Source organism: Humulus lupulus, chromosome 8 (assembly GCF_963169125.1).
Source record: "Humulus lupulus chromosome 8, drHumLupu1.1, whole genome shotgun sequence".
Classification (NCBI taxonomy): Eukaryota; Viridiplantae; Streptophyta; class Magnoliopsida; order Rosales; family Cannabaceae; genus Humulus; species Humulus lupulus.
In genome coordinates this window covers 106,521,700-106,593,788 of record NC_084800.1, presented here as the reverse complement: position 1 = coordinate 106,593,788, position 72,089 = coordinate 106,521,700, and the positions used below count along the sequence as shown (strand labels likewise).

General features: G+C 33.4%; 5 protein-coding genes across 6 annotated transcripts; 3 read left to right on the top strand and 2 right to left on the bottom strand.

Annotated features, from left to right (window-relative positions):
* The first annotated feature begins 22,571 nt into the window (after nucleotides 1–22,571).
* On the top strand, nucleotides 22,572–25,095 carry LOC133793994 (DNA replication complex GINS protein PSF3-like). The gene is made up of 7 exons (XM_062231193.1): nucleotides 22,572–22,749; nucleotides 22,847–23,008; nucleotides 23,093–23,161; nucleotides 23,236–23,336; nucleotides 23,789–23,881; nucleotides 24,574–24,713; nucleotides 24,808–25,095. Exons 2-7 carry the CDS (start codon nucleotides 22,964–22,966, stop codon nucleotides 24,915–24,917), a joined length of 558 nt encoding a protein of 185 aa, XP_062087177.1. The 5' UTR covers nucleotides 22,572–22,749; nucleotides 22,847–22,963; the 3' UTR covers nucleotides 24,918–25,095.
* Nucleotides 25,096–26,933: 1,838 nt separating this feature from the next.
* On the top strand, nucleotides 26,934–28,610 carry LOC133793993 (uncharacterized). Its single transcript, XM_062231191.1, has 3 exons — nucleotides 26,934–27,041; nucleotides 27,137–27,936; nucleotides 28,018–28,610. The coding sequence occupies exons 2-3, from the start codon at nucleotides 27,421–27,423 to the stop codon at nucleotides 28,537–28,539; spliced, it is 1,038 nt and encodes a 345-aa protein (XP_062087175.1). The 5' UTR covers nucleotides 26,934–27,041; nucleotides 27,137–27,420; the 3' UTR covers nucleotides 28,540–28,610.
* Nucleotides 28,611–38,121: 9,511 nt separating this feature from the next.
* Nucleotides 38,122–39,945, top strand: LOC133798274 (protein EARLY FLOWERING 4). Of its 2 annotated transcripts, none has more exons than XM_062236515.1 (3): nucleotides 38,122–38,632; nucleotides 38,925–38,981; nucleotides 39,580–39,945. In XM_062236515.1, the coding sequence occupies exons 1-2, from the start codon at nucleotides 38,245–38,247 to the stop codon at nucleotides 38,930–38,932; spliced, it is 396 nt and encodes a 131-aa protein (XP_062092499.1). In that variant the 5' UTR covers nucleotides 38,122–38,244; the 3' UTR covers nucleotides 38,933–38,981; nucleotides 39,580–39,945. The 2 variants fall into 2 exon arrangements, with proteins under 2 accessions (XP_062092499.1, XP_062092500.1); XM_062236516.1 differs by having other exon boundaries at nucleotides 39,466–39,945.
* Nucleotides 39,873–42,579, bottom strand: LOC133798273 (peptidyl-prolyl cis-trans isomerase CYP19-4-like). Its single transcript, XM_062236514.1, has 8 exons — nucleotides 42,364–42,579; nucleotides 42,182–42,244; nucleotides 42,020–42,092; nucleotides 41,737–41,784; nucleotides 41,612–41,635; nucleotides 41,251–41,433; nucleotides 41,062–41,137; nucleotides 39,873–40,242 (listed from the first exon to the last, which is right to left on the bottom strand). Exons 1-8 carry the CDS (start codon nucleotides 42,439–42,441, stop codon nucleotides 40,104–40,106), a joined length of 684 nt encoding a protein of 227 aa, XP_062092498.1. The 5' UTR covers nucleotides 42,442–42,579; the 3' UTR covers nucleotides 39,873–40,103.
* An 8,902-nt stretch (nucleotides 42,580–51,481) lies between these two features.
* Nucleotides 51,482–52,537, bottom strand: LOC133795914 (protein FAR1-RELATED SEQUENCE 5-like). The gene has a single exon (XM_062233382.1). It carries the CDS (start codon nucleotides 52,535–52,537, stop codon nucleotides 51,482–51,484), a length of 1,056 nt encoding a protein of 351 aa, XP_062089366.1.
* Between the last annotated feature and the right edge of the window lie 19,552 nt (nucleotides 52,538–72,089).

Here is a 72,089-nt window from a genome sequence, read left to right as displayed (position 1 = left end):
TGTCAGCAATCAGCTTCTCCTTCTCATCTTCAGACTTTTTGAGCTTATTGGAAAGTTTCCCCTCCATTTGGGTTACCCTAAGAGTCAACTCAATCATTTCCTATTGTTTAAGCTCCACAGTATTGTTGAGAGTGCTGATCTCTTCATCTTTCAAAGCAATGTCCGCATCCCTAGAGCCAAGAATGCACCTAAGGTCCAACACCTCATAGCGGGCAGCTTCAAGCTCCATACGAAGATTGGAAAGTGTAGAGGTATACTCTACAGACCTATCACAGCATGAGAGACCAACATCAATGCCTGCAAAAACATATAAGTGTTAGATAACGTCGGCACACAAGCTAACCAGACAAAAAGAAAATTGTAGAGGACTTACACTCTAAATTGCAAGGAGTGACTTTGTAAGGATGGTGCTCAAGTCCTCATTCTTAATCCCATTAAAAGTCATTGTCGTCTACTCTAGATGGGACGCTCGGTCCATGATGGCACCTAAATTCTGTATGGCAGACTGGTGTGGCTCAGATAAGGGAGCAGGCGCAGAAGAGGAGGCACCCACATCAATGATACTGGGAGGAACCGGTGTAGGCAAGAATGGATCTACCTCTACGACGGGACTAGACGCCAAAGTATTCAGAGGAGACACCTCAAGAGGAACCTCCATTATTGACTCAGGCTCAACCCTGGCTCTTTTAGCCGCACGAATGGAAGGGCTAGTTTCGGTTCGAGTCGACCTTTGCTGGGAATGAACAAAACCAAACATATCTGAACCTACAAAAGAAGATCAAATATTAGAGGGATATCAAATACACATGAAACATAAAGTAAAGATGATAAAAGTTTCGGACCTTCTGAATGAGATTCAGGTTCGAATGTGGCTTCATCAAAATTATCCGAAGCAAGCAACGAGTGTGCGGATGCACCCACCTCATCACCCTCCTGTCCAGCCAGCATGGGTGAAGAGGGTACCTCCTTGACATGAATAGGTCTAGGGGAGTCTATGGTGTTCACGGGCTCGAGACCATCTTCATCCGGAACATCGGCGATAGTAGAAGGAAATAGCCCGACCTTTCTAAGGTTCTCTAAAGTAACAAGAGTCTTGACATTCTTCTCCTCAGGGTCATGGCAATTAGCACCTTAGCCCTAACAGTCATAGCGTGGGTCAAGAGCGGTCTGTAAAAAGGCCCGATGTGCTTAAACTTGGAATAGTTGGCCTCTGCATCCTAAGTGAAGAAATAGTTGTCGGCAATGCCTTGCTATTTCCAGAGATCTCTTCCAAGAAGGTGTCGGTACCCTCACTCATGTAATGGTGGAAGTGGAAGTACCTCGAGTTGCACTGAGAAGGGTTCGTCTTCATATCAAATAAGTAGTGGATCTCATGAGGTACTGGAGCAGCCTATTTTCTACAATGATAGATAGTGTACAACGTAAATAAAACCAAGATTGCGATGGAAGCCAGCTGAGAAGGACTAATACCAAAATAATCGGCCACGCTCCGGAAGTATGGATGAAGAGGAAGTAGGGCACCAGACTTGAAGGCAGAGCGTGTCCAGGCGCACATACCCAAAGGGGGGTCCTCAGCTCTATCATTTGGACCAGGGATAGTAATAGAAACGTCGGAGAGGTCAAAGGTCTTCCTTAAGTTCTTTACCTTCTCTTCAGTCATGTCAGAGGCAACCCCCTTGAACCAAACAACCTCGTAATCAGTAGGGAGAGGCTTCTCAACTAGTTTTCATATGATCTCACTAGCAAAGGTGGCCCCAGAATTTGATGAATGGAACTCTTTTTGTCGTCTCTTCTTCTGCTACGCAGCTGGCGAGACTGTCTTGCTCTTGGGAGAAGGGCGAACCACCTTAGGCTAGAACCTGTGAATAGAATGCTCCTGAGGATGAGTAGCCTAACGATGAGAGCCCTCGATATGTTCTCACTGATAAGAAGAGTGATGGGGAACCCAACTGGTATCCCAATACAAAGGGCATTGCAAGAAGTCTCACTGACCAGGCAGACTCCGCTGAGAAGAATGACTTCACTGAGATGTGCCCTGAGAGCCACGGGGAGTATTGTGCTGAGAAGAGTCAAGCGAAGAGCCCTGGGTGATATGACTAGAAATATGAGGATTATCTTCGGAGGGCTGTCGTGTTGTCTGTTTTACTCTTGCCATTGGGCTATACATTTTCAAGAAATCTTCCTCATTGAACAAATATAAAAGCAGAGCGAGGGAAAATCCTTTTCACCATTTCCAAGAACTCTTGTGGAGTACACTCACTTACAGACTTATCTGACGAAGAGGAGCTGGACATCTGCAACAAAGGAAAAATAAAGAGTAAAGTTAGTACATCGACATAACGAAGCTCCCTACCACAGACCAGATAAGCTAGTAGCTAGGGGCATGTCTATTACTAAGGAGAAAAAATGAAGAAATCAAGGGAAAAATCTATATAGGGGGTCGACCCAGTGAGACTAAGCTCAGGTCGACCACCATAGGACTCCCCTAGACTTGGAAAAATCAATCGAAGTCTCAAAGTAGGGGTCGGCTTAATGGAACTAAGCCTAGGCCAACCACCCTGAGTCCCTGTGCTTACAAAACGCAAAAGAAAAGACCTAGGTGATCGGCCTAGGCCTAGGCCGACCACCCTAGGATATTGGAGACCCAATAACGTGCAAAAAATCCTAGGTCGACCACCCTAGGGATTGAAGAACACTTTGGCGCATCAAGGAGACAAAGAGGAGCTGAGGTGGTCGGCCTACCACCTTAGGTCGACTGAGGATTTAAGCTCCAGAAAATTGCAAAAAGGCTAGGGTTCAAGTCTCCAAAAAATTGTGCAACACAAGGAGGATCTAGGGTCAACGAAAACTGAGGATTTGAAACCCTAGAAATCGCCTATGCTAGGGTTTGGAACCCTGGAAATCGCACAGGGCATGAGGAATACAACCTAGGCTTGGATTTGGAGCCTTGGAAATCGCCTATGCTAGGGTTTATCGTCTAGGCTAGGGAAATCATAGGGTGGTTGGCCTATAGGCATCTAAACCCTAAGCATCACACAAAAAGAGGCAAGGTACAAGTCAATTTTTGATTAAGAACGGTTTTTGATTCAAACAAGTCAATTATTTTGGATCAAAATAAAACAAAACAAGGAGATTCAGACAGATTCATCAAAGAATCAAAGTATTTCTTCTAAATCTAAGCACATTTAAATTAAATGATGTGAAGATTAGGAAAAAATACTTACCCAAGTGAAGATCTACATAGTTTGATGAAGAATTAGGGAAGTCACTCTTGGATATCCCTACAGCTTAGGCGCACAGAGCAGGAAACTGAGAAATGAGTCCCCTACTTATATAGCCTCTTAGGCTAACCATACTTTTAGGAATTCAAAATCCTTGAAAAAAATCTAGAGTTGTTAAAAATGCAAATTCCTTGAAAAATATATTATATTTTTAGGAATCCAAATTCCTTGAAAAATATTTTGTATTTTTAGGAATTAATATCCTTGAAAAATATATTATATTTTTAGGACTTCAAAATTCCATGAAAAATATATTATATTATTAAGACTTCAAAACTCCTTGAAAAGTATATTATATTTTTAGGACTTCAAAATTCCATGAAAAATATATTATATTTTTAAGACTTCAAAACTCCTTGAAAAATATATTATATTTTTAGGACTTCAAAAGTCCTTGAAAAATATACTAGATTTTTAGGAAATTAATTTTCCTTGAAAAATATAATTATTTTTAGGAATTACAATTATCCTTGAAAAATACGTGCCGAGCAAATTATCGATAGTTGATAAAAGTACTACGTAATGTCCCGAGGGACTTTGCTTTTAGAGTACTACTACGATATGTTTCTCGGGCCAGAACAAGTTACCGTAATGTTGAACACATTACGATAAACTTGGGGGGGGGGGGGGGAATGTTATCCCTCAAAAATCAAGAGATGGCCTGACGAATGAGAAAGCGGCACGTGGCATCACAAGTTAGGGAAAAACGACAAAGTATTGAAAAAAGACCGATGAGAAAAAAAGATAGGTTCATGACCTATAGGGAAGTCGACCTAAACCCCCGAGGGGTGGTCGGCCTGGCCCCAACCCCTAAGGGTGGTCAGCCTGACATGCTCAAGAGCCACATGGGTGGTCAACCCACTCTATTCTTCATAGGGTGGTCAGCATAAACTCCCAAATATACTTTACTAGATAAATTTCACGCTGATTCAAGCTGAGATCAACAAGCCTAGCATCCAGAGGATCAACAGGCCTAGCACCCAAGCTCTAACGGGTCATCGGGCCTAACACCTAAGTTTCATGGACCAACCAAGACTTAGCATTTTCCCAAAGGTTTCAATCGTGCATCGTCTAGCATGATCAAGAGAAACAAGGAGAAGACCCACGATCTCATATTCATGGGGAGGTGAACGCGTATCTCCACTGCCCAATAATCGTGTACCAAACTATGATCCTAGTATTACTAATCATGTAATAGCCCTTGGGTACTATAAATAAATGACCCAAGGCTTCATTGAAGGGGATTTGATGAATATTTTGGGAGAAACTCTGGGCAAATTAGTAACAAGTGAATCCTTCTGTTCATCCGTGTAATTGTCTATCGAGTGATTCAATACTAAAGACTAAGTGGATTAGGTTATTACTATTCATCAGAACAAGGCTGAACCACTATAAAAATTTTATGTGTTTATTTAAGATATTTTTATTCTATCATATATTATATTTATTTCATTCAAAATGTGTCATATATTGTACATACGACCATTGACCAATTTCACAGGTCAACAAATGGGCTTATAATTAAATGAGAAATTTCACGGGCCTAAAGCCCATAAGAATTTCGACCATTAGGTTGATATTATCTATTATTTTATTAATTTTTCAATTAAAATAAATGACCTAATTGAGCCTATAAAAGGAATGCTAAGTGGGAGTTGAAATCAGATTTTAGAAAAAGATTATCTGACAGAAAATCAGATTATCTATTCTTGATGCTCTAGGTTTTAGATTCTCTCTTCAGCATAGGTCCTTTTCTAAGCCTCAATATTCTCTTCTACTCTTCTTCTCTTTGTGTCTATCTCATGTGTTGAGAATTTCCCACTCTAGTCTAGGTGATTCTAAGGATACTTTGGAAGACTGTGAATAAATTTGAAGACCGGTTCAGTTTCTTGGTGATACCCTGCGACGTAAAGGATACAATGGTTAGAGAAACTGAATGAAGGACTTATTCATTCTGCTACGTATAATGTAAGTGTTCTTATCATTATTTATGTTTGAATTCAATTATAGAAACATGTTCTAGGTTGTCTCATATTAATTTGTTTAATATAAGATTTACATGAAAATAAACAAGATCCTGTATAAGCTTTTCCAACAGGTTCCCACCCGACCTTTCCATTCAGCAATCTTCTTAGTTGCATAGTCTTCAAAAGGAGGCAGGTTGACATAAGGATTGGTCCTCCACACGGCATGCAACGTGCGCTCAACTATATTATTCTTAGCATTCACTGTAACGCCCTACTACCCAGGGACCATTACGGTGTGCATTTTAAACAGTGCTAAACTCAATAACCGAGTCATTTGGCCATAATCGTGTAACTAAATGTGATTAACGGTTTAGGGTTAAATTTTTTGGTTAAGATACAATGTTTCACTAAAACATATACTGTATACATTGGGATCCCAAAATATAATTTAAAGGTTAATTACAGTAAAAGATTTACAACCAGTCGACCTAAGCGACAAATTAGGGTTTATCCCTAGTTCCTCTTTAAACCCTCGGCCGTGGTGGTCGAGCAGCCGCATATGTACACATCATCAGCTAAGCTCTCCAACTCAAGGATGGTCTAGCTTTCTTTTGCCTTTACCTGCACCACATAGCACCCGTGAGCCAAAGCTCAGCAAGAAAACTCAATATGATCATGAATAAGTAATAACATGTCACCAAATCACAATAGGCATGCCTAGCACTAATAACCCTGCTCATGCATGCAAGCAGGTACAAATAAATGTTTGTGGAGTCTTGCGCTGTGAGTAGATGACTAATAAGTCTCTCTGAGGTAGACGACTAATAAGTCTCTCTCTAAATAGACAAATAATAAGTCATACTCTGTATAGATGACTAATAAGTCTATCCTTATGTAGATGAATGATAAATCTATCTCTGTATAGATGACTAATAAGTCCATCTCTGTATAGATGACTGATAAGTCTATCTCTAAGGTAGATAACTAATAAGTCTCTCTGTATAGATGACTAATAAGCCTATCTCTGAGTAGATGACTAATAAGTTTGTCTCTATTTAGATGGCTGATATGTCTATCTCTGAGTAGACCCATACCCTCCTAGCCATGTGACGTGTAGGTCACCTTAGCCTTTTTGCTCTGGCCTAAATAACTAGCCTTTAGACTAGACAAGAGCTTTTGCTTTTCATCGAACTTAAGGTTGGTCAAGCATTTCATACGTATGATGACAATGCTTATGTCGATTAGATCTAATCTTTTCAGCTTGCGTTAACACGCTAATACCTTTCTTGACTCGTATGCCAATACCATATGACCAGTGCTCAATACTACTGTTGATCTTGACTAATAAATCACAGCTTCACAATCAATACTGACACCAATGCCGATCCCTGACTAATAAGTCAGTGCTTCCTAATTGAGGTAATGCAAACAGACATAAATCATATGTCAAATATTTAGATATAAGGCATTTAGCATGCTTAATCAATAATCAGAAGCATATCATGCACAAATATAGAGACTTAAGCTCTGATCAATCTCATATTCAACATTCATGCCATGCCATAATCTCATGTATCTTATGCATCGCATGCATCACATACTAGGTGCAGTTTTCTTACCTTTGGTCCAAGCACAAGTTACCAATGAACAACTCTCAAGCACGATCCTGTTTCCAATCCCCTAGCGATAACCTAGTCACAACCATAAATGGTGTTTCAATGAGTTCAAGTTCCAAATACCCAATCCCAGGACCAATCCCACGCTCTTGGGACCTCTAATTCCACCAAACAAGGTGATGGAATCATCCCCCGAGCCCTCTAGTCAAAACCCCAAAAAGTAGAAAAAAACCTCATTCTGAAGACTATGCAGTGCTACAGTGCTACCTTTGGGCGCTACAGCACTACAAACAGAATCAAAATCCCCCAAGACAGAGCACCTAGCGCTATAGCACTACCACACTAGCGCTACAGCGCCTAAACTATAAATTTTGGGTTCCAGCTTCGTGTTCTTCGAGCCTCAAAGCTCCAAATCCGACCCCCAACGAGTCTCTAGCCCTTCAAATCAACATTTTGATCCCCCAAACATTCACCCAATAGCTTAGCAACGTTATAACAACATTAAATACTCAAAATCCCCATAGGAACTCATAATCCAAGTCTTGAGTTTGTAAAACTCAAGAACACCAAGAACATCAAATAAACTCAGAATTCAAAGCTTAAACTACCTTTGATTATGTCATTCCTCGCTAAATCCTTCAGCTAATAAGCTTCTAATCTTCCCTAGAATCGCTATGCCTCAATCCTTGCTTGAATCCGAGTCCTAAAACTCAAGTTTCCTTCAAAAATGCGATTGGTGTCAAAAATGGAACTTTGAGGTAGAGAGAACATTTTGAACGTTCTTTTATAATTCTAACAGGTTACTTCAAGCTTAAGTAACCTCAAGCAATTCCTAATGCTTGGGGTCTCGAAAATTCCCCCCGAGGTAAAATAGTCAAAATTCCCATAAATTCCCCCCTAGTCTCACTAACTCTCAATTTATCATCAAATATTTATTCCCATTACCCAATAACCAGGTAATGTACTAAATACCCCTTGACTCACTCCAAGTCAAGAATGAATCCCGTTGTGACTTTCCCACTAGCTTGCCTCCTAGGATCGTCTCGTGCTGAGTAACCCTAGCATAACCAAATAATAATGAAGCACCACACACATGCCACATATATGCCAAATATACCCGAAATGGACAAAATATGAAAATCACCCAATTAATAAGAAATGGGTTCACATGCATATTTAATACACCTAAACATGCATATAATCATTTAATGGCATAATAAATCAATTATGGCCCTCCTGGCCCCCTAATCCAGGCATTAAGCCACATTAGGGAAATTGGGTCGTTACATTCACCATCTCAACTTCAAGAGCACTAATCTTCTCATTGAGGTTCTGAATGGTGGCGTCGAGCCTAGTGTTAAACCGAGAGGTCGACGCGGCCTTGGCTATTGCAACATTCCTCTCACAAACTACCTCAGGAAGCTGGCCCTCCAAATCACTGACTTGTGCGGTCAACTCATTTTTCTCTCCCTTGGCCAATGAGAGGCCCTTAATCACCACCTCAAGCTCGGACTATAATCGTTTCGTTGATGAAGAACTCAAGGCGACAAAACGATGACTCAAGGTGGAGGCCTAAGTAAAAACAAATAAACGAAACAAAATGTCAATGATCGGGCGATATCAAAACTAAAAAAATATACATGAAGTTTTTTGCATAGAGGCTCGCATATAAGGCTCACCCAACTCGGTATCCAGAATGTCATACATGGATCCCCATTTACCTTTGGGGATATCTATGTGATGGTTCATGGCCTCTCCATATTGAGCCGCTAAAGGATGCCCCCAAGGAGTGGAGGTATGGAATCGATGGGGCAAAGCGTGTGCACCTGTTGCTGTGTGCCTAGATAAAAAGGGGACCAAAAGGGTCCTGATCCAACAATAGAAGCACGGGGAACAGAAGGGTGTGTCTTTGGGAAGTGAAGTACCTGAGGACATCTGTCCCAAGTGCGCCCCAAGGGTGGAAGAGCATCGTGAAAGAAAGGCAGGATGAAGTTCCTCCTTGGAATAGAAGAGGCAAGAGTAGGAGCAACAAAAGCAAACTCGTCGTCTGTTGCCAACTACGAGAATCGGGAAGTGACATCACCGGTACATCCATCATCTGCAACCTCCCCGTCCTTATTAACCAAAGACCTCAAACATGAGTAGTTCTCAGATTCCACTTCAACCTCATCCTCTATATCCATCACATTGTCCTCATAGTAGCGGTAGTCTTCATCATCCTCATCATCATCTACATCCTTCAAGTCAAAAGATTTAGATGAGATAGAACACAAGGAAAGTGCATGATCAGAAGACAACAACTTGGATGAATAAAGGTTGCCCCGAGTAAAAATATTGCTAGCATGCTTGCATGTTGATGACACAGCCAAGACCTTCACTACGCGGTCAATTACTGTAGGATGCAAGTCAGGGCCAATTACCCCCTCGAGACCTAAAGCCAAGAAAAAGAAAAGAACGTAGTAAGGCAAATTCGAGGAAAAGGATAAAGATAAATTAAAATAAGGAAGAAAGTAGAGGACAACGAGCTTACGTGATTGGTTAAAATGAGTATGCTCTGTAGACACACTATTAATGAAAAAAAAAAGCCACTCTTCCATGAACCACGGTTGGAGATGGAACCCTCCACGAGAAGGTACCCTGTGAGGGCCACGACCTTTTGTAGCTGATAAAAGCCAGGAGCCGATGGGTTTGCCCTCAAGGTGAAAAAATGATGGACCTCCTTTATCGAGAGCCCACGCAGGTGCACTTGCTTATACAACACATATAGGCAACTCAACACAACCCATGAGTTAGGTGACAACTATAGGGGCACCAGTTCAAAATAATTAAGTGCATTCACAAAAAAGGACTGGAGTGGCAATGCCCACCAACCTGATCACAGAATCACTAACAGCAACAAGCCCCTCTAGCGGGCTGTATGCACGATCATCGCGGGTTGGAATAATGTAGTTGATGACCGACAAAAGTTGATGGACCTTCAGCATGTTGGAAAGCTTAGTCTGACTCATGGTAGACTGAATGTCCATAATCTCAAAATTTTCAAGGGTCCTCCTTGGCATGTTTGATATTTGAATAGAACAAGATGCGTTTTGTGAATGACTAACTTCATCAACCCCCTAGGAGGATCCCTATGTGCCCTACGTCTACCTGCATATTGCTTGACCCTATGACGTCTGGTCGTAGACAGAGGAAGAAATGAGGGAAAGACCATGGAGAGAAACTCAAGTTCAGAGAAATCACTATTGACACCCCCATGAGTAGGACCCCCAATATCTAGAGCTCCAGTACCATAAGGAGATGGAGGTTCAAGAGGTAGGTTTTCCTCTAGACAAGCAATTTCAGTTATGCATTCTTGAAGGGTTGATTTTAGTAGGGCAACATATGTCTTGTGCCATGGGGATAAACCCGAACCCCCACCACTGGTGATGAATTCGAGTTTACTCTCAAGGCCTCATGCATTTTTCCTAAGGTAGGATAATCTCTGTAGGAAGAGCATTCGCACACCCACATTTGCGGAAGGTTTATGGGTATTAGCTTCAGAGTCAGAAGATGGTAACTAGATAGGTTCGACATCGGGAGGGATTTTAAAGAACCGTTGAGACGCCATAGGAAAGCTAAGACTCAACAACATGTGTGCGTGGAGACAATCATGTATCTATAATACAATAGGAGTGCGATTGGAGTAAGACAAGGACCCTTATGTATGTGCCTAACACACTATGAAAACAAGGAACTCTTGAGGAAAATGTATATACCAACCTATAGCCCCAACCCTCATATAAAAAATAAAAGGGACATGCATATATCACTAGGGGGAAGGTATACCTGGGTGCGTGTGTGCGGGTCCATGGTTGTGCGAGGACATGCCTTTGGGAGTGTGAAGAGGGGTCGCGTGATAGGCCAGAGTGGACCTTTATAAATGTGAGAACACCTTGTACCCCTATAATGCAAACATGGATGGTCGAAAAAAAGAAAAAAAGGAATTTCAAAGTGGCAAAAATGACCTCAAGAAATGCTTCTTTGGAGGATGGAACCTTGGAGCCCTTGGAAGTAACTTCAAAGAATTACCACTAGGCTATGTAATCTTTAGTGTGAGAAAACAAGTACAAGCCTTGGGCATTTATAGGAAGATCCAAAGCTCTCTAGCCCTTGGATCAAATTCAAAATGAAGAGTGGGGATCAAGGTTATTGACAACCTTGAGATCCGCACTTGGGAATGGTTGGATCTCATTCAATCTTAAGGACACAGTTGGATCACCACCAAAACTAGTTGGTATTTGTGTTTATTTATAAACTACAAAGAAACACACCACCAAGGTGCATTTCGTGTTTCTTCATTCACCAGAAGATAGCACACCAAGGATGAGCCTTCCATACTTCTTAAGGTAAAGCGAGGATTGAGTGCTATACATATCACACAAGGAATGTGAAAGGAATCTACAAGGACACTTAAAAGTGTACTTGTAGTCTCAGGGGCAAGTGTGAATATGGGTAATTGTCCCCTCAATCACCCTGCGCCAAGCCACTAAGTTAGACCTCAAGTTAGGAAGGTCTCTCAGGCAGAAGTCTAAGAAGGGCATCCTTGAGCAACTAAGTGCCAAGATACAAGGGCCTCGCTATGTGAGGACCTTCCTCAAAACTTCCTACATGAACCCCTGAGACCCAAGGGCCTCTCTATGCGAGGCCCGTCTCGCATATGCATCCGCCAAGGCTCCAAGCGTGTGCATGCCCCTTCCTCAAGACTGCCTGCGTGAACCCCTGAGACCCAAGGGTCTCGCCCGTATCGCATACGCACCCGTCGAGGTGCCAAGCGCGCCCATGCCCCTTCCTCAAAAATGCCCACGTGAACCCCCAACGAGGCCCATCCCGCGTACGCACTCGCTGAGGTGCCAAGGGCCTCGCACAGAGAGGCCTACCTCCCAAGCCCCACGCATCTCCATGCCTCGCACATGCCCATCTCCAAGCCCTACACCAAGCCCCGAAGTCACCCTTCTAGCAACAAGGAGACCCATGATATCTCCATTGAGGGATCCATAAGTCATTCAACACTTAGCAAAATATAAAGAAGTTTGGAGAAAAGAATTAATATGGAAAGGTAAGAGGGGCCATTAGGCATGAAGTACGTGTATGAATACGGGATGTACGATCAAGAGCAGGACAGAGGCGTGAAACTGACATCTGTATCCAACAAGTGGTGGTGGTACGAACCCATACAAAGAGTGGAGGCACTACCTAAGCACCACTGACCATGTACCAGAGGCGACACCACTACCCTAACAATGTACCTATGTACGTTCTTGTCCCCTGGGACCACCATGTATCAAGGGCCAATTAGAGCCAATGTAATGCCCTGATTAGCCAAAATCGTTACACTGTGTATTTTAAATAGTGCTTAACTCGCCAAACGAGTCATTAGGCCATAAACGTGCATCAAAATGTGATTAATGGTCCAGGGTAAAAAAATTCGATCAAAAGGAATGGATATTTCATTAAAACGCTAAATTGTACATGGGATCCCATAATAAACGTTTACAAAGTTGTTCAGTTCCAAAAGGGTCATTACAACTCAAAAGTTACAACCCGCCAACCTAAGCGGCAAAAATAGGGTTTAACCCTAGTTCCTCTAAGAAACATTGGTCGTGGTGGTCAAGAGGCCGCATATGTACACATGGCCACCTAAGCTCTCTAACTCATGGCTGGTCCAGCTTTCATTTCCACTTACCTGCACCACATAGCACCCGTGAGCCAAGGCCCAGCAAGAAAACTTAAACATGCTCACAAGTAGTTAATAATAAATCATAGAATCATAATAAGCATGCCCAATAGTAATAACCCTACTCATGCATGCATTCTATTTAAATAAGTGACTACAATGTCACACAGGGCCCGCTGCCCTAACTAGATGACTAATAAGTTATCTCGTGGCCATGCCCTAGGATATGGTACTAATAAGTCACCCCGCGGCCCATTTCCCTATCCTTTGTATAATCAACCTTAAAGTTGGCCCAACATACCTGGCGCTGAATTTTCCATGACCATTGGGTCGGACAAGCGTATAAAGCGCTCCTGATTAGGCCTAACCAATATCACCATCGCTCAGCGCGCTATTGTCGTCCTTGACCCATAAGTTAATGCTTTTCGACCAGTGCTCGACGCTATTGTCGACCTTGACTCATAAGTCAATGCTTTTCGACCAGCGCTCGGCGCTATTGTCGACCTTAACTCATAAGTCAATGCATTTCTCCTTTATATAATGCGAACATGCATTCATCATATATAAAATATCCATATACAGAGCATTCAACATGCTTAATCAATAATTCACAAGCATAATCATAATCATGCACATATACAGGGGCCAACGCCCTAATCAAGACTATGTTCAGCATTTGGGCCAAGCCCTAATCATGTACATAAAATAATGGGTGCAATTCTCTTACCTCAGGTCCAAGTGTAATGTAAAATAAGAACAACCCTCGAGCACGATCCTAATCCCAAGCCCCTAATGATAACCTAGTCACAACCAAGTATAGAATCCCTTCAATAACGAGTAAACGCAGGCTTCCAAACCAAGTCCTAGCCTCCGGGACATCGAATTCTACCAAACCGGGTAGTAGAATCGATCCCGAGCCCTAAGGTTTGAGTTCCCGCACTCAAAACCTCCATTGGCCAAAAATTTCCATTTGTGTCGCGGCTCACCCTATTAGGGTCACAACGCCTCACACTAACAGTCGTAGCTCTCACAACCAGAGAGCCCAGCCCCCAAACACACAAGACCAGGGCCACAACGCAGCCTAACAGGCGCTGTTGCGCTACCCAGCTTCAGGAAACCGCCAGACGACTGAGTTCATGAGGGCTGCGGCGCGACCCTGCGAACTCAGATTTCTCAGCCCAAAATCATCCCTAAATTCATACCAAACTCACCATTCAATCACATAACATCCCTAAAACCTCTCAAGCATCAAAACCTACGATTCCGATGGGTCAAAAACTCATCGAACCGTGAAATCTAATTTTTAAAATAAAGAAACTTAAGAAAATGGAAACTCGGAAATTTAAAGCTTAATTTACCTCTAATTATGTTGTTTTCCCACTAAATCCTCCGGCTATCAAGCTTCTAATCTTCCCTAGAATCGTTATGACTGTAACCTTGCTTGAATCTGAGCCTTAAAACTCGAGTTTACTTCGAAAATGCAACGAGCGGTAAAAAGGAGAACAGGAGAGAGAGAGAAAGTGTTGAGCATACTTTTCTATTTTCTATCAGGTTACTTCAAACTCAAGTAACCTTAAGTAAAACCCAAGGCTTGGGGTCCCAAAAACGCCCCTGAGGGTAAAATAGTCAAAATTCCTAGAATTCCCTTCTAATCTCACTAACTCCAAATATATCCTTAAATATTCATTCTCATTACCCAATATCACGGTAATGTACCAAATACCCAAAATACTCCTTGACTCACCCTGAGTCAAGTATTAATCCCATTGTGACTTTCCCGCTAACTTGCTCTCTAGGATCACCTCATGCCGAGTAACCCAAATATATCCACATAATAATGCGGTCTCATACATATATCACATATATGCCAAATATACCCATAACAGGCCAAATTATGAAAATTTCCCTTCTGATAAGAAACGGGCCCACATGCATATTTAATACACCTAAACATGCATATCAAGTCATATAATAATATAACTCACATAATCATACAATGATACACATAAATATCACATAAACACATAATTTTCCATAGTTTGTCATCATGTCCCCCTAATTAAGGCCCTAAGTCTTATTAGGTAATTTGGGACGTTACAACCAAGCTATAAATAGACCTCCACCCCTCAGACTAAGTGGTTGGAAAATTCACTGTGTACTAAGGCTATTGAGTAATATATGAGCATTTTTCCCCATTGTTGTTCAAAGCTTTTCTTCTTCAAATTTTTCTCTATGTTCATCATTTTCTTAGACATATCTTTGAGTTTTCCAACTTAATACCGTTGATGAGTTCTCACCGTCAACAGATCATATTAAAATAAGGTGATCATTGCTTTTGGTTAGCTCTTGCATGATTCTATATTATTACCTAATACAATTAAGGACTAACTCCCTCTTTTTCTCACCATTGTCGTGGAGTTTGTTCATCTTTTGACATGGAAGTTTGTTCAAGAAATTCAACTCACCATCACAGGTTAGTCTTGTTTGGCTTATATATATGTATATATTTATGCATGTATGTGTATAATACTACTTAACTAAGTGATCTCTTCATGCAAAATGATAATGAAAAATGTTTGCTAGAAGTTTTGAACCAAACACTCAATTGAATTCTTTTCATAAATGTTACTTCAAAGGTCCACAAATGAAGCAATTATAGTCCCACTAAATATCTGTCATGTATTGATAGTAAGACATTCTCACTAAAGAAATACTTACAGATATTATATATATATATATACACTATATATGCGTGTGTGATGGTGTATTTGTTATCTTCACCAGCTCAGGAAACTAATGAAGGAGATTTTCATGGCTATGGAAATGAATCAAACCATCCAACTACTCCTCAAACCAGAAAACTTGCACTTTGGATTCGAATTGGTATCTATTCATTCGATGTTCAAGTTTGAGATTTCTTTAGTTTTAACTAATTAATTTAGTTTTAGATTAGTATATATGGTTTACAATCACCATGCTTTAATTTATATGTGTTTTTATGTATTTTTCTTTTACTAATGATATAGAGAGATGTACTTATTCCTATTTTGTTTTGCATATCCTCTAAAATAGTTGTTAGTTATTGAAATTTTAATAAAGCAATAATACAAACTAGGAAACTTTTCTTGGTTGCAGAAGGCTTGAGCAAAAATTATTCAAGATAAAGTTGTGTTTTTTTTTATGTAAAAGTCTCACTTTTAATTTTAAACATGCTTAAGTAAAATTCTTTAAATAGAGGAAGATATATGTATATTTATATATATATATATATGTATGTATGGTATTTACTCTGCGTGCTCAATTTGCAAAGATTTGTCATGTATGTGTGTTAGCATAAGGCATCAAAATACAATGCATTCAGTTGTGTAAGCAAATGACAATAGGAGTGAGAACCTCTTTTTGGACTTATAATACTTTGAATGTTGGATTGTTTAGGAATGGAAGGTTCGGGACTGGTGACACTCTATTTTGTCACTTAAAGAAGGACTAATTTGTTGATGGTATCACACCATTATTGTTTAGCAGCTTTGCAAGGAGATTATATGCAGAGTTGGTGTGGCTGGCCGAACAGGCTCATGAAACACATTAGAGATGGTAATTCCCAAAGCAAAAGAAAGAAAGTTTCAAGCACATTTCAACATGATAGTTATCTTGATGTAGTTAACACACTGATATATATATAATATATTTATTTCTATTTGATGCATATAGCCAGTATATATTTTCTATAATTTTACTTGTTATCATTAACTTTTTGTTTTTTCAGTCGATGGGTAGTGCTTTTTTATTTTAAAAGATGAGTAGTTTTTTTATATTACAATATACTCGTTAAATTGTATAACTTTATTATAATGATGGTGTGCACATTCTAATTACAGTTTTCTAAATAATTTTCACAAAAAGCAAAATATCTGATAGCTCTAGAATTATACAAATTAGAGATTCACTATCAGTATATTCTAACTAGAAAACAAAATGGTGTTTCGCGCAGTCTTTTTATAATTATTAAAAAATATACATATATTAAAAAAAAATTTAGGAGATAGTAGGGTAGGAATTCATTTTCACCTTATTATACAACATGCTTTTTATATAAACACGTGATGGCGTCTTGACCACCATTTTTTTCACAATGGTGTTCAATGTATAGAAAATCTCTTGTAGGTTTTTGAAAAATTTTGAATAATTAAAAGTATCGAAAATAAAGTTAAAAAAATTTGTTGTACGTGTGCTTTTATTTTTTTTATTATTATAATTATTATACGCTTTGCGTTATTATTTTTTTATAAAAAGTCTAAATTATGTATAAGAAAATTAATATTTTCTGTAAAACTTATTTTGGCCGATTATCTATTTAAACCCTTTATTTTTAAAAATTAACTCTTAGATCTCGTATTTTGTCAAAATGTTAAATATAGGAATGGATAAATCAATTATTTGAACATTGTATTTTGACCGATTACCCGTTTTGACCCTTTATTTTTAAAAATTAACATTTGGACCATGTATTTATTGAAAAGGTTCAAAATTCTTTATAAAAATTAAATTATATATATAATTTATGTCTTCTGTAAGGGTTCACACCATTTTGAACCTTGTATTTTAGCCGATTACCCGTTAGAGCCTTTATTTTTAAAAATGAACTTGTAGACCTCAAGTTTTGTCAAAAGGTTAAAAATAGGAATAGATAGATCGGTTATTTGAACACTATATTTTGGCTGATTACTCGTTTTGAGTATTTATTTTTAAAAATTAACCTTTTGACAATGTATTTATTCAAAGTGTTAAAATTCTTTATAAAAAGTAAATTATATAAATATATATAATTATCTATATAATTTATGTTTTTTATAAGGGTTCACACCATTTTTAACTATGTATTTTAGCTGATTACCCGTTTGGACTCTTTATCTTTTAAAATTAATTTGTGGACCTTATGTTTTGTCAAAAGGTTGATTACCCGTTTGAATCCTTTATTGTCAAAAATTAACATTTGGATCTCTTGTTTTGTCAAAATGTTAAAAATACAAATAGATAGATTATTTATTATTATTATTATTATTATTATTATTATTATTATTTTATATAGATGTTTTTAATTGACATCTATTATTATTATTATTAAAATAAAAATGATAAAAAATAGAAAATAGATAGAGTTTTTTTCTTAACTATAAATTAGAAAAGTAAAATAAAAAATAAGAAAAGTTTACGGTTATTTATATTTATAATTTAATTAAACAGTTGTCGTAATTAAATATCTAATCAAATTTGAATTAAATAAAAAAATGTGAAAAAAAAAGAAAATAGAAAAGGTGCTTTGGAGCAATTTTAAAGTGCCAAATCATACAAATATATTAGAAAATATACATGCTTTTGCATAAAAAAAAAATATAATAATTTTAAATATATATTTAAGGTAATTTTATATTTATTTAATAAATATTATAATTTGAATTTATACATTTTGTAATTCAACTATATATATTTTACATAATTCTATATTTGTTTGATTAATTTTATAATTTATATAATGTGAGTGAGAAATTTATACCTTTTGTAATTCCTCCATTTTTGTAAGTTATGCTCTAATAGTAAAATTGTATAAAAAAAAAGTATCTAATTAATCAATTATTTGTTTCTCTCTCCTTTCAAGAAATTAATAGAATATATAATAGAATTTGAAAAGCAAGATATGTGAAAAAATTAAGCTAACAAACAATATTAACATCAATTGTCATAATTATATACTTTTTAATTCATAACATGTTCATTGTTTCTAAAAAATATTTTTTGTGCTTCACATCAACATCCGCATCTTTTGTTGCTGCTAGAATGTCTACTAAATTACAATTTAGAAAATATTTATTTACTATAGTGAAAACAAATCACAAATCCAAATAACACCATTAATAATATCGTTTTGTCACAAGTTTGAGAAAATATCAAATGAGAGAAAAATACAATTATTAATGTCGTTTTTATTATTACTACATTTTTTAAACGTGTAAAATAGATAGAGTAAATAATAATATATTGTAAATATCTTATTTAAATTTAAAAAACATGTAACTACATATTTTTTTTATAATGTGTATGGTACATTTTTTTAAAATTACTACATTATTATAATCTATATAAAATAAATAAATAAATTAGATTAAAGGAGAAAATAAATAAAGTGCTTTGGAGCAATTTTAGTTTTTTAAACGTGTAAAATAGATAGATTAAATAATAATATCTTGTAAATATCTTATTTAAATTTAAAAAAACATGCAACTACTTATATTTTTTTTAAATTACTATATTATTATAATCTATAAAATGAATAAAAAAATTATATTAAATGAAAAAATAAATAAAGTGTTCTGGAGCAATTTTAGATTTTAAATGTGTAAAATAGATAGAGTAAATAATAATATCTTATTTAAATTTTAAAAATATGTAACAACTTACATTTTTTTTTAAATTACTATATTATTATAATCTATAAAATGAAAAATTAAATTAAATGAGAAAATAAATAAAGTGTTTTAGAGCAATTTTAGAATGCTACATCATCTCATTGAGGCTCTCCTTTATATAATATATAGATATATAGATTTAGATTTAATTTTAAAAAACATGTAACTACATATTTTTTTATAACGTGTATGGTACATTTTTTTTAAATTACTAAATTATTATAATCTATATAAAATGAATAAAAAAAATTAGATTAAAGGAGAAAATAAATAAAGTACTTTGGAGCAATTTTAGTTTTTTAAACGTGTAAAATAGATAGAATAAATAATAATATCTTGTAAATATCTTATTTAAATTTAAAAAAACATGTAACTACTTACATTTTTTTTAAATTACTTTATTATTATAATCTATAAAATGAATAAAAAATTAGATTAAATGAAAAAATAGATAAAGTGCTCTGGAGCAATTTTAGTTTTTTAAATGTGTAAAATAGATAGAGTAAATAGTAATATCTAATTTAAATTTTAAAAATATGTAACTACTTACATTTTTTTTAAATTACTATATTATTATAATCTATAAAATGAATAAAAAATTAGATTAAATGAGAAAATAGATAGAGTGTTTTAGAACAATTTTAGAGTATCACATCATCTCCTTGAAAATCTCTTTTATATAATATATAGATTATAGTTATTTTTAGTTACTATAAATATAGGGGCGGTATAATTTTTTTTATAATAATAATAAAGCTTAATTTATTTTTTTAAAATACAACTTTAATTAAAAAAAAATTGATGTTAGTGTATTATTATTATTATGAATTGAATTGATGTACTAATTTTAACATTTATTTTAATAGATTAAAATTCAATATTACAATATTAGTTTACAAATATTGAATTAAAATTGTTTTTAAATTAGCAGAATCAATCACATATTTTGATATTATTATATTTTCAAATTTTTTACTAATCACAGATTTAACATTTTCAAATTCAAAAATAGTTTATAGATAACGAACCAATCACATTTTCATAAAAATATTTTCAGTTACTAAATTTAGAATCACAGTAAAAGGATCCCCTGAACTATAGCACTTGTAGACTTTTGCTCTTCGGATATGTTTGTTTGGCAGAAATACCTGACGAACTATAGCACTTATAGACTTTTGCCCCTTCCATCCAAAATAGTAACGGTATAATGGCATGGTAGTTAAAAAATATATTTTAAATAAGAAAAAATAACTAAAAATCATTTTAAAAAATAGTAATAACTTATTTTTAAATTTATTAAATTACATCAAATCTAATAAATTAAAAATCAATAAACATAATTTTTGTAATCCAAATTTAATTTTAAAAAAAAACTAAATCTATATTTCTAAACTAAATTACAATCTTTAAACTAAATTAAATTAAAAATTCAACCAAATCTATATTTCAAATGTAGATAATTAAACACATTTAGAAAACAATCAAGCAAACAAAAAAAGATTTTAATTTAGTTTAGTTCAAAGTATAATTTAGTTTGGAAATATTGATTTTAGTTTTTTTATATATATTAGGATTAAAAATTATTTATGTTTATTGATTTTTATTTATTGGATTTTATATAGTTTAACAAATTCAAAAATAAGTTGTTATTAATTTTTTATTTTTTCAAATGAATTTTATTTATTTTTTCTAATTTAAAACTAATTATTTAATAAAAATTTATTATTTTTAACTATCATGTCATCAAACCGTTACTACTTTAGACAAAATGGAAAAAAGTTTACATGTACTATAGTTTGAGGAGTATTTTTTCCAAGCAAAAATAATTGCGGGCAAAAGTCTACAAATGTTGTAGTTCTACAAGAAAAAAAAAAAGTATTTTGTCCTTTTTAAAGTTACAACTTTTCAATTATGAACCAGACCATAAGCTAGGAAGGCAACATGTGGGAACCTATGTCATTTTACAAATTAACATATTTTTGGGATAATTAATTATGTTGGCTTAATTAATTATGTTGGCATACTTAAAAGTTATAGTATATTAGAATGCATAACAAAAATGAAATAACAAAAATAAACGAAATTCAATTAAAGAATGGGTAATGTAGTCGTATTAAAAAAATGGGTTGATTAAATTTCATTAAATTAAATGAGAAATTTTATGTTATATGCATAATAACTTAGTGAGATTTTTTAATATGCCACTATAAGTTATTACGCAAATATATGATAATTTTAATTTTTTAGACAAAAATACATCTAACATTCAAATACTCATTTTCTCTCTCAACCCAAACTTTCTCTCTCTAACATCTCTTATTCTCTCACTCTCTCTAACATTCAAATCTTGAAGATCTCGAAAAAAATACCAAAATTTTAAAAAAAAAATTATCTGAAACCGATATTTGAGTAAAAAAATATGAATCTCCAAAGTTTTCATCAAATTTCAGTACAGAACATCGAAATTGCATCGAAAAAAGCATCGTTTTGGATAAAAATCAAGTTTTCATGATTGCATCGAAACATTATCGATTTTGTATCGAAATACCATCGATTTGACATCAAAACACCATCGATATTACATCGAAAAGTCATCGTTTTGGCCAAAAAAAAATAAGTTTTTATGATTGCATCACAAAAGCATCCAAACATCATCGATTTTGCATCGAATACCATCGAAATTGCATCCAAATACCATCAGAATCGATGAAGTTTCGATGCAAAATCGATGGTGTTTCGATGCAAAATCGATGGTGCATCGATGCTGTTATGATGCAATCATGAAAACTTGATTTTTGACAAAAACGATGCTTTTTCGATGCAAAATCGATGGTGTTTCAATGCTCTTTCGATGCAATTATAAAAACTTGTTTTTTGGACAAAACAATGTTTTTTCGATGCAAAATTGATGGTGTTTTGATGCAAAATCGATGGTACATCGATGATGTTTCGATGCAAGAGCAATAGTGTTTCGATGCAAAATCGATGGTACATTGATGATGTTTCGATGCAAAATTGATGGTTTTTCGATATTGTTGCGATGCAATTATGAAAATTTGTTTTTTTGGCAAAAATGATGACTTTTCGATGCAAAATCAACGGTGTTTCGATGTCAAATCGATGGTATTTCGATGCAAAATTGATGGTGCATCGATGATGTTTCGATTTCGATGCAATCATGAAAGCTTGATTTTTGTCCAAAATGATGCTTTTTCGATGCAATTTCGATGTTTTGTACTGAAATTTGACGAAAACTTTGGAGGTTTATATTTTTTCACTCAAATGTCGGTTTCAGGTGATTTTTTTTATTTTGGTTTTTTTTTTTAGATCTACAATATTAGAGTGTTAGAGAGAGTGAGAGAATAAGAAATGTTAGAGAAAAAAAGTTTGGATTGAGAAAGAAAATGAATATTTGAATATTATAAGTATTTTTTTCATAAAACAATTAAAATTGTCATATATTAAAAAATTTATAACATGAAATTTCCCAATTAAATTTATAAATGTTAAAAGACCTCTAATTCCCGCTATGTAAATTTTTGAGTTTCCCTCCATTAATTTTGTCGTCGTCTTCTTCATCTTTTCTTTTTCATTTACTCTCTGCCAGTGACGAGAATCAGTGAAGTGATCGTGCCCTAACTCTACCTTTCAGTTTCATATTCACACCCTCACTAACAAGATTACATAAAAGGAGGAGCCCGAGTTCAGGTCATTTTCTACTTTTCATATTATTTTCCTGCTTCTACTTTGTTTATTCCGGTGTCGTTTCAGATCTGTGCCTGAACTTCATATAATTTTCGATTAGGGTTTGGCTTTAAACTTATTTCTCGATATAGAGAGACGGGATTCAGTGGTCGTTGTTTTCCTGTCTTGTCTTTTCAATTGGGTATCTTTGGGATTAGACGACCCCTGACTAATTTCAATGGCGGATTACTACGATATTGATGATATTATCGCAGAAGAAGAGGTAAAGTATCATAATTGAATTCTTTTTGTAAATATTTCGAAAATTTGGTATTTCATCAATGTAATTATATGTTTTTGCTCATAGATTGTCTCGGTCGTGTTCCAAAAGGCGGTAAACGGGGTTGGAATCGATCCTAGTGCTGAAACGGCTTGTGTAAGTTAGTGGATTGGTTTGACCTCCGGATCTTGAATGAATGTGTTCGTGATATTTTATTGGGTGTGTTTCAGGTAGAATCAGGGTCCAAAGTAGAACTGCCTTTCTGGCTTGCTCATGAACTACACCTTAGACAAGTAGCGACCATAAAGCCCCCACCGTGTTTCAATCAAAAGTAATGATCGTAATAACTCAACCCTTTTAATCTCATATAAATATTGTAAGATTATAGGACTTTTGATGACTGATTTAGAGCAAATTACTTTCCTTTTATTATTTGATACTCTTATTGTTCCCATCTTTAGCATGTGTTTGCTTCCTTAGCTGGTACTAGCTAGGCCAATATGAGTGGCTTTCTCTATTTGAAACTCTTCTGCTACACTGTGTCACTTAAAAGTAACCTGTTTTCACTTCGTCAATTCTGGTGGTTCTTGGTATTTATTGTTTATTTGCAATTTCATGATGGTCCTCTTACTGCATACAGCTTGATAAGGGTTAACTGCATTGAATCGCTACTAATCCCAGAGACATTGTTGTTATATAATTTGTCTGTCTTTTTTAGCGAGTTTAATTGGAGAAAAACTGATTGCTAATACTATGATGTTTAAACATCCCTTTTAATACCAGAACCAGGTTGGAACTTGGGGCTGATGCCGCTTGTGTGGATCTGAGATCTCGATGTCTGTATTTCTACGAATTTGGATGCAAAATAGCTCCACTGTGAGTTTCTTCTTTCTCCTTTCTTTTACTCGTACAAATTAAATGTGTTTTCTGTGAAACTATGTTTTCACACGTATGTATTAGTCCTCCACCTCCGTTTTAGACATATTTGTAAAAAATCCATTATAGATGAACCTATTTGTAAATATTGCTCTCACTGATTGAACGTGGAACTAGTTTTGCTTGGATAATTGTTAATGCACACTTCCGTAGTTGATAATGGTACCCTAAACTCTTTAATGATGTCATCAATTCATCATCCTCCATTAACTTAAAAAGTCTGATTCGATTAAATGTGTGATAAATCATTATGCTAAGAGCAATAACGAGGGACTGGCACGATTTTATAAAAATATCTAGGATATGATTCTGATTTGATCTTATTCTTTATTAAGCATATTGAATGGGTGGAAGCAATATCATCCGGACGTGCCGTTGATATTGGCTTACTTTCATGCTACTCTTTTAAACATGGATTAGGCATTTGCTAGGTGTATTAAATTGGTTCAAGATTTCACGCCTTGGGAATATTAGCAACTTTTTTAATATATATATTATTTTGTAATGTAATTGGACATAAATTCACTTGGCGGTATCATTCATGGTTTTGATATTTAATGGATTGCTGCTAGCTGCTTGTGGCCAAATGGGCTGTAACGTGCCTCTTTATTTTTGTTCATTTTAACTAATAGGGTTGGTGATCGAGATATGGGGTCCTTCCTCTTGTCTGCATTTAAGAACAGATATCAGGAAGTCCTGGCCAAGGCACATACCGCTGCATTTGCAGCTGCCTCTAAATTATTAACACTCTTAACAAAGGAAGAAACCAACTGTGAGATTCATACCACATGTTTAAACATATTCTAAAATTTCATTCAGGAATCCTTCGATTGACATTTACCTAATAATGTTTTTGTTTACCATAGTGTATGAGGCAGCTCAGTCCTCAATGGCAGACTTTAAGAAATGGCGGATTGGTGGCCCTAGATTCCAAAGAGCAGCTATTCTTGGGAGGAAAAGGAAATCAGCAGACTAGTTGCTATCTCTAACTTTATAATGCATTTCTTTTGCATCATATGAAGTCTGAGGGATAAAGATATTTTATGCACTTGCATAAGAAATAGTTTGTATTTGACAAGTAGAAGTACAACTCTACTTTTGTATATCTAGTTTTGTTAATCTATCAATTTCTAAAAATTTTGTTGGTCTTTTCATTGAAGTATAATCATATTTTCAGAATTATAAGAAAGGTTCCTAGAGATATTTGAGAAGCTTTGGACCTGTGTCAACCAACAGTAAAGATTATTTTTTAAAACATACGGACCATGGAGCATAAAAGGGAAATTTGACTTTTAATGCATGTAAGGGGATTGTATTTAAAAAATACTCTATCATTATATGAGTCTCATTTTGGTCCTACTAATTATCTTACTATCCAAAATATTCCTGGCATTTGTTTCTCACAAACTCTCCATATTCTCTCGGTCTCTCCCAAAATACCTTAGTCTCGAAGGAAAAAAACACTCAAACCTAATTGAATTTGTTAGAACCCAAGCAAATTGGAGAAGCATTGTCTTTCACGACCACAAACAAGCATTTGTGGCTTGGATATTATCGGAGTTGACGATCGGAGAAGGCGAAGGTGAAGAACGTCGAGCAAACAGACCAAAGAAAGCGAAGGTGAGGGATTTCCTTTTTAATCTGCAATGTGTGTATGTGTCTGGTTTTTTTGTTGATTTTTGTTCATAGGATAGATCGGGGTTGGAGAATGAAGAAATCTGGGTTTTTTTTAAGATTCTTTATGCACCTCGATAGAAATCGATAAGACTCGATAGTATATGTTAGGGTCTGGATTTGACTGTGCCTCGATGGGACTCAATAGGACTCAATGATATTTTAGGCATAAAAAATATTCAATAGGACTCGATGTTGTTGGCCATATGGCTGATTTAGCCTTGGCTCGATAGGAATCGATAGGACTCGATGCTATTGGCCATATGGCTAATTTAACCTTGCCTCGATAAGATTCGATAGGCCTCGATAGGACTCGATGATATGGGGTACATGATTGATTTTAGCACCTGCCTCGATAGGACTCGATGCTATTAGCCATATGACTGATTTAGCCTTACCTCGATAGGACTCGATAGTAACCAGATGATATCATGCTTATGGCTGATTTTTAGCACCTGCCTCGATAGTAATTGCCTCGATAGTAATTGCCTCGATAGGAATCGATAATTACCAGATTGTTTTACCTTTTTAACATTTTTTTTTGTTTTTTTTTTCAGATGCCTGAATTGATTGTGCCATTGGAGAAGCACTTTCCTGGTCGAGTCACTTATAGGGGTAGTGCTTACTTGGAAACCCTTATAGAGCAATTTAAGAGGCATGGGCTAATCGAACGGGCACAGGCATGCCCGTTGGGACAATTCTTCAAGGCCAAATCATTTAATTTTTCTGGGGTTCTGCTGCATCAGCTTATGTTGCGGAAGGTGGAAAGCAAGAAGGCTGAAGATGACCACTTCTACTTGGGCAACATTCTTTGCAAATTTAGGATTGCAGAGTTTGCTCTAGTCACCGGGCTGAATTTTGGGAACACCCCGTCCCCAGACGAGTTGAGAGAGCATCTTTTAAGTGATCGAATCATCCATGAATACTTTAATGGTGATTCGAATGTTAGTTTCGGCCAATTGGAAGATGCTTTGAAGGCCTCGACAAACCCAGAAGATGCATTTAAGCTGAGTTTGTGCTATTTGATAGAGGGGGTACTGAATGCCCCAGAGAAGACAACGATAATATGAGGTGATTCCATGAGGATGGTTGAGGATCTTGATTACTTTTTCAAGTATCCATGGGGGAAGTTATCATTTAAGAAGGTTATCAAAGGAGTTCAGAAGGACATGAAGAAGCAATTGAAATACTACGAGGAGAAGAAGAAAGAGGGTTCAAGCAAAAAACAGAAGGATGCGAAGTATAATTTCTATGACTATGCACCCACACTTCTTTACTGGGCTTTTGAGGCCATGCCAGCTCTTGGGAGTAAGTTTAGCGAGAACGGTGGGAACCATATTCCGAGGATGCTTAGTTGGGCTATGAAGATTGATATCACTATTTCGACAGCTCAGTTGGTTCCTATATTCGCTTCGCCAACCGTCGAGTAAGTTCCATTTTATCTTGTTAAATGTCACAAATTAATTGATTAACGATTTATTTTATTAAAGTTTTTCTGACACATGTTATTCAACCATGCAGTTAGTGGTATTTTCCATGCTGAAGCCACGTCATGGTGAGGTAGTCTACTACAATAGCCTCCCAGAAGTTGATTCCAGGTTATTCCTTGAGTTGGAATCAACTATGGGGGAGGCTGGGACTGCAGCGGAGGAAGTAGTAGTACTTGAGAATGAGGCAGAAAAGCTGGCAAAAGTTGCAAAGGAAGCCTCCATTTTTTACGAGGATGTCCCGAGGGTTGAGGAGGGCACTTCATAGGCCTGTGCACTTTCCTCTAGTCAGGTTGCCCAACCTGATTATAGCAATTGATGCAGAGGCTCAAGAGGGTTGAGGAGGGCCAGGCAACCTTACTTCAGAATCAGACTACGATCATGGCTCAGTTGGCGCAGCTGCTTTCAGTGGTCTCAGGTCGATCCATCAACGTAAAATCAGATACAGAGTTTGATATCTTGCCTGCGGACTATGAGCCCGGTGATCAACCCTCCACTCCACAGGCCCAGACATCTGTAGTTGCCAGTGATGCTGACAGTCCCAGTGTACGAGTACTACATCCTGAGGAGGCAGCTGGCCTTGAAGTTTTAAGGAAGAAATGCAGGCCCAAACGTTTTGATGACTTCATCGACCCAACGAAGAGGATGAGACAAGATAAACAGGGGCTAGTTGCAGAACCTTTAAGGAAGTGCGACTCGCAGCAGGAGAAGAGCTTCCATAAGTGGATCATCGGGAAGATCGACAACAAGAGAGATCAGAACGTCTATACTGGGACGCACAGTGTGGCATGGTTCTTGCAATTGCACACAGTCCAGACTTGGCTTTGGGATTCGGTATGTAAATTACATTTATGTTTTCAATTCAATATTAAAATATATTGATGGTATTAACGAATTTTCATGTTTTTTTTCCAGCATATTGATGCCGCTTTGCACATGCTACGTCGCCGACACCACTTTTATCATGCTGCATTTCGGCAGGATGTTGTGATCATGAACACCACCTTCCCCCAAGTGTGCCTAGGTCGTTGGACTCATTTCAGAGAGACCGGCACTAAGTATACATGGGACGACGATGTGCTGAAAATGTTGAAGGGCGATGATAATCAATTCCTCGTATCATGGCAAAATATGAGTGAAGTATATTTTGCCTTGCACGTCGAGAAAGTCGTACATTGGATCACCATTGAAGTCTTCATTCCAACGTGGTGCATCAACATTTATGATTCCAACCATAGCGTGCTTAGTCTGACTCTGTTGGAGGAAGTGATCAGGCCTTGGTGCTTATTGTTGCCTTCATTGTTATGGTGTTCTGGCATGTTTGACGACCATGAGGACCTCCAGTCATCTCTTGAGCAGAACACAAAGCCTTTTTCACATTGTCGTATTCCTCCTGAGGAGTGTCCTCAGACTAAGACAAGGTATTACCCTATTTAATTAGTGTATTTTGAAATCTGAATATTAAAGTTATTTTTATCTTCTATTGACACAAAATCGATTATATGCAGTGGGGATTGTGGTATGTTTGCCATCAAACATATCGAGCATTTGGTTGCTAGGCTACCACTCGATACCGTTATCGATGAGAACATCCAGCATTTCAGGACCAAGTGGTGTATGAACCTATTCTATCAGAATTTGTCCCCGTGATGCTCTTTATATTTTCTTGATACACCTAGTGTATAGTATAGCATATAGTTAGTTTTGTATATTATTTTTTATCAAACAATATTTTTGAAAAATTTATTAATAAAAAACTACTAAATTCACATAATGTGTCTGCCTTGACAAAACTCAATAAGTCAAACAAAATCTGTCTTGATAGCTAAATAATAATAAATGCATATATTTAGATCAAAACCAACAAAGTATTAGAAGAAGTACTCCATATAATAAATGCAGCAAAATCAATTGAATAATTACATAACACAAATTTTTAAATCCTAGCCTTACACGACTTCCTATTGTGCCCACTACCACTACATCTGCTACACTTACGTGGCTTGACGATCTTATCCCCGCGTGAAGCATAACGGTTTGTCTTTCGCCTACCCACTTTCTGCTTCCTGGGCCTTCCTACAGGGGTTTTCTCAACGAAGATGCCGACAACCGTATCTCTGATGTGATCAGGGATTACCCATTCATCCTCATTTCCAACAGGGTAAATAATATCTTTATAAGTGTCCTTCAATGCCTCGATTCTATAGTAAAGGGAATAAAATGAGTCAATGTTTATGCTTCTTTTTCTGGCTGCAGCAAAAGCATGTACACAAGATATCTAATGGTTTGGAACATGCAACAAGAGCATGATTTTGTGGCCAAGTTTACCTCACCATCACCATTACCATCGATCACAAGAAATTCATGATGACCAAGGACTTGAACATCCAGGAAAATTGCTTTATCACCTATTTGCTTCAAATCCTTTTCCATCTCAAGTGATAACACAGTTGTTGCTTTTGCAGCTCTTTCGCATCTATCTGCAAACCAAGACTGAAGAGTGAATCTTATGAATTCAAGAAAAGTGGCGGCTGGAAAGCTCATTGCCTCCTTGGTTTTATTGTTAAAGCTTTTTGCGTAGTTACTCATCATGATATTGTATCGATTGCCAGGAAAATAAGCACTACTCAACCTTTCAAAGCCAATTCCCTCTAGATATTGAGCAATGGGCGGATCAATTGCCTTAATCTTGTCAAAGAACTTGTGAAATTCCGTTTTTCGAAATACATACGCTGCACACTGATAGACCCAAAACGGGTATGTTTTAAAAATTTATACTCGCAAGCGCACGAATCGTATATGGAATATAATGTTCGTGTAAGCACGAGATCGAACCCAATAGAGTTGTCTAAAATCGAAAAGGAAACTATTTTAAACCAAAATTAATAAATTATAACATTGCCCCAAAGATTGATGAGAATTTGTGATAATAAAATAAAATAAAATATAAGATAATAATAAAGATATTAAAGACAATATATATAACATAAATTAATAATAGAAATCAAGATGTTAAAAGAAAGATTATTAAGATAATAGAATCCACAAAATATAAGTTCAATAATATCTATAAGTACATTGATTTCCAAGTTTTAGTAATAGTAGAAATTAATCAAACCATCAATTATTCAAATTAGATATTCTATTTAACCACAAGTTTTATTAAAATATAGGATTTATCTTTACTTTTAAAATTATAATTTCAAAACATTTAGTGTAAATCAATCTAATGAAATAACAAATAAATCAATGAATATTATTTATAAGGCAAAACATAATATTTTTGTTCTAAGCATTGGATGTGTACAATTTAATGACACATTTTACACAAAGAATATTATGTTTTTGCACTAATGAAGAACAAAGTGTGAATATGTGCTAACAATAAAAAATACATGATATTTAAGATGAAATAAGATATTTGAAAAAGAAAAAATCCATAAACTTTGTTGCACAAAATGAGAAATCAACATACAAAATAAATACTATCTAGTTACATATTGTTTCATCATCACCTTAATAATCTTAAAAAGATTAGAAACGCATAACTAGAATAGCAAATACAAACTAAAAATTACAAACATAAATAGGAAAATTTGAGGGATGAACCTCCAAAATTTTCCTCTAAAAACACATAGAAAATTTACAACAAAGAAGAAGAAGAAGAAAATGGAGAGGTCTTGAAAGTGTAGAATGTGTAGTGTAACCTCCTCCCAAAATTAGCACTCCAAATAGTCTTGAAAATTCCCTATTTATAGCCAAAATGAGAGTATTAAAATAATCAATTTATGTTAATTAAATTGATAAAATTAATTAAATTAATAATAATATGGCAAATAGGGGTAAATTGTAGGGTGTAATGATGATGTTATGGGGTAAAATGTGTAGAAAAATTGGTAGTTTTTGACATAAAGGGACAAGGGGACATTGGACAATGTATGGGCTCAAGAAACACAAAGGTGGCTGGGCTTTTGGTGTGGCAGTCAGCTGAATGGAGGCAAGCCAAGCGTGGAGTGCTTCGGTCTGGGCTGGCTGGATTCGTGGGCCTGTGAAGCTGGAGTGGGCCGAAGGGAGGTAGCTGCTGATCGTGGGCCTGGGGAGCACGGGCTGAAGGCTTGCTTGGCTAATGCTGGGCGTTGGGTGACATGTTGGTGGAGCCTTCGGCTGGAAGAGAACTGGTATGCGGCAGGTGATGGAGAGAAGCTTGGTGTCTTCAGTTGGGCCTTGGTGGTGGGCCTTTTCCAAGGCTTATGGCATTTTAAAAATGTCAAGCTTTTCATTTATTTTCCTTGAAAATGCCATTTTTTTCCTTTCTTTTTTAGCTTTCTATCATTGTCTTTCAAGCACAAAAAATACACAAAATTCCCTAACAAAATATACATAAAATAAATCATAATAAAATATTTTCACTATAAAATAAATCAAGTTAATTCTTTGAAAATATTAATTATAACTTAATTTATATTTAACATTTAAGTTCAATAATACAATATTTTTTTACCTCAATTTAAACAACAATAATTCAAATAATTAACTACAACATTTTACAACAAAATATCTATAAAAACACACAAAAATATATAAAATCAAAACAAACCTAATAAATTCAAAATTACTTTAAAACTTAATAAATCAATTAAAAACTCAAGAATTAAGCAACAATTAGCACATAAAAAGTGGTAAAATAACTCTATTTTGTAGAGTTATCACACACCCCCATGATGTCTTGCACGTGGTCATTTTTTAATTTTTCCACAACATTCATATAGATGTGATGGTAACATGCACCGTGATAGGCATCTGAGAACACAAGCTCCAAAGCATGATTAATGCTTTTATGCCTGTCCGATACAAAAGCAAGGTTCTCAACGTCCCCTATGACTTCCTTTAATTTTCTCATGAAATAAGTCCAAGAGTTATGGTTATCACTGTCCACCAATGCAAACACAATTGGAAACAACTGGTTGTTTGCATCCAACGCAACAACACAGAGCATGTGGCCACCATACTTATTCTTCAAGAATAGGACGACAGTACTAAAAACCACGCCTAGAAACACCGAGGGAAAAGAAGCAATTCAAGAAACGACCATCTTCTGCTACAAAATCAGTAATTGTACCTGGGTTCTTATGCTCCAATTGACACAGGTATCCAGGTAACTTGGAGTATGATTCCTCAGGTGTCCCTCTGACATACATAAGAGCCTTTTCTCCGCATCTCCACGCCTTCTCATAGCTCATTTCGACTCCAAAATTGTGTTTCATGTCCTCCCTTATGTTGTTTGCCATGTACTGAGTACCATCGGTAGCAAATTTCCTCTTGATTAGGTGCCCAACAACCCACGGTGATGCTTGACAATGGTCCTTATCTCGAATTTCTTGTGAGCAAGTGTGTACTTCGTTGTATACAGTAATCTCGAACATTTCAAATCGCATTTTTTTCTTACCCCTCAATCTCCAACCACAATCAGGATCCTTGCAGGTAATGTACCACACATCAGTCCCAGATTTCTTCACCATAAACTCAAAATTATTCTTCATCGCAAATATGGATGCTTTGGCTTTCAATTCAAGATTGTTTTGAAAGAACTTGCCAAGGTGCAATTCTCCTGAAGCTTTGCTGGTTGATGAATGATGTTGATATGAGGCATCTATATCCTCTTTGGTGAACATGGGAGCACTCCATGTTCTACGATCTTCACCTAAGTCTAATGGAGAACTCCATCTAAAACTATCATCGATTCTACTTGGAACTGGCGACTACTGCTGGTCCCAGGTGTTTGCCGATCTTCTATTCTGCGCTCCATAGCTACCATAACATCTGAACTCTGTGTTGGCAAATCTGCCCTAATATCTGGCCCACCAAGATCTGTTGCATCAGCAACAGGATCGTCGTTGACATAAGGATCGTAGACATAGGAATCGTACTCCGCCGTGTCATGCAAATATGGCGGATCTCTAATCAGGATATCATCATGGACTATGACGTTTGGATTTGTCTCGAGAACAAATGTTCCAACCTCACCTTGAGTTCCTTTGAAACCATGGCATGGAGGAGAAATATTCTCTTCAAATCGAACTTCTTTATTAACGCTAGCAGAAGTCGATGCATTTCTTATACCTCCCTTCTTAATCAATGTCACACATAGATGAATCAGCTTCTCTACAAATTTTGATGCTAACCCAATGAATGCACGCACATGTCTATCATTTTTTATAATTGTAGGTTTGACGGATTGTGATAGGCATGTGTACGGGACCTCAATTTTCAAGTCATGCTCACATTTATCCACTTCTCCACGGGCAGAATGTCAAGCTCATCGTACAGAATGTCAAGCAGTTGCTCATACGTCACACCCTTCTCCATGGGCAGAACTTGATTTTCAGCATCCCTGAAAATCCAATCCTTATTTTCCAATTCCCAAACACCATTTTATGCAACAAATATGGAAACAGACGAATCTGTATAAAAAAAAACAAAAAAAATAGGTCAAAAATTAAAACTATAACATCAAACAGCATAAAATCGATTCATATCGAGGTCAAACTATCAAGGTCAACCCATCGAGTCCAATCGAGTCCCATCGAGGCATACACTTCATAAATTAAGTTTTATGTCTCTATCGAGGTCCATCGAGTCTCATCGAGGTACTCATTGTTCCTAAAGTCTGAGATTTTTATCGAGGTCCATCGAGGACCATCGAGGTAGCCATTTTCCCCCTTATGTGAGGGTTTTATCGAGGTCCATCAAAGCTCATCGGGACATATGAGGGTTTATCGAGGTCCGTCGAGGACAATCGAGTCCTATCGAGGCAGACAAAAAACCCAGAAAAAAAAACCAAGAAAGGAACGAAAATTCATTTCGACAGTGAAAAATTATAATAAAACATGAAGGCATACATAGATCTGTTCGAAATAGCAAAATCAATGTTGATAAACAAGTTTCCTCACTACATATAACAAATATATACTTACCCATATGATTTTTGATCTGAAATCCAAAACAAAGTCCTTGCATTGAAAGGATTAACAACTTGCTCTGAAATAACCTCGAAAATTTGTATAGATTAAGCTGCCTCATTTTTTTTGTGTACAAGAGCTTGAGAGATAGAGATGGAAAACGTGAGAGATAGAGAGGGAGAAGACAATGGGAAAAAAAGATAGGAAAATTTATGATAAGGGTATTTTTGGGAATTCAAAAAATACTAAAATAAAAATGTGATTTTTTTTTCGCTTGGTATAATTTTACTATACTGTATCACTAAATGTATTAAAAGTCAAATTTCTCGCATAAAAATACAAAAGTTGGCATCCAATTCTGAATTTTTAGTCCTAAATTTTCTGTGGCGCTGGCTCCAACTTCTTCAATGATAAATTGTAATTGTCCAAAGATTCCTAAAGTGGGATCGATAATGGAAAAGTGAAATTAGCACTACTTTTTGCTTTTGCATCTTTAAATGTGCCCTTCAAAAGGGTTGATCTATAAAATAAAAAATGTGAAAATTCTTTCCAAAACCATTACGAGTGGAATGTTCTAATTTTGAGTGTGATTTTTTCGTGAAGCAGAAAAAAAAAAATAATGATATTAAAACATTACACATTGGCCATTTTTTTTCTAACTTTGGTGGACCATCTTATATTTTGTGTGCACATACTATTATTTAAAAAAAAAAAATATCTTCTATATAAAAAAAAAAGTGTAGATAATGAAAATTCATAATTTTAGCTATTTGTTTTATAAATTTTAATGAAATATTTTAAATATTTAACATAATATACATTTAAAACTAGCTAAAATAGATATTTATTAATTATATTAAAATAAATTTAAATATTATAAAATATATTTAATAATTATATTAATATAAATTTAAATGTTATAAAATATTATTTTGATAATAATATATAATCCTAATTTTTTATTAATTATATTAATATGAGTTCAAATATTATATATAATAATATTTAATACAAAATTAGATATTTAATTAGGGATGTAAATGGGGCGGGTCTGCCCCGCCCCGCCCCGCGAAAATTTTGCCCCGGCCCGGCCCGATTAATTTCTTGGAGCGGGGCGGGTCTGCCCCGCCCCATTTGCCGCATTTAACTTTTTTTTTTTTAAGAAACATTAAATTATAATTTTAGAATTTTCCCTAAGCTTAAATATTATTTTTTATTGTAATCTTTATATTTTACACTTGGTATCAACTACACCATCAAATATTATATTTTGTTTTTTTATTTTAACATTTACAAAATAAATACAAGAATAAGGATGAATTATATAAAACATATATTTCAATATTTATAATTCTTTCTAGTCTATATAGAATTAAAAATATTCTAAACCACATATAAAATGTCAATTTTACTTACTATGTTTATAAGTAGCATGAGAAAATTGAATTAGAGTATAAAAAAAAAAAAAAAATTGAAGCGGGGCGGCCCCGCCCCGCCCCGTTTAAATTCCTAGCGGGTCGGGGCTGCCCCGCCCCGCCCCGAATTCTGCCCCGTTTTTACCAGGGCAAAGATGCCCCGTCGGGTCGGGGCCCCGCCCCGCCGCCCTATTTTGCCATCCTTATATTTAATACTTATATTAATATAAATTTAAATATTATAAAATATTATTATAATAATATATAATACATAATTTTCTTAATTTTTATACAAAAAATTATCATTTATGTTTAAATAAGTTATCATATTATATATAAAAAAAATCATAAATAATATTTTGGTTTAATTTTTCATTTAATATGTTTATGTTATTCTTTTATATATAATATTGTTTATTTATTTAAAATTTATATGTCAATAATACAATTTAATAAATATAATTAATAGATTTTATAAATAAAATTAAGCAAACATGTATTGCACAGTATAAATATATTAAAATTCTTAATTTCTTATGAAAAACAACAACTTCTTGTACTGAATTATGTCTGATTGACCTATTAATAGATATTGAGAAAATTTATCGAACCAATAGAGTTAAATAGTAAATATGTTTATGTCAAAAAATCGGATTGGAAATAAACTTATTGTGTACAAAAAAATCTATGTTTTATTTTTTATTTTTTTGGTTGGTAAGCAAAGGAAAAGATAAGAAGGATGTGGTTTCTTCTTTAAAGTTATTACTTCAACTTCAAGCTAGAATTAGCTACAACCAATTATCAGACTTTATTTTGCTTTGTGCATTTTAAGTAATGCACATTCGTGATTCAAATGTGAACCTGTATTATTAATTTAGAGTTTCCGACCATGTTTGGATGGTGAGATTGAATTAAAAAAATATAGAATAATTAATGAGTTGATCATTTGCCAACATTAAACTAGAATAAAATAGGTTGGATGCAAATTAGTAATTCATTTTTCTTACCAAAGAAATACATAGAGAAGAAGATTGAATATAATAAAATTATGCCAAGTTTTTCAACGGGATTAAGTTGTCCCAAACTTGGAAGATTATTTAGATGGTTGAATTATTTATTTTATTATTCTCTCTAATTTGATAATAAAATTATAATCTAATCCTATCATCCAAATAAGGCCTTAGGCCAACTGCAATCACACGGGATTACGGCAATATATGCCGTGGAGAGCACAAATCCAGCTCCAACCCAACTCCAAAAATACTCGCATTTACCCGTTTATGAACAGTGCCACGGCATATATGCCGTGCACTGTTCACACGACATACATATATATATATATATTTTATTAAGATAAATTTATTTATATCTTATATATATATATAAACATAAGAGTATTATTTGGGTTTATATTTTATGTTGGGTTTTTTAAATTATAAATACACATATAATTTAATTTTTTAAATAAAATTTCAAATATTTCATAATTAATATTTTATATAATTTATTTTAATTTGTGTGAAAATTAGTTTAATTTAATTAATATTTCAAGGGTATGTTATGTTTTAGGGTTAATTGAATATATTTTATTTTAGTAGTGTAATACTTAAATAGGAAAATGTAATGTGTTATTATAATTTTCAAGTTTTAATATTTATGAAATAAGTTTCATGTAATTAATAATGACATTTTTATTTAATTGATTAATTAAATAAATAAACGATAAAATAATAAAATAATAAAAAGAATATTCTATTTTATTAAAAAATAATATAATAATAAATAATATATTTTTTGGTGTAATTTTTGGTGTTGTGATTGGAATGGAAAAAAAATATGGTGTTAAGATTATTTAGTTTTTGTGTTGGTGCAACACCATAATAGGGTAATGAATTGGAGATGCTCTTAGTGTACCCACCAAAGCACAATGAGACACATATAGCAGAATGAGTATATGATATAATATATTAATTTTAAAATTATAGCACACAATTTTTTTTTAAGTAATAAGTGATATATAAGGCTTTTTTAAAATTACATTTTAACTATAATAAAGGATAGCAAAGAACGAAATATAAAAATAATACTAGCATCATTCCTTGTAAAGAGTAACCATAAAAAAATAGCTAGCTAAATATAAAGAGTTTCATGGTTGAAATGAGATTGAAAAACAACTCTTAAAGTTTAGCCAAGTAGAAAGATTTAATTGCTCTAAGTTAACAAATTTACTCTCAATTTGTTAAACAACAGCTACTCTACAAAAACAAATTGAAATGAAAGTCGAAAATATATTCGGTATTTTTCATTTTAATTATGATTGTAAAATATCAGTGTAGATTCCTGTCCTGGAAACTGCTTTATCCTTTCTCGTTGGAAGATATTTTAGGGAAGACCTTTTTTTGCCTACGTGGCAGAATATTTTTACTTTTTCCACCTTTTTCTTCTTTCTCTCTCTTCCATTTGGATTGCGATATGCTCTGGCATTAGATATTTATCTCCACTCCACACTTGCCCACTTCCAATCATAGCGCGTTTAAACATTCTCCTCCTATGGACATCTGAGTGTAGTTCACGCGCATGTAAAATAGCGTACATTCACCAGCCAATGAATCCTAATTTATATATATACATTAGTCTTGACCCCTCGTGAGTCACCAACTCTCTCTTGACCAAATTACGAGAAAGGACAAAAGAAACTCGAAAAAATGTGTTCCCATGGCTAAACCGACTCTGCTCCGGCAACCCTAGCTTAAGTTCTTCTTTCTCACATGAACACTTTCGATTCCTTCTCTGCCGTAGAATCGAGCATGGAAGACGAATCCAACCACCGGAACCGGAGTAGGATCCGGGCCCGAACCCGATCCAAACCCACCGCGGCCTCCATTGTCGTCTCTGATGGAGAAGAGGAGGATGGTGACCCCGAGCTGTGGAAGAACTTCAACCAGAATTTCGGGCTGGTCCAGACGGTTCTGGATCGGAACAGAGCGCTGATTCAACAGGTCAACGAGAATCACCAGTCTCGAATCCCAGGCAACATGGTGAAGAACGTGGCTCTCATCCAGGAGATCAACGGCAACATTACGAAAGTCCGTTCGCTCTACTCCGACCTCGGGTCCAACTTCACAACCTACTTTCACGACAACAAATCTCAGAACGGCAAGCCCAACACCCTTCATGATCATCATTGATATTCGTTTAAAAAGTTTTCAAAACCATTGTGTTTTCATTGCTGCACTACTATTCCTATAATCTGTCGAAAGTATCTTCTTTCTGAATAATCATGTTGTCTTTTAATAAAGTGAGGCTCCTGGGTGTAAGTCCTTGAGCTAATTAGAGAGAGCCCACATGGATATCTATATTTATATTTGTATGAACTGTGTTTGTTGCAATGTCTGTGTGTCCCCTGTTTGTGCTAATATTGTGTAACCCTTATGTTGTGTTTTAAAAGGAGGATGAAGTACAAGACCCTCTTTGGGTTTCCTCATCATTCCATAGACGTAATAAGGTATTATTTGAACTATTAATGTTGTGTTTATTTTTAGTTTCCTTTGTTTGATTATCTAGTATCTCTGGTACCTGTAATAATAATAGCAACTTATTGCTTTGTTTCTGATTTAAAACTTAATTATACTGAGATTGGAGTTAAAAGATACTACGAGTTTTGTCTGTAATTGAGAAAGTAACAATTGTGGGAGCTTTTCATGACAAAGCCCACTTTTTGGTAAGTAATCTGATGTCAGTTTGGAGGTCTTAGTGTTTTGGGAGTACATAAATAGAAATTTTTATAAAAAAATTTAGATTCATATACTTGATATGGTCTGCTTTGTGACCGTACAACATGAGTTTGACAGTTGAAATGGAGTAAGTTTCGAATGAAATTCCACGGCAGACAGATATTTTTGGTGTGGGTGTTCCACTTATTCTGTTGGACAAAGCAAAGACCCTTTGATTCTTATCTTCTGTTGTGTTTATTTGTGTTGCTTTACAAGGGTTAGGGCGGATCACTATGGGACTTCTAACTTTTCTGTTCAAGCCGGTAATGAGGTATATACTCTTGTTTGTTCATATTCATTGCTAACGAAGTGTATTGATATTCAAATTAGGTTTGGAGTACTACTTAACGCGGAAGAAGTCTGTTCTTAAAGGCGAAAGATAGATTGGTGGACAGTAGATTAAATTAATGTCGATTATGTAATTGAGTTAGGACTAGACTTTAAGGAGTTCAAATAAGTGTTGGCAATGGTAAATATAAGTGCCTCATATGTACTGCTCGGAACTCCTTTTAGACCAATATGAGGGAGAGGATTCAACGTTTTCCCCATGGAAGAAATTATTCAAGATTGTTCAAGATCAAGGCTATGTCTAATGATAAATAAACCCGTATTTGGGAATCTCGGAAGCAAACTGTGGACCATAATAATATACCTTTAAATTGAAGTTTTTCCATACAAAAAGTGGAGAACAGATCAGATCTGATTCTAAACATATTATATGATCATTTATCAAGTGAGCTATCTTCCAAATTTCCACTGTCCATGCATGGACAATGGAGCTCTTTTCATTGAACATTAAAACATGCATACAAGTAATGCAAACAAGCTCCTGTGACTATTTTTTCAACATTGAATTATAGAGGAAGTTCACCACTGTCCGAAATAACAACTCTGACCTTCGGCACCCCGTTGCCGCTTCCTTGGGCTTCAATCTTGCGGACAATATCCATACCAGAAATTACCTTCCCAAAGACAACATGGTGCCCGTCCAACCTTCACAAAGAAACAACTCCACTTTTAAAACTTGCAAATAATGTCCTACGTCTCTTAACTTATATGCTAAATGCGTATGGTTAATGAACTCATTCTAACTATACAAGCAAAATTAAAGAGACTCAACGATCTCGCAGATTACAAAAGTTATTCCCCGGATCATCAACCTGGTTGGCCTAGTTTATGGCTTTTGAGCTTTAGGTTTCTTAAAAACACTTTTTTACGAAGCCACTTCTTGTGGTTTCAAGTTTCAACTGGAAGATATTTCCTTTAGAGTAAAAGCTCAAATTAAACTCACAATCGGGCCTAAAAATAGCTTTTAAAAAGTTAAAATCCAAAATTTAACTTTGAGAAACTCTCCCAGCCAAGCCTATAATAATTAGGCTTTGCTGGTTGGGAAATTTACAACAATAATATTAAATTTTATTTAGCAATACCTCTATAGAGTTATAATTTCTCAATTCGAATACAATTAATTTTGTTTCAAAGCTATTCTTATATATAAGTTTTCCTGTATTTAAAAAAAAATAATAAGTATTAAGTGCAACTATTAACAAAAATTTGTATTACTGCCAAAAAAAAAAAATTGGTACTTAAGTTCTCCTATTTGTAAATATGTGATATTATTACCATCAAAATTAATTTGGTATTTAAATGCAACTATTAACAAAGATTTTGTATCATTGGCGAAATATCCCGACTTTGGTTAGACAAGAAAAAACTTTTCCTACACTACTGCCACAATCAAGAAGCCCGGAACTTCCAAGTTATGCTTTGAAAGTGGAGATGCTCTAACAATTATAAAAAGTTACCACTTACCAGTTGGTCTTGACAGTAGTAATGAAGAATTGGGAACCATTAGTGCCTGGTCCAGCATTTGCCATTGATATAATTCCTAATGGTGAACATAAAGAGAAATTTTAGTAATGATAATAAGATGTTCTTTGAACAATCACCATTTTAGAATACAAGAAGAAATCGGTCAAGCAGAAGGCCTTTTCAACTTGCCTGGTCCAATGTGTTTTAGTTTGAAGTTTTCATCTGCAAATTTGGCACCATAAATCGATTCTCCACCTCGTCCATCGCCAAGAGTAAAATCGCCTCCCTGAATCATAAAGCTGGGAATAATTCTGTGGAATGAACTCCCTTTGTAGTGGAGAGGCTTTCTGCTCTTCCCAGTTCCTTTCTCCCCTGAAATGACACGGCTGATCAAACTCGAAATTAACAATATTGAAGTTGTAGCTTCCCCACTACCAAAGAAGATTATAAGAAAGCCAGTAAATAATCATAAACACAAGAGGTCTTCAATATGCAAAATGAAAACAGACATTCGAAGAGGAGGGCATCAATTTACTTGGCTACCACTCACCAGTGCAAAGAGCTCGAAAATTTTCTGCATCAACATGTAAAATTGGTTACTAAGTTGGACAGCAAGAGAAACTAGATTCCAACAATGTAAGAAAGATACTACTTTCATTGTATTCAGAAGCCTACCAATGGTTTTAGGAACTGTTTTTCCAAAAAGGCCCATGACTATGCGACCTGAAAGATGAAAAGAAGTGTTGATTGTATAATTCATGACAAGGGAAGCAAGATCCAAAAATCTGTTCTTCTCAATGACAAGAAACCAGATTTTAAGTAGGCATTGAGTTCAAATGGCAATTGAAAAAACCAGACTTAATGATCTCATTCCAACAATTTGTTCAGAACCAAATACAATAACAAATAAAATATGTTTTATGTGCAAATTGTCAACCAATATCCAAATTATCCATACCAATGGGCTTCCCCTCGATCTCAATATCGAAAAAAACTTTGTGAGTCACTTCTTCCAAATCCAAACTCGTCTCCTGTTATACACCCAAATCAAAATAATGAGCATTCCAATTTTCAATACCAAAAAAGGGTCCAAATACAAAGACAAAGGCATAGAAATGACCTCATGAGGCTCCCTTTTAACGACAGCTTGTACAGAAGCCACTTTGTCGTCGCTTAATCTACTCTGATATGATATCAGTCACCCAAAAATTAAACTGAGAACAATCATCATAGATCATAATAAAAAGGGGATCTTTTTCACAAACCCATCACCCCTCAAAATTAAGATAGCGAAGAAATTACCAGAATAAAAACCAAGGTTGTAAAGAGGAAGAGAACCCATAAAAGAGCTGCTAAAACTATCCTCCTTTTGGTCGCCATCTTCCAGCAAAAGTAACCTCTTTGTCTTCTCAACTAAAAAACCAGAGCTTTCGCTGGTGCAAAACTTGTTTGTGTATGGGTTGATTTCATTAGTCGGATTTGGTCCCAACAATTAAGATGTAGTTCGTAGTTTGTAGTTTGTACTAATGGTCGTTGTGAGTCCAAGTAGAATAAAGCTAATATTTGATAAATTAACTTCGATTAATTGATAAAAAAATTCATTCAAAAAATACCATAATATAGTTTTTTTTTTTAATTTATAAGTTACTTAAATATTTATTTTTAAAATAACATGAAAATTTTCATAACATTTTTTTAAGTCAAGCCTGGACACATTTATAAATACATACTTATAAGTCTGAACTCATTTAAAAGTAATTTGTAGCACGTTTACTTCATTTTATATATATATTAATTTATTTTTATGATATTTTTTAATTATTATTTAAATTTTAAATAAATAAATAAGATCATATATTATAAAAAAAATGACACAAATATATTTAAAAAATTTAACCCAAAATATTATCTATAATTTTTTTTTAAATTAATAATATGATAACTCTTGTTTTTTTATCTAAACAAATTGCTAAACCAAGAATGTGTTAGATACACACTTTTTACATATAAAAATATGTACATTCTAGTTTTAAAGTAAATTATTTGATATTATTTATTAGTTTGAAATTTAATGTTCGTAATAATTTAAATTTTTATATTTTTGATTGTTTTGGTCTATATATTATAAATGGTAGCTCTAGTTTTAAAATTAATTTTTTTTTCTAATTTACTTTTAGAAAAAAATATTCAATATAATAAAATATTAAGAAATTTTAAATTAAAACTATGAATTTAAAAAATTTATTTGATTAAATTTTAATTATTTAATTTAAAAAAATTAAAGTGAAAAAATTATATATGAGTATATTATTCAATTAATAGCTAGAACAATTAAAATAAGTAATTTTTCATAAAAAAAAATAAGAAATATGTATATTTATGTCTTATGTCACTATTACATATATATTTGGATAAATAAAATACATTTTGTGACAAAATAAATAATCAATAAAAGAAAGAAAAGAATAAATTTAAACACATAAATCTTTTTTTTGTTAATAATTTTGAAGACATAATTGATAGATTAATTTAAATACTTTAATATAAAATATTAAAATATGTGGTGAGAAATTATTATGACTCATTTATTACTTTTTATTTTTAATTTATTTACCTTATTTAGATGACTTTATTATTTTTTTAAAATATATTTATATTTACCTTATTTAGATGACTTTAAAACTAAGTGTATTATAAAATAATAAAAAAATATTTAATCTAACAGAAACCAACAATTTCCGTTAAATTCACATTTATAATATATAAAGATACTAGGTGCAAGCATTGTGCAATGCATATTTGTTTAGTTTTATTTAAAAAAAATTATTAAATATATTTATTAAGTTTTTATGATTGTCATATAAATTTTAAATAAATAAAAAATATTATATAAATATATATAAGAATGGCATAAACATGTTAAAAGAAAAATGAAACCTAAACATTGTTTATAGTTTTTTCAAAAAAAAAAAAATGATAACATTTTAGATCATAAACTACACTCTTTAATGTATAAAACATTTATAATGTTATTCAAATCACACATTTATGATTGGAGAATAAACTTGTTTATTCTTGATAGAAGGTAAATGTTATTCTAATTTCTTATATAGTTACACAATCATACTATTTGCACACACAAGACACCTATTTATAAGTTTTTTGTTATTTAATATAAATATATATTTAGTTAAGTTACTTTAGGTAATAAAAAAAAATGTATTTTCTTTATAAATATAAATGATAAATGTTTTAATAAAATTAAGATTATGTATTCTACATTATTATAATAATGATATTTTATAATATTTGAATTTATATTAATATAATTATTAAATATCCAGTCTTGTATTAAATATTATATGTAATGCCCCAAATTTCCTAATATGGTTTAATGGCTGAATTAGTAGGCCGGGAGGACCATAACTGTTTAATTATGCCATTAAATGAATATATGCATGTTTATGAGAGTTATATTATAATATGATGTTAAATGCATGCATGTGGGTCCGCATTTGTTTACAGGGGTATTTTGGTAATTTGGCCCGTTGATGGCATAATTGTATATTTGTGTTGCATGTCAATGATATATTGTGAGGCCACATTATAATGTGGATTGGTTCGATTTATTCGGCATGAGACGATCTTTAAGTATAATTTATCGGTTTGGTCATAACAGGCTTAAGCTCGGGGCTCGGAGTGAGTCTCGGGGTGTTTTTAATGATTAGAGCATTACCGAGAATTATAGGGTAACGGGATATGAATTATTGGTGTTTGAGATTAGCGGGAATCAGAGAGCGTTAATTATAATTAACGGTATAGGTTGGAAATGACAATTTTTCCCTTGGGAAGGCTTTAGAAACTTTTAATGACCTAGGGGCATTTGGTTTGGATTTATATGAAACTTTAGTTGGCTGTAGAAAAACAGAACAAAACAGAGCAAGGTTTTTTCTCCTTCTCGTACATCATTCCCTCTCATTTCACCTTTGGAGTTTTTGAGCTCAAAGTGAGGATTCAAGCTAGGAAATCAAGGAGTTGAGTTCATAGAGTTGGTTCAGCCATTGAAGGGGATTTAATCTCAAGTTTGAGGTGAGTTTCAGCCATAAGTTTTCTGGTTTTACTCTGTTTTCCTTTGGTTTCCAGCCTATGATTTTATTGAGGATAGCTTGGATTAATGGAAGTTTTGATTGATGTTTAACTTGGGTTTTGATGAGGGTTTGATATAGATGATGTTTAGGGGTTGGATTGAGTGTTTGGATGAGGTTTGGAACTGGTTTGAAGGTTTGGTTTCAAGGAAAAACGCAGGGGAAGAAAGTTGGTGCTTGCTGGTTTGTGTAAAGGGTCGCGGCATGGCTATGGTGAGCCACATCCTATGTTGGTTTCTAGGGTGGAAATGCCTCTGTCAAAGGGGTGAGCCACAGCCCATTAGGGCATTTTTGGCCAGAAATGAGTTTTAGCTTGGGGATTCAAGCCTTAGGCCTCAGGATCGATCCTACTACCCGGTTTAGTAGGATTCGATGTCTCGGAGGCTAGGTTTTGGTTTGGGACCTTCTGTTATTCATTTTCATTGATGAACCCTATATTTTGGTTATGACCAGGTAACCGTCAAGGAATTAAAAGATTGATCGTTCTCAAGGGTCGTTCTTATATTAATTTTCACTCAAACCAGAGATAAGAAAATAATGTATGAATACAGTTGCACCCTGTATATGTATATGACATGCTTGATTTGTTATTGAGGCACGTTGGTTGGTAAATGTGGACATGGATTGCATATTAAATGCTAGAGAATGTTACTTACTTGTCTATGGCACTGACTACTCAGGGACACTGACCTAAGGGTCAGAAATGGCATAGCGTCATGAACGTCGAGCCAAATGAAGATTAGATCTAATCGATATCAGCATTGAATGGCTTTATGGCATTAATGCTGGACCGACCCTAAGGTCGATGAACTTATAAGCGCTTGGCTAGTCTAAGACTAGTTACTGAGAGCCAGGGCATAAGGCCTAGGTGACTGCTTGTCACGTGGCTAGGGAACGATGTTCCATAGATATGACTCTAGAGTCATGAGGAAGGCTATGTTGGTGACTAATAACCATGCACCTACCCTGTTAAAGCTAGTGAAATGTTCACTTGTCTGATTAGCCCTGGTGATCCTATTGTCACATGGCTAAAGGGAGCTGTCCCCATATTTGTGACTTCTGCTACTGTCACCTATTCGTTTAAACTGAAAGTCTTGAATAATTGTTACGATCATGGTTGATATTATATCATGTTATATTGTTTTTTCTTGCTGGGCCTTGGCTCATGGGTGCTATGTGGTGTAGGTAAAGGGAAAGAGAAGCTCACCCAACCTTGAGTGGAGAGCTTAGGTGGTGTTGTGTACATATGCGGCCGCTTGACCACCACGGCCAAGGAGTTCTCAGAGGGACTAGGGGGTTACCCTATTTTTGCCGCTTAGGTCGGCGGGGATTGTAAATTTGAAATAGTAGCGACCATTTTGTACTATAAACAACTTGTAAACGTTTTGAATGGCTCATGAGCAGTTTATATACTTAATGAAATATATCCTTTCCTCTTTATTGGTTTTTCACCTTAGCCTGTTAATAACACTTAGATCACGTTTTTAACCAAATGACTCGGGTAGCGGGTCAAATTTTCGGTTCACTGTTCACCGTAACTGTTCTGGGGTAACCAGGGCGTTATATTATTATAATAATGACATTTTATAATATTTGAATTTATATTAATATAATTAATAAATATATTTTTTTAATAGCTTTAAAAAGTATATTCTGTTTAATATTTATGATATTTTGTTAAATTTAACATAAAAATCGGTAAAACCAAGAATTTCCGTTATCTACATACTTTTTATGTAGAAGAGATATATTTATATAATTTAACTCGACATTTGAATCAAAATCTCATAAAAGAAGGTTATAGAATATAGGTGTTGACCAGCGCTTTGGTCAATGACACTGAGTTCATTTATACTACGAAATAAGAATTAAATGAACCGAAATCAAGTAAACGACACAAATAATTTTATAGTGGTTCGATCTCAAGAGTTGGTAATAACCTACGTCCACTTACACTTGTATTTATCAATGAAGTCTCAGGCTCAAGATCAAGATCAAGAATAAACAAGATTCAACTGAGTTTCTTAAGCTGAGACAAGAATACAATTTGAAGGGTTTTGTATGTAAAGTGCTTATAAAAGAATCTCTTATCTTTTCTCCTTTAATTTTCACATATGGTTAAGATTGTATGAACTCCCTATTTATAGAGAGTCGTAGTGGCTTATGGGCCCTTACAAATTAAATCGAGGCCCTACACGTGTAGTGTGGGATTAGTACATTCAGTTACAAATTCAAATAGCATGAGAATAATATAATTTAAATATCAGTTACATAAATATCTTGGGATATTCATTGGTATCTCATGAAATCCGGATCTTCAGGTGAAAGTGTCCTGCTCATCGAGCATGTCTTGCACTCTGAGAAACTTCACGGAATGGTACTAGCCTGCTCCATTATTGAGCAAATTACTTGAACTTTGTTGAATAAGCTTATATATTTTGATGTAGTCCTCTCGAGCAGCTACTCCTATCGACCAACTTTCTGAATTTAATGCGGTGTAATATCACGTGTCTCTTTCTTAGATGTCACGTTATCATGTCCAAATTTGGGTTAAACAATAGGGATATTTGTGGCATAAGTACCTAAATTTTGGGATTTGTACACGGCATAGACCCAATCTTTTTTTTTTGCGGGAAAAGACCAATGTCCATAAAATAATAATTTTGTCCAGTTCTGCCTGCTTATCTCCGTTAGCGCTGACGAGACCAACACGTGTCACTTCATGATTGGTCCGATTAAAGTTTATTATTATAATTTAATTATAATTAATTTAAAATAGAAAAAATTGATAAAATCTTATTTTAAAAAAATTAAACCAAATAAAAAAATTAAGTGTTCTTCCTTTCTTCTTTTTCCTACACTTTCCCACTAACCAAACATAATTATTTTTTCTTTTATGAAAATTTAAATCCCAACCAAATAATAATCAAGCATTACAAGAAGAAATCTAGCACCCTAACTTATATCCAATCAAAATCTAGTACTACAAAGAAAAATAAAATTAGAACATTCATACCCAAATATCAACCTCCAAAGAAGAAAAAAACCCATTTTTTCTTGTGTTTGGTTGCCTAGAAACAACAAGAAAAAAAAATTCAAACCAACAACCAACCATGCCATATACCAGAACTGAAACTTGGAACTGGTGACGTTGTGCCCTGTGAAGAACACCTGCAACCCAGGCAGAACCCCCACCTCCTTTGAATTCCCCGGTCCTCCACCATCCCGAAGCCTTGCCTAACCCAGTGAAGAACACTTGCAACCCACACAGAACCCCTACCTCCGTCGAGTTTCTCATTCCGCTTTGCCCATCCCAAAGCCGCCCAAATCTTTGCCTTGCCTATCCCTCCTCCTTGCTCATATCTCCACCAAGATAAGAGGACTCATAGAAGTTATTTGGCTACCCAGCTCTTGGTGTCTCCAACCATCGCCCGAGCTTAGTGTTGTAAATTTGGGCTGGGATTTTTGACATGGTACGAAACCGCCACGAGTATGACATGGCACGCAAAAATATGAGCCTGGGCCTAGCACGACACAATGCTGCATATTGGTACGACACAACACGAAAAATGTGGGCTTAAGCATGGCACAGCAAGCCCAAAGGCACAACACGCAAGTACAAACATATTAGCTCGAAGGCACGATACATTAGCATGAATATAAAAAGGGTATTTTAAGAAAAAAATATTTATTAATTCATATGTTTAGTTAAAAAAAATCTTAAATCTGAATTTTTTTAAAAGAAAATCTAAAATATTTTAAAAAAACCACCCCGTCCAAAGAAAGAAATGTATATTTTAAAAACTATAAATATATATATATGGCCTTGGATTATATTCCGTTCACGGAACGGTTCAGTCATAAAATAGTCAAAGGGGGCCCCAATTTGTACTACAATTCGACTGACATTGTAACACTATTTCTGAAAAAAAAAGTGAGGCTAAATAGTGTAGTTTGTCCCATCGAACAGTTAATGCAACTGTGCAAGCCACCGGAGATAACCGGTTTTATATTATTTTATGTGAATAGTTACACGTTGGGGGTGGTTTTCTGGTAATTGTACTTCTTGAACTTTTGGTCTTTTGGTAATTTGTAGCTTCATAACATATTTGTTGTTTTTTTACATTGACTGTACATTTAGTACATTCTTCTTACTATTTTGCACATTGTTTATGATTTCGCAACACATACTGTTTAACACAGGTAGATGGGCCAGTCCGAGTCCATGAGCACGACCCAAACGAAAAGGGTCTATTACAGTGAAATAAACTTTAAAATTGAGATTTTTTTTTATTAGGCCCAAAGTTATGAATGGGGCACGTACGATAAATTTTTGTAATGAAGATGTTTTATTTAATATATCTTCCCCTTTTGTTATGTTACCAGCAGACAAAGTAGTGATCAATTAATATATCAGAAGACGTAGTATTGAATATTGTAGTGAAAAGTTAGTAAAACAATGAGGACTGCTAAAATCAAAACTAATTAACACTTTTTTTTATCCTAATTAACGATAAAGATAACAATATTATTAGTTTACTTAATAGAATAATATTGGTAAATTTGTAATAGTAATAAACAAGTTTGGTGAGTTGCATTAACGATGAAATTTTTGTTATTTTTTTATCCTAATTAATTACCTAATTCATATTAATATTATGCTTTAAACATGGTTTTAATGATTTTATGCCTATTTGGTGAGAAGCATATATACTTTAAGCAATCAATTAAAAAAGCTAACAAAGTTACTTACTATTAAAATCTCGTAAGTATAGATAGTAGGCTCGAATGTACACGATATGATTAAGTAAGTGTAATTATGTCATATTTTGTAATCTTTCATTTTAATTGTGAAGATGAATATTTTTACTAATTTACTCTTTAATGTACAATTAATGAAATTTCAATAATAATGATACGCATGGTATATAATGAAGGGAAAGAAAAGAAACGATTACAGTCAATTTGTTATCTAATTTTATCAATTAGAGTGAAGCGTCACTAAAAAAGGAACGTATATTTAGGATTGGCCATTTGATTATCATTAATGTACATTTCTAAAACATTACAAATATGATTGAACTGCCATAATCAATAATTTTTTACCATTAAAACAAATATACTATTTAGCTACAATTTGAATTCACTTACATTAATGCAATTGTTATACTAATTCAGCCACCTAAACCATCACAAAATACTTTAATTGTTAAGTAGGACAGAAAGCCTACGAAAATAGACACTTAATCAATTTGCACTATCATTCTGTCATAAAGTTCGATGGTCATCTAGATTCGTCGAATTTAGCCGAATGCTAAGTTCTCTTACTTGGTGAGGGTTGTTGACTGTGAGGAAGCGGTAGACCGACCAGCTGAGGGCATGTTCTTCGATTGTGGTCTGCAGAATAACAGTTCGAACACTTCCTTTTAGTTTTAACGGCTCCATCCGACATATCTATCGTAACATTGTCCCTATTGTTTCTTGCATAGGCGGATCCTTTAGTTCTACAAGGTGTTGGGTCCCTGGTAATGTTTTCATTTTCTTGATAGGTTTTATATCGTCCCGAGTCATTGTCACCGGTGTTTGATTCCAATGGAACTGCATCCTTGAACATTGCAGTTAGTGTTGCCACTTCTTGTTTCGCTTTGGTGTAAGATTGCTCAGACTTGGAAGCGTAATAGCTCAACAAGTTTGTATCCAAAGCGAGGGATGCCTGCCTAGCCATTTCAAATAACTGTTGCTTTTCTGTGGAGTGTTGCTTTAGTTCGAGGGGGAGGTCTGCTTTTGCATTCTCACTCCACCGTTTCAGCAGGAGAGACTGTGGTACTATCTTCATATGACGGTATTTCATTACGGCCCAAATATGTCTACACGGATAGCCGTCTGTCTCAAAAAGCAAGCAGTGACAGGTGAATGTCTCCTCTTGTGGGGGGCAATGAACGTTGTATACTCTATCCTCGTGTTGGAACTTTGACAAACTGTAGGAGAATGATTCACCGTTGTCTTCACAATTGTTGACAAAGTACGCATGTTCCGCTTTGATTTGATCAGCCACTTTATAGTACATATTTCTAGTGTACAATTTGGCACACTGCTCATGGTACGTCTTAAGAGCATTTTTGGGACCTGGTATTGGAGGACTACTGTGTCGACTATTGTAATCATCTTCTCTCTCGACATGACTCAACTTTGTCATAGCAACGTCAATCGAGGTAACGAATTCACGGAGACTATAACTTGCATGTAGGAATTTTTTAATACTTGAATTCATGGACTCACATCTTTAGGTGCCATGCACACAACCGATGAGTTGCATTTGGGAAGTACTTGAAGACAACATTTTTGATAGCTCCATCTCCATCTGTCACCACAACCTTTGGTGTTACATGATTGTGGCATTCAATAAATTTGTCAAGCAACCAAAAGTAAGTTTGCTCATCCTCGGAGTTAAGCAGTGCCATTCCAAATATGCAGGTCTTGAAATGATGATTGACGCCCAAAATAATTGTCAGGGGTTTATTATATTTTTTTGTCATATATGTTGTGTCAAATCCACTAACCTCACCGAATGCGACGAAATCCCGTCGAGAATATCCGTCCGCCCAGAATAGGTTCCCCAATCTGTTGTCCACGTCACATTGATATTGAATGAAGAAATTTGGATCCCTCTTTGACAGACAATCCAAATATCCCAAAGCACCATCTGAATCTGTACATCTTTTCTCTTTTCTTTTGACATGGGCGACCTTGTTGTAAACGTCTCGTAGCTGGCAAGGCATCCTTTCGTACCCACCAGACTGCATTGCCAAGTGGGAGATGATGTGTGAAGTTCTTATCCCAACTTGGTTCATTGACCTCACTTGAGCAACTAGTGTTTCTGACACGGAACGGTTTGATCTCAGAAATCGCAACTCATCTAATGCTGCCTTGTCATGGTTGTGCAGAGGTTGGAATTCCTTGCAAATCCACGGACCCTCATCGCCCATCATTACGACTCGAAAACTAGCTTGGCAACCAGTCCTAGTAATAGATGTTTTTCGTTTGCTCCCACCGGCCTTGTCAATTTCCATGTGTTTGCGGAAACCTTCTTTTGAACATACCCATTTTCTCATGGTGATGTTCCCATTTTTTTTCCGTACATCTGCTTTGCGGACACTGAAGCCTACCCACAAAGAGTATGTGTAATAAAAATCCTCCCACTCTTCAAGGGACTCCAAGACCTTTCCCTGGACATCCTCCGTCTCAATATCATTTGCGAGTTTCTCAATCCCCAAAGATTGTAGTATATTTTCCCAATTTGATGTTTCTTGCAAACTTCCTACCTCGTCCATATTTAAGTTAAATCTGGGAAAGAAAATCCAAGTTTTAGGAAATATATTATGAATAGAGTTATTGTATGTTTTACATAGCCCATTATACATACAATTTGACATGTAAAGTCAGTCGATATTGGTGAAAAGCTTGATATTGCAAAGGTGTGTAAAAACATGGCACAAATGTGAAACTGGATTTTGAAAACAGAAGAAAATTCCTATTATTATAATTTTTCCTTATTTGGTTCCCATAGAAAATGGGAGACATACCCAATTAAAGGAAATGTGAACGTAAATAATAAAGGCCAATGCATTTTCAAGTGTAAGATTTATTTGGGCCTTCCATTGATATTGAGGAGATTAAACAATAGGCCCAGTAAAATGAGCTAGTCAATATATTGGAAGAATTTCTAATGATGAGGGAATGTGGGCATTAATAGACTTAAGACAAGTTTCCTTTGAAAATAAAAAAGAATTTAAATTGATAATAAAACGATTTTTTTAACTAAATTAAAATTTTACATCTAAACTAAGTGATTGTTTATGACAACCTTGAAAGTTACGCATGTGCATGTGTACAAACTTTGAGTCATGAAATTGCTGTTTAAAAATATGGTCAGTTTCTATTACTTTAATTATAGCCCCTATTTGGTTCCCACATAAAATAGGAGACATACTCAAATTAAAATAGTGTCAACATAAATTTAGTAATGGTCATGGAGAATAAAATAAAGATTATGCTCACCTTGTTCAAGGAGATTCGTGCACTGAAACTTTTGAAGGTGAACTTGGCATATCCTCCAGATTTTGTTATATTCTATTCAATTGTGAACACAAAATGTGCTGTTGGTTAAATTTTAAAGTTGGGGGATACAGGTTTTTATCCAAGCAAGTTATTAGGTAGATATATTTATTGGGACATTTAATGTTGAATAAAGTGTACACCTTTTTTAACGAGGCCCAGTTGATGTTTTGGGCCACCTGAAATATATGTTTTTAATGAAAATATTTTATTAAACAATTGACCCTTATTTTTCCATGTATGTTTATCCTCTAATTTTAGTTGTTACTTGATTTAATTTGTAAACTTTGTGTTGTCGACTAGTGGTTTCTTGTGACTTACAATAGTTAAAACAATAAATCCATTCAACATATTTTATAATGTAAAATAGTTAACATTTACTAAAATCTAGAAACTAACCACATCACCACAAAGTTTGTCATAATGACATTTTCGTACAAGTACACACAATCATTTAATATCCATACTACATGGTATTTTTAATTCAACCACAACATATTGAAATACTAAATAACCTAAGAGACCAAGTAAGGTTATCTGAGTTAAGACTCCAGCAAATACAAATTAAAAATACTTAACATAGTGAAAATGGGTTGATGTGGGCTTCATTGTTTGATAATAGTTGTCGGATCAATCAACATTGTCCAAGTTCAAACATGCGGCCATACTCAATTGATTGTTCATATTATCGACCACTGTTTCAATACCTTTCATGTGCTCATTTGCAAGATTGGTTGTCTTTGTTAATTTGTAGATCAAATCTGACAAATCAAGCAGGAGGTCTCTTGCTTCCTTAGAAAGTCTATAGGCCTTATTCCTCAGCCTCCTCTCTTCATACAACTTATCCTTAAGAGTAGTGCAATTAGAACAATTAACACACTTAACAGAAACACGTTTGTATTTAGTCGAGATTGATGAAGCCTTCATCCTTGACGATCCCGGGCTCCCGCAATGCATCGGGCATGCACTGTTTGGAGTACCACATTCTCCGGACGACATAATTAATTTCAGGGGGAAAAGTTGTCTTCTTGGTGGTTTATGCATAAATCTCTAACCAATAAATGCACTATACCAACCATCCATTATATAGGTGTTCATTTCGTGTAGTCTGATTTTTATTAGTCACCAAGTATTATTCACATACTATTTGACCCATACTTTCAATAGTAAAATGTGTCTATGCCATGCCACATTAAATTAAGTGGACCCTAAAAATGTAAGGCCACGGCATGGGAAGTACTGTTCACAAACTATTCTGCCAATAGTTTCAATAGTAAATTAGGTGGCATGACAGTCCATTGTACATTGAATTCTATGGACCCACCAAATATAAGAACCACCAAACTAAAAGATTTTGTCCTCATTCATTGACATGACAATCTGAATTAACATTTTATTTTTAGATACATTCATAACAAGTTTTAATAAAAATAATTATTTTCTATTGTGGTCCTTATTATTCACTACTAATAATTAAAAATTATTTTATAACGACTAAAATTTTGATATATTCTAATTTATAAAAAATATTTTTTAGTCACATTTTCAATAAATTAAACGATATATTTATTGCCAAAGAGTTATTAAATATTTATGCTTAATTATATATTCAATCACTAATTATTTTTTTCCTATGATGGTATTATGGTTGAAATTAACAATTATATAAATGTTTAACTATAATTTAGACGTTTATGCAATCTTATTTGTAACATGTTGCAAGGCCCAATGAGAAGGAAGGAGGTGTTGGCCCTTGAAAGAGCTAAGCCGATTTGGTGGGGCCATGATTTTATTTTTCTATAGTGGGATTGGGATTGTGATTGTGAGTGAGACCCGAGGCAGAGCAAGAAGCAGTCAGAAGAGGAAGAAGAGAAGGTGCTGGGGCAGTGGATCCCACCATACGCATATGCAGTGGTCTTGGGTCGTTGGCCCCACCTCGTCACCCAACTTTAGGGTAGGCGACAGACATAAATGGGCCACTACCAATGTAAATGGGAGAAGTCATACTTTTATGGAATGTTACAATTTATGTGTCTTTCCCACAACTGGTACACCTTAAAAGTACACATATCGTGTCTGGTACAACCCAAATTTTTTTTTGTTTAATCATCGTTTAGGTATTTTAAGAAGTGTCAATGTACACGTGGAAATTTTTCACAAAAAAAAAAAAAAATCAATACAAAACTCTTAATATTATTTTAATTTTTTTAGGTCCATTAATATGATTGCTTCATGGAACTATCATACATTCTAAAAAGGGGAAATAGTAGGATCACACGGATAACCAACAAATGAGGTTAAGAAGTAAATATCATTAGGCCAACTCCAATGGGGGGAGATTGCTTAAATGGTCACATCAAAGCTTAACCAATCAAAAAAAAGAAAAAAGAAAAATATATATATATATATATATGAAGGCAACGTTGCCAAATTTCTTTTGAAATAATATCTCCACCTCAGCTTTCAATCTCCACCTTTGACCACCTGTGACAAATATTTAGGCATAGCAACTCCCATTGGAGTTGGCCTTAAGAAACAAAATATGTAAATAGTAACTACTACAGTACCGTTAGAAATAGCATTTAATATTTTAAAAATTATCTAATAGCTAAAATAGAGATTGTCACCCACCTGGATAGTAGAAACATTATAAACATATTGAAATATAGTTAATAATAACCATACTATTAAAAGTGGTGTACCACCAACTTAAAATTGTACTTGTTCGAATAACATTAATAAAGTTTTGTGTACTAAAAAACTAATTATATATGGAATAGTAAAAAATCAAGTCAAGGCATTGCACACTGCCTTGGCGGCACTCCTCTCAGCCAGTTTTTTGGAGCACTCTTCCACTCCTTCAAATATTCTACCTTCTACCTCCACACGTGAGATAAATGTAGGACAATGATCCGGGCCAGATTTTTTTGTATAATATCTTGGCAAGCTCCAATTCATTTTTTGGAGACGCTCTTGCAAGATATTTTTCCACGACACGTCTTTTTCAAAAGATGTGTAAGGAGACCTACTACCATGGGAGCTTGATGATGACCCTTAGTTTGATAAAGTGGGATTTAAACATTAGGGTTGAGAAGTAAATAATATGAAAAACGTAATAATTGTTTAAAGAAAAAATATATTTGACCCTTTATATATTTAAAAGTGAGTACCTCCATTAAATCCTGAAGGCTGAAAGTTGGCTTTCTCAACAAAGAGGAATCCATATGCAATCCTTGCTACGTCATTCATAGCTTCCTTCTTTGTGTTAAATGTCGCGGGCACACGAAATGCTTCATCATTGACTGTGACGGAGGCAGCAAACATGGCTTTGTCAGTGGACCCATGATTTGTGCATACGTACAAGGGAGATGGTAATTGATTTTTTTGACAAAATTCATTCAATTTTGTTTTATAGGCCATGTTGAATGAAGGTAATAAGTTTATGAGTTTTGAGAGGTACTACTTCAACACACTTCCCACTAGCACTTATGAAGTATTATTTTGGCAATGATGGTCTAAACCATTTCGGCTGGAATAATTTCTATAAATAGGTAGAAAAAATATTAAAATATCATGTCTTTCATTGTAGCATTGTTGACCAGATATACGTGCTATATTGTCTGTATGTGCACTTTTTTAATGGGACTATTTTTCTACACATGTATAATTAGTGAGATCACCCAAAAGGCATGAAGTAATTTTAAAGTTCCAACTCACAATTATATTTTAAAATAATTGTGAATTACCCTTGCATTGTTCCAACAATCTACATCAGTGGATTATAAAAATATGATAAACAAAATTATTAACTTTCTACCCTCCTAGAAAGAATGATTTTCTTATTTGTTAAGTGAACATTAATTGTGGTAGTTATTTAATATATTCCAATATTTTTGTAACACTGTAACTTTTTAACTATATAATAAATAAGTTCATGTAGAACAACTTTTATTTTTCCCACAATCTTCAAATTCCACTAAACAAAACATAAAAATAACCCAAAAAAAAAAACAAACTTCAGAAAATATAAATAAAGCTTGAAACATGTACAATATAAAAGTCTAAAACATATTATAAAAACAACTAAACATAATGAAGGAATGATTGTCTAGTTCATCCCCTAAATAGTTGTGACAATAATTCCACCAAAGTGTGGATATTTGTCTCCATGTCACGGAGCCTTTTCTCTAGCTTCTTCACAATTAACTTAACATCTTTGTATTAGGCCTCCATATCTAAATCGCAGCCCGAGACTGTGCTTGCTAAGACGGATACTGTACCATTGACCATGACAACTTCCTCATATTGCTTAGCCACTTGCTGGGATACTCCACATAGAGGGCAGTTATGGGAAGGGGCGGGTAGGGCATGGTAGTGTGGCTGGTTTGGACAATTTTCAGTGCAATTATGGTCCATTGGTTGAATATTAAAACAATTGTCTTCTTCGTTTGTTTGAGAGATTTCTCTAGACTCTTGGAAAATATGAGTTGAAAATGGCTAATGAATGCTCCATTTATAGGCCTTACCTCATTTGGGAAGGAAATGTGACATTGCAGATTACAAAAGTTTTGGAGTAGGTATGCTTTTCCAGAAAATTAAAATAAATCAAAACACATGTCAACTCATTGTAATTATTACCAACACATGTGAACTCATTTTGATTACACGGCATGCATACATTGAAACTTGACCACTCATACTTGTAAATAATCACATTTTATATTTTGACAAGTAGTCTACCCCTCGAAATCATCTTTATAATACAACACCGATTTAGAGCAGTCCCAATAGAGAACCGGTCAAAAAAAGAGCTCCATCACATAAATGTTTTAACCTTGCTACAGTACTACACTACATTTATAATATACTGTTCATACTCTAAATTATATTTTTATTAATTTCTCATACTTTCTCTCTCTCCTTGTCTCCTTCAAGCTCTACCTCCATTTTTTTTTTATTTAAATGTCTTTCTTTAGTTATTTTATATTAATTGAAACTAGCAACACAACCAAAAATTAGTTATGATTAATTTATTTAAATTGTAATTATTTTTTTCTTTTTTTATATATATACTCTAATATATATATTTTCTCTCTACAATATATTTTTGTATAACAAATCTTTCAATATCTTTAGTTATATAAATATTTGAAATAAATATTAATGTAAATATGAAGATATATAATAATATTATTAATAATTAGATAAATATTTGAAATCAATAAAAAATAAAATATTTAAATGTTGTAAGAAAAACATATTTTAGGTTATTTTATAAATTTGGATTAATTGAAAATAAAATAGTATTATATTTAACATTATGCATAAATAAATATTGCAAGTATTAAAAGATATATAAATATTATTGTAAGAAATAGAGATATTATTGAAAGTGATAGAAAATAATTAAAATTAATAAAATCTTAAAATTAATAATATATAAATGATATAGAGAAAAAAATAGAGAATCTGATGTATGGTGTAATGTAAAACTTAGAGGTAAAATAGAAAAAAATATGTTTTGAGGAGATATTTTAAAGGATAGAGTAGAGCACAAGTGCTCTTAGAGAGGTGAATTTAAAGTGTGTGAATTTAAAAATATCTTAATTCGTCCATATTTACAAACAAGTTTATTTCTAAGTAAACACATATAATATCAAGTTATAAAAGTTATCAGGTTCCATTCCCAACTCATTCACGTGTACCCTCCCATAACAAAAAAATATATTAAAAAAAGGTCAAAATGCACACTATAAGACTTACACGTCGGACCCCACCCTATAAATGACAAATAATTATATAACTACCCTCCTTGAATTGTCACTTCGAGTATAAGAAATCTATTAAAAAATTCAATGATTTTATTTTTTCTGAAAGGTCACTTCAAATGTAACATTTTGCTACCCACTTTCGTCTTGGCTATGTTTAATAGTCAAATTCTTCAGGCGGTTATGGTAATGTTTAATATTTGTTTTAGGTTTGAAACAACTATCTAGACAGTGATTAACACACTACCCTAAAAAACAGGGGTATTAATTTCCTTTCTACGTTTAGAACAGAAAAACTTATTCTGCCCCATTTATCGATTAATTTCCCTTCAATTCAATGTTCAACAAAATAACATAAATATCAGACATCAATAAAAACCATTATGCATTTTGAATGTCACACGTTAAATTAAAAAAAAACATAACAGTAGTTTACAATACAACAATTAAAAATAAAATTACAAACATAACATCAAAGGTGCTTGAACATTAAAAACTAAAGTAGAAAGACATCAAATTGAAGGAACATAAGTGGAACTACCTGAGTACAGGTATCACCCTTCCAGTGTATTATTGATAGCCTCTACAATACGAGCGAGTGCGTCGAGCTTCCTCTCCATCTCCTGAATGGCGGCTGATAAGGTGGTCATCTCGTTTGCTGCAGCATTATATTTTTCTACAACTTGTTTTCCCAATTTGATGATTTTGTGCAGAATGTTGTTGGATTGGTTGATCCCCTCAATTGACGGGCCGCATTTTTCACAAGGATTCAAGAGTATTGGATCATCAAACTCATCCTCGCCATTGTCGGACCCAGAATAACTCTCTGAACCCCTTCCACCTATGAAGACAGACATTTCATCATCAGTAGAGGGGTTATTTGGGCTCCTCATTTTTCAATTTTCTTGGCTAACAATTTCAAACAAATTGAGACAATATGAGGACGGTATTGTTTTTTATATAGTCTTTGAAATTTCCCAAAAAAATTTGTAAACCTCTCAAATATTCCCTCCACAAGGTAAAACGCGTTTTCTTCTTGGGAAAATGTGACCATTGATGTTATAAATAATAAATAATTTTTTTTGGGCAGTGGGATTTTGTGGTGCGCGTAAATGACACATGATGAAATATTGTTTTATTTTAAAAAATAAAAAGATAATACAACATATTTTTATCATATTATAATATTGTATTTATAAAATAGTAATGCGAACCCGATGGGACAAGTCAATCTTTTCACAATTTGACCCAATGTCACAATTATTGAGGTCATGGGTCTTCTACTCTATCATTACTATTTGAACTTCAGGTATACTGTTAATAATATTATAATTTATAATACAAATTAATTTCCTTTAAAACATTATATTTTCACTAAAAAAATTAGTTAATAAATAATTATTTCATGGTCTTAAAACATATAAAAAAAACCTACAATTCTATTTTTAATTTAGTACATAACATTTGACTTATATATTCTAAATTGACCATTTGTAAAATATTATAGGTCTTGTAACATTTAACAAATGTGCAACATGTTCGTGTGTGGTCACATCTCCCAACTACTTATGTCACTGCCATATTTAATTTTGTACATTTTTCCTACCATTTAATTCAAAGCTTTCATCCAATCTAGACTAGTCGAATTAGTACATATATAACTATTCATGAATGAGGTTCATTTAAAAAACTAAAAAGTAAGTGTTCTACATTTAGCCAAAAAGTAGGTTTTACATTAATTTTCGTTGCGTAAAAACTAATATATCCCCTTATTTAGCCAGAATTGTCCTAAAGTTGGTACATTTATGGTATGTTGATAATATGGACAAAAAATAATATTAATTGTGTCTATTTTTACTAGTATTTTAATATAACTTATATTTTCGTTGTTGAAAATTTTTTATTGACCCAAATTAAGAACTCAAGCAATGAAAGGCACAATTAAAAATATACACCAATTATCTTCACTTTCAATAACTTATAATTTTAACTGCGAAACCCATACAAGTCATGTGACGTTCATGATGAAGCAAGCTGCTAATTAATTAAAACTTAACCAATTTGTTAGAATAACTGGTCCAACTTATAGTAAGACAAGTTTACATTTAACTGGAACATTGTTCTAACTTAATAACAACACATGGTAGGAGAACCAATACAAAATATTGCAGGTGAATTGTTACAGAGAGGAGGTTGCTAATAAATTTGTCATACTCTCAAAAGGGCTTGTCAGGTTTGTGGCAGGATTTCAAAGCAGGAATTCAATCTACAGGAGTAATACTCTCCACCAAGGATGATGGGTTATTTAGTAGGTCTGCAATCTTCTCAACAACTTCATCAACACTCCTCGTCTGCTCTCTTACCAAGCTGGAAGTCTTCAAAAGTTTGAATATTATTTCACTCAATTCAAACAAAAGGTCCCTAGCTTCAACACATTGTCGGTTAGCCTTTCGCCTTAGTCGCATCTCCTCCTCCAACTCATCTTCCAAAATGGGGCATCTCCTACACTTGACAACTTTATGAGCTAACTTGTGTCGACTCGAAATTGATGAACCCTTTTTCCTTGATGAACCAGGAGTCCCGAAAACCATGGGAGAAGCACTTTTTGGTGTACCGAATTCTCCGGAAGACATTGTGTTACACTTTGTTTTTTAGTATGTTGGGTCTATGAATGTTTCCAATAAGTTTATATTTTTTGGACTGTATTCTTTCAAGTAGAATAAACGAAATGCCTTTTAAATAGGTGTGCTTTAAGAAATATGAATAAAACTTATACCCAAACAGACAACAATAATAGAATACGTCCACTTAGTATTTTGTTTGTTTGTGAGTGTCAACATGTCAAAACATTGAATAGTTTCTGACCATAAGTTGACATGACATCACATTGTAGAAAATTTTCCAAATCGTGTTCAACCTTCCAATTTTTAATATACATTTTATTGTATTGTTATTATTGTATTCTATAGCTTCAACACATTAAAAGTAATTATAAATAAATTTGGTTCCATTCTAACTATAAATTTGAAATTATTACTTATGATTCATTACATAAGTAATTTAATAATCAAACCAATTAGATAGTAAGCACATATAAAGAGTGGAAGATTATTAAATAACTCAATAAAAATATTACCTGAATATTATTGTTTATTTTATTTTTGTTTGAATTAAGTCTGTTTTACTTTATGAACATATGTACATGAAATTATAAGTAATTGAAAATATTAAAGGATTACTATTGTTTCATATATTGTAACATTTTTTGTTATAACTAAAAAATGTTATCATTGATATATATATATATACTCGTAATCTATATAAAAAAAAAGTTTGGATATTTATTTAATGGTTGGGCATGGTTATTCCTGTGCACTTGAGTGCCAAAACCTAAGTAATATATTATGTCCACAATTGAAGGGTCATTCTTGTCCACTATTTCAATAGTAAAGTAGTCATTCACGTGCACTATTTCAATAGTAAATGGTCATTCGTGTTAAATAATATATTATGTCCCCAATTGAACGATCATTCATGTCTACTATTCCAATAGTATAGTGGTCATTCACGAGCACTATTTCAATAGTAAACGGTCATTCGTATGCACAATTTACAAAAGTAGTCTTATTTTTAATATTCTTATCATATCTTGCCAACTATTACTAAAACAATCCGATTAATTCTTTTTTTTAAAATGTAGGTTTTTTTATATATAATTCGAAGGTTGGTTTAATAAAACAAAATCCAACCTAATTGACCTGGTTTTTTTTATAAAACATAATCCAAACTAGTTTTTTTTTCAAAATAACCCAACTATTACAAATCAATTTTCTCCACAAAACTAAAAATTTAAAATTATTTCTTATTTTTATATTAGAAAAGTAATATAAATAATGAAGTCAATTACATAATAAACAAATATAAAAAGTGAAAGATGATTGAATAACTCAATTAAAATATTACCTGACTATTATCGTTTATTTTATTTTTGTTTTAATGAAGTTATGTTTTACATTATAGTCATTCAAATAATATCAAAACTAACTCAAATTATTAAATGAGTTCCAATGACATTGTTTCATATATTGTATCATTTTTTGTTATAACAAAAAAGTGTTGTCATTTATATATATATATATATATACTTGTGATATATAAAAAAAAAATTTCGATATTTATTTAATGGTTGGGCATGGCTTTTCCTGTGCACTTTTGCCAAAAGCTAAATAATATATTATCTCCACAATTGAAAGGGTCATTCATGTCCACTATTCCAATAGTAAAGTGGTCATTCAAGTGCACTATTTCAATAGTAAATGATCATTCGTGTTAAATAAAATATTATATCCCCAATTGAACGGTCATTCATGTCCACTATTCCAATAGTACAGTGGTCATTCATGTGCACTATGTCAATAGTAAACGGTCATTCGTATGCACTATTTACAAAAATAGTCTTACTTGTCTTTTATTACCATTTATTAATAAGAGTGTGTTATATTTACCTTGTCATATCATATCTTGCTAACTATTACCAAAAAATCCGAATAATTTATTTTTTATAAAAAATGTAGATTTTTTTTATATATAATCCGACTGTTGGTTTAATAAAAAAAATCCAACCTAATTGACCTGCTTTTTTTATAAAACATAATCCAAACTAGTTTTTTTTTTCAAAATAATCAAACTATTACAAATCTATTTTCTCCACAAAAGTAAAAATTTACAATTATTACTTATTTTTATATTAGAAAAATAATATAAATAATGAAGTCAATTATACAATAAACAAATATAAAAAATTAAAGATTATTGAATAACTCAATTAAAATATTACCTGACTATTATTGTTTATTTTATTTTTGTTTGAATGAAGTTATGTTTTACATTATAGTCATTCAAATAATTTTAAAACTAACTCAAATTATTAAATGAATGAATATTCATGATACAATGATGGTGAAGCTTGTAACATATTGCATTTGAAAAAGACAATTCTTTTTTATGGATTTTTTTTTTATGGTCTGAAGACATATTTAGTCGACATAAGAAAATGAATTTAACTTCTATGATTGGGAAAAGAGTTTACAACCACAAATATATAATATATGCTTCCCCATTGTACCCATTATGCACTTACCACTTTCAACCAATTAAAATCTATAAAAAAGAGTCGCACGGGTGCGGGTGTTTCGTATGCCCGCACCACATATTTTTCGTATATATATAGGGTATGGCTATAGTGCGGGCGTACGGAATGCCCGCACGTATACGGCTGTTTTTTGAGTAGAAACACTGGTTGATTGCATACTTTAACCATAAGAACGGTTATATGCTAATGCTTTCCTATTTAATTCTTTTTTATTTAATATGTTACTGTGCTATTTTAATATAATTCTTTTGAGAAAAAATCACATTGGTTAGTGTGATTTTTGCTGCTGGGCACCATGTTATGTTAACTAATGCTTTATTGTTTTTTTATTACAAATTAATAGCTTTATTGTTGTATTAATCATTTTGGTAGACACTAAAATCACATAATTATCCCTACACTAATTCACATCAAGAAATAACAACTTAAGGGACAAATGTATTTATATATTACCACGTACAAAAAATATATATTATATTTACGTATATAATCATCAAGATAATTATCATGTACACACAACAATATACTCCACTATTTTTTTACACTATATCATTAGCTTATTATATAATAAGCTAATGTCCTCCAATTTTTATTTTCTAATTAAGATTTTTAGTTTTCATTTTTTAGTTTTATTCTTTTAATAAAAATAAGTATATTTTGTTTATTAATATGCAATATAGTATTTTCATTACAATATAAAGTAATTTATATATGATGATAATTACACCTTTAATAATATATATATAGACACCCGCATTTTATTAAAAAAAAACTTTTAACACTTTCTCTCAATTTTTCTTTACATTCTTTAGTTTCTTTTCTGTTTTAATTTTAATTATTTTCTTATCTCGTCTTTATAATTTTTTTAAAAAATAATGTATATTATTTTTAATTTTGACCTTAACATGGTATTCGTTTATATATATATATGACAATTTTTGTATAGGAGCTTCACTTTAAGCCCTACCGGTGGGGCTCTCAGTGTTCTCGACATTTGAACAGTTTTCGGCATGATTGTCCTTATGACCGTGTATATTCTAATTATTTAGAGCATCAGCGCGATTTTCATAAAATTTTGAATAATTTACATTTCCAAAAACTAGGTTCAAACATGTTGTTGCACACGTGACTATTTTTTTTATGCGCGTGGAAATGAACATGTTTGAACCTAGTTTTCGGTACTGTAAACAATTTAGAATTTTCGGGAAATTTGCAGGATGCTCTAAATAACTACAATATACACGGTCATAAAAAAAATCGTGCCGAAAACTATTCACGGGTCGAGAACATTGAAGAGTCTCACCGATAGGGCTTAAAGTGAAGCCCCTATACAAGAAATTCCCTATTTATATTAATTTTTTTTATATCTAAACATTTAAGATATATTTTTATTTATATGTTTTTTATATTAAGGAAAAGAAGAAAAAAATATAAAAGAGCGTGAGAATAACTTTTAAAATATATATTATTTTAGGGGAATTCTCCTATAGGGGCTTCACTTTAAGTCCTATTGGTGGGGCTCTCAGTGTTCTCAAACTGTGAATAGTTTTTGACGCGATTTTTTTATGACCGTGTATATTGTAGCTATTTAGAGCATCCTGCAAAATTTCAGAAAATTACGAATAGTTTACAGTATCGAAAACTAAGTTCAAAAATGTTGTTGCACGAGTGACTAATTTTTTTTATGCGCGTGGAAAGCAACATGTTTGAACCTAGTTTTCGGTACTGTAAACTATTTTAAATTTTCTGAAAATTTGCAGGATGCTCTAAATAGCTACAATATACACGGTCATAAAAAAAAATCGCGCCAGAAACTGTTTACAGGTCGAAAACACTGAGAGTCCCACCGGTAGGGCTTAAAGTGAAGCCCCTATAGAAGAATTGTCCTTTTATTTTATACTAGTTTTTAATAATAAGTGGGGTGTCTTAATAAATTTTTAGGGTGTAAATATGTTAAAAGAAAAATATGTTGAGGGAGAGAGTCGAGGAAGAAGGGCAAAGTGAGTGAAAAGAAAATTTTGTTGTTGTCTTTACTTTTTTTTTATAAAATAGTTTTGATTTTATTGATTGAGTCTAGAGAGTACAACTTTATTCATTGACCAAAATTGAGTTTAGAGTAGTGTTATACTTCTAACCCATTTTAGTAGAAGGACATGCTATTTGTTTACATCTACTAGTTTGTAAGGGATTCAATGTAGACTTTGATGGATATCAAATGACTGTTCATGTACCTTTATCTTTAGAGGCTCAAGCAGAGGCTCGTTTACTTATGTTTTCTCATACAAATCTGTTGTCTCCAGTTATTGGGGATCCCATTTCCGTACCAACTCAAGATATGCTTATTGGGTTCTATGTATTAACGAGTGGTAATCACCGATGTATTTGTGCAAATATGTATAATCCCTCTAATCACAGAAATTCTCAAAATGAAAGAATTGATGATAATACCGATAAATATATAAAATAAAATAAAGTAAGAAATGAAATTTTGAAATAATAATTTCTCATATTATACATAGACAATTATTTAGTTTTTAAAAAAATTGATATGATAAAAATTTATTAAAAAAATATATATTTAATTATTATAAAGACTGCATGTTGTATTACCTAATTATATACATATTGTTTAAAAAATAAAAATATATTTGATTATATATATAACCATCCCATATTGTTTTTTTAAAGTTATATTTGTTAAATAATTTATTAATTAATCTTATAATATATATATAAATATAAATATTTATTAGTAAATACAAAATAAATATATAATAAAATTATAAATATTTAATTCGTTCAAAGACAATTATAAATATTTAAACTTTATATGTAAAGCACCCTACAAAAAATTAAACAAAACATGTCTTATAAAATTGGACTACACGTATGACATGTGATTTACTCAGTAAAAGAGTTTAATCAGCACAAATATAATATACTTACATCCCCACCATACACATTATACACCTACTATATTGGGCCAATTAAAAGCTAATGAAAACAACCGCATAGGTGCGGACATTTCGTACGTCCGCACCACAGAAAAATTATATATATATATACTTAGGCCAACTCCAATCCGACGGGACTACGACAATATATGCCGTGGAGAGCACAAATTCATCTCCAACCCAACTCCAAAAATACCAGCATTTACCCGTTGATGAATAGTGCCACGGCATATATGCCGTGCACTGTTCACATGGCATTTTTATTTTATTTTTTATTAAGATAAATATATTTATATATTTTTTATATATATTTATATATATAAACATATGAGTATTATTTGGGTTTTTTAAATTATAAATACACATATAATTTAATTTTTTAAATAAAATTTCAAATATTTCATAATTAATTTTTTATATAATTTATTTTAATTTGTGTGAAAATTCTTACTCTACACTATAAGAAAATAAAATTAACATTGAAATTGATTAAATATACAAAAGATAATTAAAATAATATAATAATAAATAATATATTTTTTGGTGTAATTTTTGGTGTTGTGATTGGAATGGAAAAAAAATATGGTGTTAAGATTATTTAGTTTTGGTGTTGGTGCAACACCATAATGGAATAATGGGTTGGAGATGCTCTTAAAACACTAACCACTTTTATTCAATTTTGAAACCATAAAAATATCTATTAACTATTTTGTTTTACTTCAATAAAGCCAGCCGAAATCTCCTCTTCATAATAGTAAAATAATATATATTTTTTTCAATACCAATAATTATCTACGCCAATAACTTCTTTTATAATTATCTTATTATTATTATTACTACATGCACGTGATTCTCCATAACACATTCTCACCAAAATAATATAAACCATTGATTCATATTTCAAAATTCTAAATATCTTAACAAACCTACCTAGAATCTCTCAACCATCTAACTATTTAGACTAGCTCCAAATAACTCAATTCAAATTGAATTATGAATATCAAAGAAAATATACATATATATATTCCACTATTAATTAACTTAAATACTAAATACCACCAACTTCTTTGAACATAAGAAAAACAATTAACGTATTCCCATTTTAGTCGGCCTATATGTATATAGTCCATTAACTAGATTTTAATTTAATTATCCTTAATTTATCTATAATAGATATTAACAACTATCTTAAAACTCAAGGAACTTAAATAATTAAATAGAGTATTTTCTAAACTTCAGACAAATACCAATTTTTTTGATAACCTAGTTCTATGGTAATCTATGCAATCATCTCACTTTTTTCTAAAATTAATTAAAATAATACCACAACTAAAAGTATTATTTTAAATTAACACTATTAATGAACATGTCATAACTTAATAGCAAATAATTAAGTAACTGAGCTACTTGGATATTACACTAAAATATAGGCTACTATTAATATAACACTAGAAAATAAAATTAGTCAGAGTTAAACACTTAGCATCCTATGTAGAAAAAGCCAACTTCCAATTTTGGACTTTTACCGACTAAGTGAGTTCCAATGCTATTGTTTCATATTTTGTAACATTTTTTGTTATATCTAAAAAGTGTTATCATTGATAATATAAAACATTCTCGTAATCTATAAAAAAAGATTGGATATTTATTTAATTGTTGCCCATGCTTATTTCTCTCATCTTTTCACACGTGATTGATAGGTCATTCATGTCCACTATTACAAAAGTACGGTTGTCATTCAAGTGCACTATTTTAATAGTAAGTGGTCAATCGCTAGCACTATTTAAACAGGTAATGGTCAATCGTCTTCCTTGTCTTTTTCTCTGAGTCAAAGGTACTATTATCTACTATTGTCCATGTCATGTTCTATAAAGTTCACTCCTCCCCAATGATCAAAATTAGTATATTTGATAAATAATTAACTTATTTTATGCTGTCAAACAAGGAATAGCATAATATTACAAAAATAGATAAATTAATATCAATGCATTTTTTTTCAATAATCTCATACCTTCTTTAATTATTTTTCCTATAATATTATTCACAGCATTCCCATCATTTTAAATAAAAATCGATCCACCAACTAGTGATCATGCAAAATGAAAGATAATTCTTGAACTCCCCCCACGTGCAATATTGCAATAGTCTATGGTCATTCGGTTCCACTATTTATATGAAAATTTATTTCTTATCTATTAACAAAGACTACCATTCCCAAGATTTTGTACTATTATTATGATATTATATGTTTGTCTTGATATTTGTGTTTGTCCTCATCTATGATAAATATAAGTAACTATTTAAGTTGTACAATGGTGTCATCCTCGCATGCACTTAATATTATTTGTCCTTTTCTATCTCATGAAGATCAATTTAATTATATACTACTTAACTTGTGTAGTGGTTGCATTCCAACCATAAAAAGTACTTACACGTTGTAGTACTTACCCATGTGAGTTGTGAATTGTCAAAATATAATAACATGTTAAAAATTAATTACCTATGAGTCATTTCCGTGAAGTTCAAACAAGAATTAAAATAATGTATTTTTTTACAACGTTGTTGGGAAGAAGTTGGAAATGAGTGAAAAATTACACATAATTTATAGTCCACGTTTATAATATTGTAAAAAAATCACAAATTTTAGTAAATCATTTTAACAGTAAATAGATTTTCAAACTTGATTTCGAAAACAATAAAACATAATATTAATATATTTATTTTGCAAAACCCATGAAATCATCTTTTTTTCATAACTTGTTTAATTTTTTTTCAACAGGACACATTCATTGCTAATCTAGGGTAATATTTTAATATAAATACGACATAACAAACATTTAATAGAGAACAAAGATTCCATTAGAGATAAACCATTGCTTAACAAATTACATTAATATTCTAAGAAAGAGAAGGGATTGAAAAACATATTCTGAAATATGTAGTTCATTTCTCAAACAACCGAAATAAAGTTTTAATAAAGGCTACTATATGAGCCACTAAAGTTGGCTAATTAGTTGGTTTAGGGTGATAGTATCTCCCCCCATATCATCCACCAACCTCTCTAGAGAATATACACGATCTTTTAACAAGTCAAAAACACGTTGCATCTCGTTCAACTGGCCATTAAGTTGATTCACCGCAACTTCAATTTCTTCGTGCTTCAATTGCAGTTGCTCATAAGCAAACTCCACTTCTTCCGCAGCCCCGCAAACACATCTTTTAGCATCAGCATACTCATGGCAATGGGGAGATGAACGTTAGGAAATAACTACCAAAATATTAAAAAAGAATGGTTGAATGTTTAGATGGATGATTGTGGTTGAAAAGTAAATGTAGGATTTTTGTATTTATAGGCAAAGTCCTTACCATGCTCCCAACAACTCCCCATGGTCTTGTCAACTCATGCCAAATATAATAATAACATTAAACCTCATGCACACACGGCAATTTAATGTAGTGTAAGGATGTGTTCGGAGCATATAGGGAGGAGATACTTCAACATTAATATGAATTGAATTTTTCAAGATTTTGGGATGATTAGTTTTGCATGTAAAGTAATAAATATATATTTGGCACTGGAATGATTACTTAAAATAGAAAAACAATGAACTTAAAATGGTAGAGGCAATCACCATAGCACATAATAGAAATAGTTCACACTTAAAATACCAAAAGTCTACAAACCAAAGAAATTAAAAACTAAAAATATTGTAAAGAACATAATCATAGTATGATATATATCTCCCCTTTGCCATCATTTTCGTAGAACGTTGTTCAGAGTGTTCACGCTGCGCCCAAGTCTCTGTTGTTTTAACTCTTGTTTGGATATATCACTCTTCAAATCTGCCATTTCCTTTTCTGCCGCTGCATATTTTGCCATTATTTGTCCGGAAACATGCTCAATCTGCTCATGAAGAGTGGACTGAAGAACCATATTTCCATACAATCTTGTGCAAGCATCACAATGCGTACTGACCATCGGGTGCATATACTCGTCCCTACCACTTCGCTGATTCATTCCATCAGTCGAAGCTACGCTCGACTCTTCGACGATTTCCTTTTCGTTGCGCCTGTTCATATCCTATCACTTCTGAGTTTTCTCTAGTAATGGGTTATTGTAAGAAGTTTGAGCTTTATTGAGTTGAGGCAACTATTGTTGCTTCTTATATCGTAATTTGAAAAAATTAAAATATTCCATCAAAATTATTTTGATATATTTTAATAATTTTAAAAAGTTGTCATAAATGCAGAGATAAATTAGGTGTCATAAAAAAACTACATCCACCATTGTCATAATCACACATTTATGTTGAGTAGTTGAGTATTGAAGTTGTAAAATTTGACCAAATTGGAAAGCGTGCAATTGGGATGGGTGATAGCTAAAAGACAAAAGTAATATTGACTTTCCATCTCCAACCATTCCACCAAAAGTTAACCGAAATAACTTATCTTTATTAATATATTATTTATTTAATACTATTTAATATTATGTGAAGTATTATTAAATGTAACTAAAATCATCTCAATTTTTATGACCAATTAAATAATTTAATAAAATTAAAACTATTAATTAATGAACATGACATAAGTACTGTAGATTATTAAAATTGGATATGTCCCTATTATCCCCATTTCCTGTCGTGGGCCCGGGACGATGGTCCAGGGCCATGGTCTGGGTGATTGGATATGGGCCCAGCACAGGCCTGCTTAGTACGGGAGTAACCAAGGACGACGGTCCAAGTGTGGTTCCGGCCCCGGATGGTGTCCAGGAAGATGATCCATGACAGTCGCCCGGGAGACGTATGGCCAGTTGGGGATACGGTCGCGGTATACGCAAAACAATCCCGGAGCCTGGTAACCGGTCCGGGCCTATGGTAAATGAAGAGGGACAAAG

Bases quoted from the DNA above. Each gene is read 5' to 3' on its own strand.
- LOC133793993 (XM_062231191.1), top strand. From the start codon at position 27,421: ATGCAGAGGCTCAAGAGGGTTGAGGAGGGCCAGGCAACCTTACTTCAG. The intron at 27,937-28,017 runs GTATGTAAATTA...TTTTTTTTCCAG, and splicing joins AGACTTGGCTTTGGGATTCG to CATATTGATGCCGCTTTGCA.
- LOC133798273 (XM_062236514.1), bottom strand. From the start codon at position 42,441: ATGGCGACCAAAAGGAGGATAGTTTTAGCAGCTCTTTTATGGGTTCTC. The intron at 42,245-42,363 runs GTAATTTCTTCG...ATATCATATCAG, and splicing joins CAACCTTGGTTTTTATTCTG to AGTAGATTAAGCGACGACAA. The intron at 41,138-41,250 runs GCAAGTTGAAAA...GTTCACCATTAG, and splicing joins ACTAAAACACATTGGACCAG to GAATTATATCAATGGCAAAT.
- LOC133795914 (XM_062233382.1), bottom strand. From the start codon at position 52,537: ATGGACGAGGTAGGAAGTTTGCAAGAAACATCAAATTGGGAAAATATA.
- LOC133793994 (XM_062231193.1), top strand. From the start codon at position 22,964: ATGGCGGATTACTACGATATTGATGATATTATCGCAGAAGAAGAG. The intron at 23,162-23,235 runs GTAAGTTAGTGG...GGTGTGTTTCAG, and splicing joins CTAGTGCTGAAACGGCTTGT to GTAGAATCAGGGTCCAAAGT. The intron at 23,337-23,788 runs GTAATGATCGTA...TTTTAATACCAG, and splicing joins CCACCGTGTTTCAATCAAAA to AACCAGGTTGGAACTTGGGG.
- LOC133798274 (XM_062236515.1), top strand. From the start codon at position 38,245: ATGAACACTTTCGATTCCTTCTCTGCCGTAGAATCGAGCATGGAAGAC.